Raw genomic sequence first — 72089 nt, 5'->3', positions numbered from 1 at the left:
TTCTAGTTTCTATGGAACATTCTTTCCTCTCTTGTGCCTCCAAATCCCCGCCCACACATTGTCCCTCCTCCCTGTGCTAAAATCCAAATACATTGCACGTCTCAAGGCTGTTTGTTCTCCGCTCCCAGTTATCACCAACTCTGGCTGGGTTCAGATCTAAACTCAAGGGTTCAGATCTACACTCAATGGTTCCCCTCCCTCTCCTCCCCTGAAGGTGCTGACTCTGGCTGGGTTCAGTTCACTTACTGGTTCCCCTCTCTCTCCTCCCCTGAAGGTGCTGACTCTGGCTGGGTTCAGTTCACTCACTGGTTCCCCTCCCTCTCCTCCCCTGAAGGTGCTGACTCTGGTTGGGTTCAGTTCTCACTCGCTGCATCCCTGAAGCCCCGCATACTACTGGTTCCTTTTCAAAGATGGCGGCACATGCGCTCTACTGCTCAATGAAGCAAGATGGCGATGAACAAAACCTCAGTTTTTCTTTGCAAAGATGGCTGCCGTTAACCTGGGCCTGCTACCGGGAAAAAGCCTCCGAGCTGCAAACGCGGAACCTGTAGATTCTCATTCCGGGCTTGCAGCCTACACCAGGTATTTATGAAGCCCTGCCGCCGGGTGCGTTACCTCCCTGCGCCCTGTTGATTCGTAATCGGCGCAAAAATCGCGACTGCAACCTTTCAACGCTTGTCGCCCTCCCTGGCACTGATCACAGTGACACTGCGCGTGCTCCAAATACTGGTGAGCACTGGGCTCCTGCAGTGTGAATAGGGCACAATGCTGGGGAACAGCCCCGCCATTGAAAGCTGCAATTAGTGAATGGAGAATGAGTTTCTGTGATCCCATTGAGAGAGAATTCATCAATAATTCACACAGAAACCCAAGTGCACGGGCACTCTGCCATGGTTCAGTCCTGGATGTGATTAATAACAGAATCCAAACCCCTGCAGTCACATGTGAACTCACTGGAGTCTCAGCAGATGGGGTGAATTTCTTCCCACACACAGGATATTGAATGTGTATCTCTCTCCAGTATCAATGCGCTGATCGTGCATCAGCTGCTTTGAACTGGAAAAGCTTTTCTCACAGTCAGAGTATTTACAGCAACTAGTACAATAGCAAAATACTGCAGATGCTGGAAATCCAAAATACCAACAGAAAATGCTGGAAAAACTCAGCAGGCCAGGCAACATCCTAATCTAGAGCCGTCTGTTGTCTCCACTAGTCCTATCACCATCTCGTCTCGTTTTGAATACCTCTTAATGTCTCTTCTTCTCTTTTGTTTTCTCCCAGCCTGGCCTCTTAATCTATTTCATTTCCTGTGCTTCTTTAGTCTTGACAAAGGGTTTTCACCCGAAACGTTGACTCTATTTTCTCTCCACGGATGTTGCCTGGCCTGCTGAGTTTTTCCAGCATTTTCTGTTGTTATTCACAGCAACTGTTCTCAATGTGGACACTCTGGAGTGTCAACAGTTGGGACAACGGAGTGAATCCCTTCCCACACATGAAGTATCTAAACGGTCTCTCTCCGGTGTGACCGTGCTGATGTGTCAGTAAATGAGATGATCGATTGAATCACTTTCCACATACAGAGCAGTGAATGGATTCTCCCCCTTATGAATATGTTAGGGTGGGAATAGATGAGATAAGTGAGTGACTCTCTATCCACGCTCAGCTGGTGAACAGCCTCTCCCTGGTGTGACTGTTTCGATGAGTTTGCACCTCAGACGGGCAACTGAATCCGTTCTCACATTCCCCACATTTTCACTGTTGATTCAGGTGGGCTCACGTGTCTCACAGACTAGATGATTTGTTAAAAGTGGATCCAGGCACAGAACATGTGCCCTGTTTCTCCCCGCTGTGATTGGTGCTTTTTCATTCTATATAAGGTGGATGAATTAGCTGCGCAAATAGAGGTAAATGAATATGATTTGGTTGGGATTATGGAAACATGGCTCCAGGGTGACCAAGGCTGGGAACTCAACATCCAGGGGTATTCAATATTCAGGAAAGGTAGGCAAAAAGGAAAAGGAGGTGAGGTAGCATTGCTGATTAAAGAGGAGATTAACACAATTGAAAGGAAGGATATTAGCTCTGATGATGTGGAATCTGTATGGGTAGAACTGAGAAATACCAAGGGGCAGAAAATGTTAGTGGGAGTGGTGTACAGACCTCCAAACAGTAATGCGGAGGTTGGGGATGGCATTAAACGGGAAATTAGAGATGTGTGCAATAAGGGCACAGCAGTTATCATGGGTGACTTTAATCTACATATAGATTGGGCTAACCAAATTAGTAACAATACTGTGGAGGAGGAATTCCTGGAGTGTATACGGGATGGTTTCCTGGACCAATATGTCGAGGAACCAACTAGAGATCAGGCCATCTTAGACTGGGTATTATGTAATGAGAAAGGATTAATTAGCAATCTTGTTGTGCGAGGCCCCTTGGGTCGGAGCAATCATAATATGATAGAATTCTTCATTAAGATGGAGAGTGAAGTAGTTGACTCAGAGACTAGGGTCCTGAATTTAAATAAAGGAAATTATGATGGTATGGGGCGCGAGTTGGGTAGGATTGATTGGGGAATGTTACTCAAAGGGTTGACGGTGGATAGGCAATGGCAAACATTCAAAGATCGCATGGATGAACTACAGAATTTGTTCATCCCTGTTTGGCATAAAAATAAAACAAAAAAGGTGACTCAACCGTGGCTAACAAGGGAAATTAGGGATAGCATAAGATCAAAGGAGAGGACATATAAATTGGCCAGAAAAAGTAGTAAACCTGAGATTGGGAGCAGTTTAGGATTCAGCAAAGGAGGACAAAGGGATTAATTAAGAGGGGGAAAATAGAGTATGAGAGTAAGCTTGCATGGAACATAAAAACTGACTGTAAAAGCTGAAGTAATCAAATTACTGTTGTACTTTAGTTTTGTATGTTAGAATATGTATAATGTAGCACCAATGTACAAGGTGGAGATAATGAGTTAATTCATACCCTGAGTTAAACGATATATAGTTCTGTATATTGCATTTACCCAGTTAAGCTTTAAAAACATGATTAAGTGACTTCAAATGCTGAGAAATCAAACTGCAGTGCAACTCGTGGGAAGATTGGGGAGGATGTCTGTTCGGCCAGGTGAGGCAACACATATACAAGATAACATACGTCAGAATTTGTTTGTTTGTAAACTCACAACAGGGTTCCATTACATCAAAGTATGGTGGGACTAATCAGAATGTGCTTGCTTTGCAGAAGTAACCCGAGGCAAGGTCAAAAATCTGTGCTTTGCATAGACTGAATGAGGACTGTTATCTTAAGAAAACATGTAACTGCAAACCACCTGGCTAGGGACAAACAGACGGTTGTAAAGCAATAGATTAAGATGAGGCCACAGTCACAGAAGGCCACGGGACCAACTGATAACAGGACTGTGATTTGTAGGTGGCAGGATGGATGAAATGTCATGGTTTATAATTGCCATTTGGCAATAAATCTGTATATGCTGATAAGCTTTGCACCCGCCCCTAGGGCAGGGATTTGATTTTTGTATAATTGTGAACATTGCTAGGGAATCAGTGGAGTCGGATCTGAGAAGGGTCTCAGAAGGTTCTCCCCAGGCCAGTGAATAAAGTCCATTTTGAAACAACCTTCACTCGAAGTCTGTCATCTGTACCAAAGCTAAGCGTCGACTTTGTATATCACATGGTCCGCTATTGGCTCACATCAATTGGCGTAGTCGGCAGGATCACAGACTCTGACCAGTACACAGGAACGTTGAGCTAAGAAGGGTGAGTACGTTTTAAATTAACTCCCATAAATTAGAAAGCCCAGAACGTACTGTGAGATCTGGTAAGGCTGTGATTAAAAGAACTAAATTAGAGACAGACTCGAGAAAGGGGGGTGCAGTCTGGTGAGCCGGGAGGTGGCAAGCGTCTAGGATAGAGAGGCAGATAAGTGGGCGATAAAGACCTACAAGGGAGCCGGGAGGCGGCAAACCAAATCCTCAGAGCCGTTAAGGTGGCAAAGCCTCTTGGGTAAAGAGGGGGTTAAGTGGGTGATAACGTCCTACGAATAGTGGATCCTTGGGAGTCACGGGGTGATCGACACGGACAAGGGTGGTTGACTATCCCAAACACCTAGCCTGAGCCCGAATTAAGAGGACGTAGTCCCACGTGACGGCCCGGACCAAGTAGGTGTAGGGAACGAAACACCACAGGATCGTGATCGCATGACGAGTGAGTGTGCGCAAAATAAGTGTGTGTGGGTGAATGATAGGGTAACATAAGAACCATTGAGAAGTAATTCGGAAGCTATATAGAATGCCTAAAAAGGATGCAGAGATACAGGAGGAGGGACCGTCCCCTTGGGGAGATCCCGACTCCGTCACCCACTATTTAGCGGACAGGAATCAAACACTTATCGAAACTATGAAAAAGAAAGGATGGGATCCCGAAGACAGTGCAGAGAGCCAAAGGGCTTGGTGGAGGGGACAAACCAAAGATAAAGAGGGACAATGGGGAATGGTAGTCTTAGCTTGTTACCAGAAAACATTTAAGGAGTTGAAACAGAAGGGAGAGGGGGAAAGGGAAGAGAAAGAAGTAACAGCTCCCAAACCAGGAGGGAAGAGACACCCGGTGGCCAGTTCCAGCAGTACGCCCGTATACCCAAAACTACCAGAAAAAGGTAATACACATGGGGGTGGGTTAGAAAAGGAAACAGCAGGAGACAGTAAGGAAAGGGACTGGCCGGAGCCATTGCCCTGGCCAGAAGAAAATCATTTCCCACCACCCTATAATCCGGTGTACCGCACGGTAAAAACAGCCCCGGTAAAAACTGAAGTAATCCCAGTACACCCAGTTCCGGCAAGACCCCAGGTAATTCGAACTACCTACCAGCCCTTTAAACCCTTAGAGAAACAAATTCTGGTGGATAAATTAGCCCAGCTGCAACATCGGGGGAATAACTACCCAATTTGGCAAAAGATGAGGGAATTGAGGATCAGTCATAATTTACACAAAAAAGTGTAATTTACAGTTGTTGCGAGCAAAAATTTTGGATGACCATTGGGACCAATTGCCCGTGAATTTCAGGGACGGAACTTGGTGCCTGGAGTGTAATCCCGCCCCGCAACAGTCAGACCAAATCTACGAGGCATTCAAGCGAGCAGTAGAGGAGGTTATGGGACAGGTCCCGGTAAACTGGGCAGCCATAAGCAATATAACTCAGGAGAAGGGGGAATCTGCCGTAGACTATAGTAAACGGAAATGGGAAAGGTTTGTTGGATGTTCCGGCATCCTAAACCCCACCACAGAGAACCAATGTTTCCTGCAATCATTTAAAGCCGGACTAGGTCCCGCATATCAGGCAGCCATACGATTAGGAATTCTTACAATGAACAACAATGAGGATTTAATTAGGTGGGCGACAGAAGTGGATAAGATGCAAAAGGCTAAGATAGCTGCCGCAGAGGTGTTGGGGGAACAAGAGGGAGCAGTGGGGATAGCAAGCTGTTATGCTGGCGGGGAGGAGGGACATTTCGTTAAAGAAACCAAACAGAAGCAGAGAAGAGCAGTGAGGCGAGAAGGAGCCCGGTATAAAAACCGGCGTGAGCACCGAGGCCCGACCAGTTCCAAGGAGCAGTGAGGCGAGGAGGAGCCCGGTATAAAAACGGGCGCGAGCACCGAGGCCCGACCAGTTCCAGGGAGCAGTGAGGGGAGGAGGAGCCCGGTATTAAAACCGGCGCGAGCACCGAGGCCCGACCAGTTCCAGGGAGCAGTGAGGCGAGGAGGAGCCCGGAATAAAAACCGGCACGAGCACCGAGGCCCGACCAGTTCCAGGGTGCAGTGAGGCGAGGAGGAGCCCGGTATAAAAACCGGCGCGAGCACCGAGGCCCGACCAGTTCCAGGGAGCAGTGAGGCGAGGAGCCCGGTATAAAAACCGGCGTGAGCACCGAGGCCTGACCAGTTCCAGGGAGCAGTGAGGCGAGGAGCCCGGTATAAAAACCGGCATGAGCACCGAGGCCCGACCAGTTCCAAGGAGCAGTGAGGCTTACCAACTCAGCAGCGGGGAGAGGTAAAAAGTAATCAGAGTGTGACATCACCAGGGAGCAGGTAAGTGATTGGTTGGTGAGTATTTCTCTTTTTTAAACTTTAACTCTGTGGTTTATATTTGCTAAGGTCTTTTCTGGTGTAGCAGGGACTGTTGGTAAACCATACAAGCACCTTAGAGTTTATCTTTAATTGGTGATAGTGAATTAATTTAAGGGTAAGTCATGCTAGGAGAGCCCAGCCCCATGTTATGCTCCTCTTGCTCTATGTGGGAATTCAGGGACACTGCCGGTGTCCCTGATGACCACGTGTGCCAGAAATGCATCCAGCTGCGGCTACTAGCAGACCGCATTGCGGCGCTGGAGCTGCGGATGGATGAGCTTTGGAGCATTCACGATGCTGAGAGGGTCGTGGATAACACGTTTGATGAGGTGGTCACACCGCAGGTAAGGGCTGCACAGGCAGAAGGGAAATGGGTGACCATCAGGCAGAGCAGTAGAGGCAGGCAGGTAGTGCAGGGGACCCCTGTGGCCATCCCCCTCTCCAACAGGTATACCGATTTGGATACTGTTCAGGGGGATGACTTACCAGAGGAAGGCAGCAGCAGCCAACTTCCTGGCACCAGGGGTGCTTCTGCTGCTCAGGAAGGGAGGGAAAAGAGTGGGAGAGCAATAGTGGTAGGGGATTCTATCGTAAGGGGAACAGATAGGCGTTTCTGTGGCCGTAGACGTGACTCCAGGATGGTTTGTTGCCTCCCTGGTGCCAGGGTCAAGGATGTCACTGAACGGCTGCAGGGCATTCTGAAGGGGGAGGGTGAACAGTCAGAGGTCGTGGTTCACATTGGGACCAATTACATGGGTAGGAAGAGGGATGAGGTCCTGCACCAAGAATTTAGGGAGCTAGGTAGCAGATTAAAGAGCAGGGCCTCAAAGGTTGTAATCTCTGGATTACTCCCGGTGCCACGTGCTAGTGAGTATAGGAATAGGAGGACAGAGCAGATGAATGCGTGGCTAAAGAGTTGGTGCAGGAGGGAGGGCTTTAGTTTCCTGGATCACTGGGCCTGCTTCTGGGGAAGGTGAGACTTGTACAAGTCGGACGGGTTGCACCTGAACCAGAGCGGGACAAATATCCTTGCGGGAAGGTTTGCTAGCACTGTTTGGGGGGGTTTAAACTAAAATGGCAGGGGGTTGGGAACCTGAGCAGGGAGACAGAGGAAAGGGAAACAGAGATAAAAGCAAAAGATAGGAAGGAGAAAAACAAAAGTGGCAGTCAGAGAAATAAACGGTTTAAATCAAACGTGGCCACAGTAAATAATAATTCTAATAGGTCTAAGAGCGTTAAAAAAACAAGCCTGAAGGCTTTGTGTCTTAATGCGAGGAGCATTTGTAATAAGGTGGATGAATTGGCTGCGCAAATAGAGGTAAACAAATATGATTTGGTTGGGATTATGGAAACGTGGCTCAAGGACGGCCAAGACTGGGAACTCAACATCCAGGGGTATTCGATATTCAGGAAAGATAGGCAAAAAGGAAAGGGAGGTGGGGTAGCATTACTGGTAAAAGAAGGGATTAATACAATTGTAATGAAGGATATTAGCTCTGATGATGTGGAATCTGTATGGGTAGAATTGAGAAATACTAAGGGGAAAAAAACATTAGTGGGAGTTGTTGTATCCGTGTGTTAATGGAGACACGGAATGCAGGAGTAGGTTTCACAGGTGTTTACTGAACAAAGTCTGGAGGTGAACTAACAGATACAAGACACTATACAGGCTTATATAGCCCGAGTGGCCATTACCGGCATTACAGTATACAGGGGCTCTTAAAGGCACATACACCACAATTCCTCCCCTTTTAGATAACCAGGACATAATATTTTAAGTAATCATTAATTAACATATTACAAGAACAATAATCTATACATTTGCTGCAGTTAATCAATTATAAGTCAGTCTCTCTGGAGGCTTCCTGACTCGGTCCGGATAACGCCTCGGTGGTGTAGTAGGTTTTGGTGGTGTAGTAGGTTCTTTTGGCAAGGTCGATTCAGCTTGAATGCCAGTGTCGGGTTCATCTGGTTCCAGTATCACCGGATCGGAGGTAGATACTATGGGTATCTCTACTTCATCATTAGGTGTATAGAGTTGTGGTGTAGGTTGTCCCTTTTCGGAGGACTCTATGATCTGGTCAGCATGGCGCCTTATTATGCTTTCTCCAATGTCCACGGTATACATCAGCGGTCCTAGTCGTGTGCAAATAGTTCCAGGCTGCCATATCTCAGTACGGTAGTCCCGGGCCAAAACTTGTTGACCTATCTGGAAGGTTCTAGTTGGCCTTTCATTCATGCCTTGAAATTGCCGGTTCTCCACGTCCCTTCTGATGTTTGGCTTGATCAAATCCAGCCGGCATCTTAGGCTTCTATTGAAGAACATCATGGCGGGTGTTTGGTTTGTAACCACGTGTTGCATTCCTGTATGCAAACAAGAAGTTATCTACCTTATGCTGAAGTTTTATGTCTTAGTTACCCATGGCCTTTATGGCCTTCTTGAAGGTCTGGACAAACCTTTCAGCCAATCCATTGGTGGCGGGATGGTATGGGGCGGACGTGTAGTGCTTAACCCCATTGTTTTTTAAGAACGTCCTGAATTCTTCGGACACAAATTGCGGTCCATTATCAGAACAGATCTGTTCAGGCAGCCCATTCCTGGCAAATATGGTCCTTAATACTGTGATGGTTTTTTCCGTGGTGGTGGAGGACATCTTTATTACCTTCGGCCACTTGGAGTGTGCATCAACCGCGATTAAGAACATTGAGTCCATAAATGGACCAGCAAAGTCGATGTGTACCCTTTGCCATGGAGATGAGGGCCACTCCCATGGATATAGAGGGGCTTGTGGTGGGGCGTTTTGGACCTTCTGGCATCCTAGGCAGCTCTTGGTCATTTCTTTGATGTCTCCATCGATAACTGGCCACCACACAAACGCTCTGGCTAGGTTCTTCATTTTCACTCCACCCAGATGCCCCTCGTGAAGCTCCTTTAGCACTTTATCCTGGAGTTTGGGTGGAATCACCACTCTGGATCCACACATCAAGGTTCCTCGGCACACTGACAGCTGTTCTACTCTTTGCGAGAATGCTGGCAACAGTGGTTCGCCATGTACTGGCCATCCCTTCACCGTTAAATCGTAGACTCATGAGAGAGTCGGGTCATTCCTTGTTTCCTTTTCAATGGCAGAATTTGTTACTGGTAGACATTCCACTATGGTTGAGTGGAACATCTCCACTGGGTCCACTGTAGGTGCCTCTTCGACCGTTGGCAACGGTAGGCGCGATAAACCATCAGCATTCCCATGCTGTTTTGATCCTTTGTATTCTATGTCATATTGGTGTGCCCCTAGGAAAAGGGACCACCTCTGTAGCCTTTGCGCTGTCATAATGGGAACACCCTTTTTAGGGTTGAATATGGAGACGAGGGGTTGATGGTCAGTCAATAAGGTAAATTTTTGTCCGTGTAGGTAATGGTTGAATTTCTTCACTCCCCACACCATGCTAAGTGCTTCCCTGTCGATCTGGGCATAGTTACGCTCAGCTGAGTTCAATGAGCATGACGCAAAAGCTATTGGCCGCTCCGAGCCATCAGGGGATCTATGCAATAATACCGCTCCTACGCCATAAGGGGATGCATCGCACGCCAGTCTGATTGGCGGTGATGGGTTGCAATGAGCCAAAACTTCCTTGGACGTGATCAAGCCTTTGCATTTATGGAAGGCACGTTTACAGTCTTCGCTCCATTTCCAAATTACTCCCGTTTGTAGCAGTTCGTTAAGAGGGTGCAGAAGAGTTGACAAGTTCGGTAAAAATTTATGATAGTAATTTATCAATCCCAGGAACGACCTTAATTATGAGACATTTTCAGGTGCTGGGGCTTTAATGACCGCTTCAATATTTTCAGGTGACTTATGCAACCCTTCCTCATTAATTATGTGGCCACAATATGATATTTGTTTCTGGAAAAATTCACACTTGGGGCGATTTGCTCGTAGGCCCCGTTCTCTCAACCTAGTGAACACCTGCTCCAAATTGGCAAGGTGCTCGTTGTCATTTTCTCCTGTTACAAGGATGTCGTCTAGGTAGCATTGAGTCCCCGGAATCCCTTGGAGGACTTGCTCCATAGCTCTTTGCCAGATAGCTGGAGCTGATGCTACTCCGAAAACCAGTCGATTGTACTGGTACAGGCCTTTGTGTGTATTTATCGTGAGATACTTTTTAGAGGCCTCTTCAACCTCCATCTGTAGATATGCCTGAGCCAAGTCAATTTTGGTGAAACGTTTTCCTCCGGATAGTGAGGCAAAAATATCTTCTATCCTCGGAAGAGGATACTGTACCATGTGAAGGACCGGGTTTACAGTCACCTTGAAGTCCCCACAGATGCAAATTTTTCTCTGTTCTTCAGATTTATCATTATTCAACATTTTCTTCATGACCGGGACGATGGGTGTTGCCCACTCGCTCCAATCTATCTTGGATAATACGCCTGCCTTTTCCAAATTCTCCAGCTCTGCCTCGACTGCTGGACAAATTGTGTATGGCACCGGCCTTGCCTTAAAAAACTTGGGAATTGCCGCATCTTCCACTTTTATTGAGGCGGTGACGCCTTTCAAGGTTCCTAGTTCCTGTTGAAACACTTCCTTGGCATTGGCCTAGATGTTTTTTAATCGTTCAGGTATGACGTCATCCTCACTTTTTTTCTTACTGGTCACCGTCAGTGCCTGAATGGAGTGCCAGTCTAAATGTATCTTCCTGATCCATTCACGTCCCATCAGCGGTGGACCACCATCTTGCAGAACGTATAAATACAACTTCTGTATTTCCTTGCTGTTGTATACAACAGGCATCTTTATTTTCCCTTTTGGGTATACTTTCTGCCCCATATATGTTTTCAAGATAATGGATGTGTCTTTCAAAGGTATATGCGGAAATAGCCGCTCGTAATCCCGTCGACTTATGACGGTCAGAGCTGATCCTGTACCTAGCTCCATTTTAACTGGGGACCCCGCTATCATGAGGGTAACCCAAATGGTCTGGTAATCTTCTTTGGCAATTACATTATGTAATTTGAGACAGCTTAGTCTCTTGTTTCTGGAGTCGCTATCGCTCTTCTGGTCTTCGGAGCTACTGTCCGTCATCATTTGTACCTTTCTGTACTTTTCCTTATTGATTTTTTTCCTGTCCATGCATTTTTTGTGTCCAGATCGGCATACACGTGCAATGTGTCCAATCTTTCCGCATTGCCTGCATGCTTTGTCCTTGAACCAGCAGTCCCTCTGGTTATGGGTGGATCTGCCGCAGCGATAACATCTCTCGAAACCCTGTGTCATTTCATGGGTGCCGAAGTCCTGTGGCTTTTGCTGTATCTCTGCAGCTCCTCTTGCGGCTGCTTCGTATGATACAGCCATACTGAAAGCCTTGTCCAGTGTCAAATCTTTCTCAGAAAGTAGCCTTTTCTGTGTTCCTTCACTTAGGAGACCGCAGACGAATTTGTCTCGAAGAGAATCTGCCAGTCCTGCCCCGAATTGGCAGTGCTTTGACAGCTTCCTTAATTCGGTGAGGTAATCAGCGTTACTTTCATTCTTGTGCTGATTTCTCTTGAAGAATTTGAATCATTCCGCTATCAGCAGCAGTGTTGGGTTTAAGTGCTCCTGTAGGGTATCAACAATCTCCTTAAAATTCTTGTCCTTTGGTTTGGCTGGAGTGATTAAGTTTCGTAACAGCCCGTATGTCTTTGCACCCATTAGATTTAGAAGTACTGATGCCTTTTTATTATCTTCTATTTCATTAGCTGTGCAATATACCTCCACTCTTCCCACATATGTGGTCCAATCCTCTATATCGCTATCGAAAGCATTAATATTGCCAGCCTTAGGCATCCTGAAAAAAAAATGGTGCCTCCCACACTTTCCTTTCTTCCCTGCAGACAAAAAATGGCGCTTCCCGCATTTCCCGCCGCTGTTGCTGCTGACAACGATTTTCTCCGTGGTTTTTATTTACATAGGTTTTTTCAATTAGTGGAGACTCGTTCCCGCCGGACTCTCTGGGACTTTTCCCTCCCTCTGCTTGGTCCAAACGCCGACCTGCTTTGCAGCGCCGGCCGTCTCCCGAGTGCTCCCCCCCTCTGTCTCTGTTTACCTCTGCCTTCGCTGCTTGGCTCCGCTGCAGAGCCAGCCGATGGAGCCCCAGCCCACCCAGGAAGGACGACTGCAGTACCTGCCACCAGCTCGGCCAGCCGGTGAAACCACAGCCTTTCCCTTATTTCTTTTCTTTCTTGTTTTTCTTTGACTTTCGTCTGAGGAATCGATCCCCTTGAGGTGCTGCCGAATTGCAGGTAAGTCCATTTCCAATTCGTCGCCACTGTTGTATCCATGTGTTAATGGAGACACGGAATGTAGGAGTAGGTTTCACAGGTGTTTACTGAACAAAGTCTGGAGGTGAACTAACAGATATATAGCTTATATAGCCCGAGTGGCCATTACCGGCATTACAGTATACAGGGGCTCCTAAAGGCACATACACCACAGGAGTGGTATATAGACCTCCCAACCATAAGGCGGTGGTTGGGGATGGCATGAAAAGGGAAATTAAAGAAGCATGCAATAAGGGCACAGCAGTCATCATCGGTGACTTTAATCTACATATAGATTGGGCCAACCAAATTAGTAACTATTAAATCCGTGTGTTAATGGAGACACGGAATGCAGGAGTTGGTTTAACAAGTCTTTACTGAATGGAGACAATCTGGAAACTGAAACTACAGAAGCCTGCCAGGGCCTTTTATACAGGGATGGTCACTGCCGGTACTGCAGTCTGAGACCAGTTATTCCCTTAAAGGGACATACACAACAATTCCTCCCCTTTTAGATAAACAGTACATAACATTCATTTAACAACTAAATAATAACTAATTACAATTACAATTACGGTTGCTAGATACATCAGTTGAAGTTAAGCAATTATAAGTTCAGTCTTTGAGGAGGCTTCCTGATTCTGTCTGGATAACGCCTCTTTCGGATATCAGGTTCTTCTGGTAACGTTGAGTCGGGATCAATGTTGTTGTTTGGTTCATCTGCTTCCAATATCACCGATTCTGCGGTAGATGCAATTGATACTTCGGTTTCATCGCCAGGTGTCTCAGATCGTGGTGTGGAGTTGAGGTTTTCCAGTGACTCTAGAATCTGGTCAGCATGGCGTCTTACAATGCTTTCTCCAACATCCACGGTATACATTAGAGGTCCTTGCCATGTACAGATCATTCCTGGCTGCCATTTCTCTGTGCGGTAGTCCCGGGCCAAAACTGGTTGACCTATCTTAAAACTCCTGGTCGGCCTTTCATTCATATTCTGAAACTGCCTGTTCTCCACATCTCTTCTGATGTTTGGCTTAACCAAATCCAAGCGGCATCGTAGTCTTCGATTGAAGAACATCATGGCTGGAGTTTGGTTGGTAACCGCATGTGTCGCATTCCGGTAGGCAAACAAGAAGTTATCCACCTTGTGTTGTAGGGGTATATCTTCATTACACATTGCCTTGATAGCCTTCTTGAATGTTTGAACAAACCTCTCGGCCAATCCATTAGTGGCTGGATGATATGGGGCGGATGTGTAATGCTTTACACCATTGTTCTTTAAGAACCTCTGGAACTCTTCAGACACAAACTGTGGTCCATTGTCAGAGCAAATCTGTTCAGGCAGCCCATTCCTGGCGAATATGGTTCGTAAGACTGTGATAGTTTTTTCTGTGGTGGTTGAGGACATTTTTATTACCTCTGGCCACTTTGAATGTGCATCCACCGCAATTAAAAACATCGAGTCCATAAAGGGACCAGCAAAATCAATGTGCACCCTTTGCCATGGAGATGAGGGTTTTGCCGTGGAGTTTGCACATTCTCCCCGTGTTTGCGTGGGTTTCCTCCGGGTGCTCCGGTTTCCTCCCACAGTCCAAAGATGTGCGGGTTAGGTTGATTGGCTATGATAAATTGACCCTTAGTGTTAGGGGGATTAAATACGTGGGGTTACGGGGATAGGGTGGGATATGTGTTGGTGTAGGGGTTACAGGGATCGGGTGGGATATGTGTCGGTGCAGGCTCGATGGGCCGAAATGGCCTCTATCTGCACTGTGGGGTTTCTGTGATTCTGTGATTCTGTGAGGGCCACTCCCATGGATGTAGAGGGGCTTGTGGTGGGGAGTTTTGGACCTTCTGGCATCCTGTACAGCTCTTGGTCATCTCTTCGATTTCTCTATCGATTCCCGGCCACCACACAAATGCTCTGGCTAAGTTCTTGATTTTTACCCCTCCCAGATGACCCTCATGAAGCTCATTGAGCACTCTATCCTTCAATTTGGGTGGAATTACTATTCTGGATCCACACATCAAGGTTCCTTTGCACACTGACAGCCGTTCTCTTCTCGGCGAGAATGCTGGCAGCAGTGGTTCGCCATGTGCTGGCCATCCCTTCACCATTAAATCATAGACCCTGGAGAGCGTCGGGTCATTTCGTGTTTCCTTTTCTATGTTTGCATTCGTCGCAGGGAGACATTCGACAATAGTCGAGTGGAATAACTCCACTGGATCCACTGCCAGTTCTTCTTCCATCATCGGCAACGGTAGGCGCGACAATCCATCAGCATTCCCATGCTGTTTAGTTCCTTTGTACTCGATGTCATATTGGTGTGCCCCTAGGAACAGGGACCACCTCTGTAGCCGTTGTGCCGTCATTATCGGTACGCCCTTCTGAGGGTTGAAAATGGAGATGAGAGGTTGATGATCAGTTAGTAGAGTAAATTTCTGACCGTGCAGGGGTGATTGAACTTCTTCACCCCCCACACCAGCCTGAGGGCCTCTCTGTCAATCTGGGCGTAGTTACGCTCGGCCGAAGTTAACGAGCGTGACGCAAAGGCTATCGGCCTCTCAGAACCATCAAGGAATTTATGTGACAGTACCACCCCAATGCTGTAGGGAGACACATCACACGCCAGTCTTATCGGTAGTGATGGGTTGTAGTGAGCCAATGCTTCTCTTGAAGTGATTAGGTCCTTACTCTTCTGAAAGGCCCACTTACATTCATTGCTCCATTTCCATACTACTCCCGTTCGTAGTAGGGCGTTCAGTGGATGCAGAATTGTGGACAAATTCGGCAAAAACTTATGGTAGTAATTCACCAATCCGAGGAATGACCTCAGTTGTGACACATTTTCAGGTGCTGGAGCCTTAACTACTGCTTCAATTTTGTCAGGGGACTTATGCAACCCCTCTTCATCAATCACTTGGCCACAATACGATATCTGTTTCTTAAAAAACTCGCACTTGGGGCGATTGGCTCATAGCCCATGTTCACGTAGTCTAGTGAGCACCTGCTCTAGGTTGGCAAGGTGTTCACTGTCATCTTCACCTGTCACTTGGATGTCATCCAAGTAACACTGAGTCCTCAGAATCCCTTGCAGGGCTTGTTCCATCGCTCTTTGCTATATCGCCGGAACTGATGCTACTCCGAATACCAGTCGATTATACTGGTAAAGACCTTTGTGAGTGTTTATCGTGAGATACTTCCGAGAGGATTCTTCAACCTCCATCTGCAAATATGCTTGCGCTAGGTCAATTTTTGTAAAACGCTTCCCTCCGGATAGTGAGGCGAAGATATCTTCTATCCTTGGAAGAGGATATTGTACTGTGTGAAGGACTGGGTTCACTGTCACCTTGAAGTCCCCACAGATGCGAACCTTCGTTGGATCCTCAGACTTATTGTTTAACGTTTTCTTCATGACATGAACGATGGGTGTCGCCCACTCGCTCCAACCTACCTTAGATAACACGCCTGCATTCTCCAGATTCTCCAGCTCTGCCCCGATGGCTGGGCGAATTGCATATGGTACCGGTCTTGCTTTGAAAAACTTGGGAATTGCATTCTCCTCTATTTTTATCGAGGCGGTTACGCCTTTAAGAGTGCCCAGTTCTTGTTGAAATACCTCTTTGGCGTTAGCTAAGATTGTTGACAATCGTCCAGGAGTGACGTCGTCATCCTTTTTACCAGCCACCGTCAGTGCCTGAATGGAGTGCCAGTCTAAACTTATCTTTCTGATCCATTCACGTTCCAATAACGGTGGTCCACCATCTTGCAGAATGTAGAGGTACAATTTCCGTATTTTCTTGCCGTTGTATTCGACAGGCACCCTTATTTTTCCTCTGGGGTATACATTTTGCCCTGTATACATCCTCAAGACAATGGATGTCTCTCTCAAGGGTATGTGTGAGAATAGCCGCTCGTAGTCTCGTCGATTCATGATGGTTAGAGCTGATCCTGTATCCAATTCCATTTTGACTTGAGACCCTGCTATCGTGAGGGTGACCCAAATGGTTCGGTGATCCTCTTTTGCGATTATGTTGTGAAGTTTGAGACAGCTTAGTCTCTTGTTCCCGGATTCACTATCGCTCACCTGGTCTTCGGAACTACTGTCCGTCATCTTTTGTACTTTCCTGTATGGTTCCTTAGTAGCCTTTTTATTGTCGTTGGTCTTCTTCTCAGACCTGCAAACTCGTGCAATGTGTCCCATCTTTCCGCATTGCCTGCATATTTTGTCCATGGATCAGCAGTCCTTCTGGTCATGGTTTGTTCTGCCGCAGCGATAACATTTTGCAAATCCCCATGTCATTTTGTGAGTGCCATATTCCTGTGTCTTTTGTTGTATTTCCACAGCTCCCCTTGCTGCTGCTTCGTACGATACTGCCATGCTGAAAGCCTTATCTAGCGTCAGCTCTTTCTCTGAGAGTAACCTCTTCTGGGTTCCTTCACTCAGGAGTCCACAGACAAATTTGTCCCGTAAGGTATCTGCCAGTCCTGTTCCGAACTGGCAGTGCTTTGATAGCTTGCGTAGTTCCGTAAGGTAATCAGCATTGCTCTCATTTTTATGCTGATTCCTCCTGTGGAATTTAAATCTTTCTGCTATCAGCAGCGGTGTAGGATTTAGGTGTTCCTGTAGGATAGCAACAATTTCATTAAAACTCTTCGCCTTCGGTTTGGCTGGAGTAATCAGGTCCCGCAATAGGCCGTACATTCTTGCGCCCATTAAATTTAGCAATACTGATGCCTTTTTCACCTCGGCTATTTCGTTTGCCTTGCAATATACCTCGACTATTTCCACATACGTGGTCCAGTCTTCTATTGCATTATCGAAGGCAGTGATATCGCCAGTCTTTGGCATCTTGAAAATCTAAGATGGCGTCTCCCACGCTTTTCCTCTGTCCCCGATGGATCAAAATGGCGCCTCCCGCACTTTTCCTTCTTCCCCGCCAAGTTAAGATGGCGCCTCCCGCGCTTTCCCGCCGCTGCCACTGCTGTCAACGCCGCTCTCCGCGGTATTTTTATTTTTAACCGTTCCCGTCATGGAGCGGACCCTCTGGGACACTTCCCTCCCTCTGCTTAGGTCCGAACGCTGCCCGGCTGCGAAGCACCGGCCGCGCCCTGTGTGCTCCACCCTCTCTCTCTCTCTTTGCTTCCCGACTCGCTGCCCGGCCCCGTTGCAGAGCCACCCGATCGAGCTCCAGCCCGCCGCAGCCCAGGAAGGATCAGTGCACTACCTGCTACCAGCCCAATTAGCTGGGAAACCACAGACTGGGGAACCAAGCCTGGCTCTTGACAGTCTCTCCTGCAAGTTTTCAATCCAATGATTTGGAGGGCGGTTGACCACGGTCGACGCCCGTTTCTCGAGTTTCTTTGGATTATTTTTTTTTTTTCTTTTCTGGCTTCGACCTTCAATAACATCGTCTGAGGTGCTGCCGAGTTGCAGGTAAGTTCGTTTCTTACTCGTCGCCAGTATTAAATCCGTGTGTTAATGGAGACACGGAATGCAGGAGTTGGTTTAACAAGTCTTTACTGAATGGAGACAATCTGGAAACTGAAACTACAGAAGCCTGCCAGGGCCTTTTATACAGGGATGGTCACTGCCGGTACTGCAGTCTGAGACCAGTTATTCCCTTAAAGGGACATACACAACAGTAACAATGCTGTGGAGGAGGAATTCCTGGAGTGTTTACGGGATGGTTTCCTGGACCAATATGTCGAGGAACCAACCAGAGATCAGGCCATCTTAGACTGGGTATTATGTAACGAGAAAGGATTAATTAGCAATCTTGTTGTACGAGGCCCCTTGGGTCGGAGCGATCATAATATGATCGAATTCTTCATTAAGATGGAGAATGAAGTAGTTGACTCAGAGACTAGGGTCCTCAATTTAAATAAAGGAAACTACGATGGTCTGAGGAGCGAGTTGGGTAGGATTGATTGGGGAATGGCACACAAAGGGTTGACGGTGGATAGGCAATGGCAAACATTCAAAGACCGAATGGATGAGCTACAGAATTTGTTCATCCCAGTTTGGCATAAAAATAAAACAAAAAAGGTGACTCAACCGTGGCTAACAAGGGAAATTAGGGATAGCATAAGATCCAAGGAGACGACATATAAATTGGCCAGAAAAAGCAATAATCCTGAGGATTGGGAGCAGTTTAGGATTCAACAAAGGAGGACAAAGGGATTAATTAAGAAAGGGAAAATAGAATATGAGAGTAAGCTAGTAGGAAACATAAAAACTGACTGTAAAAGCTTTTATAGATATGTGAAGAGAAAAAGATTGGTGAAGTCAAGCGTAGGTCCCTTGCAGTCAGAATCAGGGGAATTTATAATGGGAAACAAAGAAATGGCTGACCAACTAAATTCATACTTTGGTTCTGTCTTCACAAAGGAGGACACAAATAACCTCCCAGAGATGCCGGGGAACATAGGGCCTGATGAAAGGGTGGAACTGAAAGAAATCAGCGTTTGTAGGGAAATGGTGTTAGGAAAATTGATGGGACTGAGGGCCGATAAATCCCCAGGGCCTGATAATCAACATCCAAGGGTACTTAAGGAAGTGGCCCGAGAAATAGTAGATGCATTGCTGGTCATCTTCCAGAACTCGATAGACTCTGGAACAGTACCCATGGTTTGGAGGGTAGCTAATGTTACCCCACTATTCAAAAAAGGTGGTAGGGAAAAAGCGGGGAATTATAGACCGGTAAGCCTGACATCGGTAGTGGGGAAAATGCTAGAATCTATTATAAAAGATGGAATAGCAGAGCACTTGGTAAGCAGTGACAGGATCGGACAAAGTCAACATGGATTTACAAAAGGTAAATCATGCTTGACTAATCTACTGGAATTTTTTGAGGATGTAACTGCTATAATAGATAAGGGAGAACCAGTGGATGTGGTATATTTGGACTTTCAGAAGGCTTTCGATAAGGTCCCACATAAGAGATTAGCGTGCAAAATTAAGGCACATGGGATTGGGGGCAAGGTATTGACTTGGATAGAGAACTGGTTGGCGGACAGAAAGCAAAGAGTTGGAATAAACGGGTCGTTTTCCGAGTGGTAGGCAGTGACTAGTGGGGTACCGCAAGGATCGGTCCTAGGACCCCAGCTGTTCACAATATATATTAATGATCTGGACGAGGGAATTGGATGTAATATCTCCAAATTTGCAGACGACACAAAGCTGGGTGGGAGGGTAAGCTGTGAGGAGGATGTCGTGAAACTCCAGTACGATTTGGACAGGTTGGGTGATTGGGCAGAAACATGGCAAATGCACTATAATGTGGATAAATGTGAGGTTATCCACTTTGGTGGCAAAAACAGGAAGGCAGATTATTATTTGAATGGCAATAGATTGGGAGACGGGGAAGTGCAAAGAGACCTGGGTGTTCTTGTGCACCAGTCGCTGAAGGTAAGCATGCAGGTGCAGCAGGCGGTTAAGAAGGCAAATGGTATGTTGGCCTTCGTAGGAAGAGGGTTCGAGTACAGGAACAAGGATGTCTTGCTACAGTTGCACAGGGCCTTGGTGAGACCGCACCTTGAGTATTGTGTGCAGTTTTGGTCGCCTTACCTGAGGAAGGACGTTCTTGCCATGGAAGGAGTGCAGCGAAGATTCACCAGGCTGATACCTGGGATGGCAGGAATGACGTATGAGGAGAGATTGTGCCGATTGTGCTTATACTCACTGGAGTTTAGAAGATTGAGAGGGGATCTCATCGAAACCTATAAAATTCTGTCAGGCCTGGACAGACTAGATGCAGGAAGGATGTTTATGATGGCCGGGGAGTCCAGAACCAGGGGTCATAGTCTGAGGATAAGGGGTAAGCCATTTAGGACTGAAATGAGGAGGAATTTCTTCACCCAGAGAGTGGTGAACCTGTGGAATTCTCTACCGCAGAGGGCGGTGGAGGCAATACATTAAATATATTCAAAAAAGAGTTGGATATATTTCTTAAGGCTAAAGGGATCAAGGGATATGGGGAGAAGGCAGGGACAGGGTACTGAATTTGGATGATCAGCCATGATCTCATTGTATGGCGGAGCAGGCTTGAAGGGCCGAATGGTCTTCTCCTGCTCCTATCTTCTATGTTTCTATGTTTCTATGTAAGAGCTGTCAGACCAGCATCGGATACAAAATTAATTTGCTATAATTGTAACAAGCCAGGACATAAGAAATTAGACTGCTGGAGGAAAGGGGGAGGAAGGGAAGGACAGGGGCCAAACCAAAGTGGGGAGGTCCCCAAAGAGGACAGCCAGGAGGAGACGGGGAAGGGAGGATTTTAAAAGATGGATGAGGGAAGAAAAAGAGGAACAGGAGGAAAGGGATAGAACAGAGATAGAGATAGGGAAAGACAGATACGAAGGGATAGGGAAGAAAGGGATTGGTGAAGTCAAGCGTAGGTCCCTTGCAGTCAGAATCAGGGGAATTTATAATGGGGAACAAAGAAATGGCAGACCAATTCAATACATACTTTGGTTCTGTCTTCACAAAGGTGGACACAAATAAATTCCCAGAGATGTCGGGGAACATAGGGACTAATGAGAGGGCGGAACTAAAAGAAATCAGTATTTGTAGGGAAATGGTGTTAGGGAAATTGATGGGATTGAAGGCCGATAAATCACCAGAGCCTGATAATCTGCATCCTAGGGTACTTAAGGATGTGGCCCTAGAAATAGTAGATGCATTGCTGGTCATCTTCCAAAATTCGATAGATTCTGGAACAGTTCCCATGGATTGGAGGGTAGCTAATGTTACCCCACTATTCAAAAAAGGTGGTAGACAGAAAACGAGGAATTACAGACCGGTAAGCCTGATATCGGTAGTGGGGAAAATGATAGCGTCCATTATAAAAGATGTAATAGCAGAGCACTTGGAAAACAGTGACAGGATCAGACAAAGTCAACATGGATTTACAAAAGGTAAATCGTGCTTGTCTAATCTACTGGAATTTTTTGAGGATGTAACTGGTAGAATAGATAAGGGAGAACCAGTGGATGTGGTGTATTTAGACTTTCAGAAGGCTTTCGATAAGGTCCTGCATAAGAGATTAGCGTGTAAAGTTAAGGCACATGGGATTGGGAGCAAGGTACTGACATGGATAGAGAACTGGTTGGCAGACAGGGAGCAAAGATTTGGAATAAACAGGTCTTGTTCGGAGAAGCAGGCAGTGACTAGTGGGGTACCGCAGGGATCAGTGCTGGGACCCCAGCTGTTCACAATATATATAAATGATCTAGACGAGGGAACTAGATGTAATATCTCCAAGTTTGCAGATGACACAAAGCTGGGTGGGCGTGTGTGCTGTGAGGAGGATGCTGAGAAACTCCAGTATGATTTCGACAGGTTGGGTGATTGGGCAGAAGCATGGCAGATGCAGTATAATGTGGATAAATGTGAGGTTATCCACTTTGGTGGCAAAACAGGAAGGCAGATTATTATCTGAGCGGCAATAGATTGGGAGAAGAGGAAGTGCAACGAGACCTGGGTGTCCTTGTGCACCAGTCGCTGAAGGTAAGCATGCAGGTGCAGCAGGCAGTTAAGAAGGCAAATGGTATGTTGGCCTTCGTAGCGAGAGGGTTCGAGTACAGGAATAAGGATGTCTTGCTGCAGTTGTACAGGGCCTTGGTGAGACCACGTCTTGCGTACTGTGCGCAGTTTTGGTCGCCTTATCTGAGGAAGGATGTTCTTGCCATGGAGGGAGCGCAGTAAAGATTCACCAGACTGATACCTGGGATGGCAGAAATGACGTATGAGGAGAGATTGGGTCGATTGGGCTTATACTCGCTGGAGTTTAGAAGAATGAGAGGGGATCTCATTGAAACTTATAAAATTCTAACAGGACTAGACAGATTAGATGCAGGAAGGATGTTCCCGATGGTCGGGGCGTCCAGAACCTGGGGTCGTAGTCTAAGGATAAGGGGTAAGCCATTTAGGACAGAGATGAGGAGGAATTTCTTCACCCAGAGAGTGGTGAGCCTGTGGAATTCTCTACCACAGAGGGCAGTGGAGGCCAATTCATTAAATATAATCATAAAAGGAGTTGGATATATTTCTTAAGGCTAAAGGGATCAAGGGATATGGGCAGAAGGTAGGGACAGGATACTGAATTTGGATGATCAGCCATTATGTCATTGAATGGCAGAGCAGGCTAGAGGGGCTGAATGGCCTACTCCTGCTCCTATCTTCTATGTTTCTATATCCAAAGGCCGATAATATTCAGGTCCTGATAATCCAATTAATATGTCAGATCTTGGTACAATCGTCTGGGATTTTGTGTCTCCCCTTCTCTCCAGAAGGAACTGAATCTGGCTGGGTGCAATTAGTTAACCTCTACATTTTGGTAGGAAGAACGAGGAGAGGCAATATAAACTAAAGGTACAATTCTATAGGGAGTGCCTGAACAGAGAGACCTGGGGGTATATGTGCACAAATCGTTGAAGGTGGCAGGGCAGGTTGCGAAAGTGGTTATAAAAGTATACGGGATCCTGGGCTTCATAAATAGAGGCTTAGAGTAGAAAAGCAAGGAAGTTATGATGAAATTTTATAAAACACTGGTCCGACCTCTCTGGAGTTTCGAATAATGAGAGATGATCTCATTGAAACATTCAAGATTCTGAAGGGGATTGACAGGGTAGATGCTGAGAGGTTGTTTCCCCTGGCTGGAGAGTCTAGAACTAGGGGGCATAGTCTCAGGATAAGGGGTAGGCCATTTAAGACCGAGAGGAGGAGGAATTTCTTCACTCAGAGGGTTGTGAATCTTTGGAATTCTCTGCCTCAGAGGGCTGTGAATGCTGAGTCTTTGAGTATATTCAAGGCTGAGAGAGAGAGATTTTTGGACTCTAGTGGAATCAAGGGATATGGAGATCGGGCGGGAAAGTGGAGTTGAGGTCGATGATCAGCCATGATCTTATTGAATGGCGGAGCAGGCTCGAGGGACCGTGGGACCTACTCCTGCTCTTATTTCTAATGTTCTTATGAGCTCAACTGGAGTATTGTGTCCAATTCTGGGCACCGCACTTTAGGAAGGACATGTAGGACTTCAAAATAGTGTGGAAAAGATTTGTTCCAGAAAAAATAGTACCAGGGACGAGGGACTTCAGTTACGTGGATAGACTAGAGAAGCTGGGGTTGTTCTCCTTGGAGCAGAGAAGGTTGAGAGGAGATTTGATAGAGGTGCTCAACATCATGAGGGGTCTAGACAGAGTAGATAGAGAGAAGTTGTTCCCATTGCCGGAAGGGTCAAGAACCAGAGGACACAGATTTAAGATGATTGGCAGAAGAAACAAAGGTGACATGAGGCAAAAAAATTTTACGCAGCGAGTGGTTACGATCTGGAATTCACTGCCTGAAAGGGTGGTGGAGGCAGATTCAATCATGGCTTTCAAAAGGGAATTGGATAAGTACCTGACGGAAAAATGTTGGCAGGGCTACGAGGAAAGGGTGGGGGAGTGGGACTAGCTGAAGTGCTCTTGCAGAGAGCCGGCACGGGCTCGATGGGCCTCCTGCTGGGCTCTAACGAGTCTATGATTCGATGATTCTAGAGCCTCACCATCAGCCGACTCAGTGAGTATCAGCAGTGACAGCAGTCCAATCCTGCCCTCAATGGACATCCATACACTTCCCAGTTGATGTCACTGGCTCTCCATCAAGAGTAGGGGCAGTGGCTGATTCTTACGCTTAGTTAGCCCAGTGGTACTGAGGATAATTATAGCCCCTGAACTGCTGCCTTGTTAGAGATCAACTAACAGCCCAGATCAAGGATTGAACTGGGTACCTTCCTTGTCAGTAGCGCAGAGTGTTTTAAAGTGGAAGGGGGAGGGGGAGAACAGAATATTTTGAAACAAATGCTATTCCACCTTTAAACAAAAGCTTTGTCACACTGCCAAAATCTGAAGACTTTCAATATTAAACAAATAAGTCAAATGTATCTTCAATAATAGTGAGGCATTTTAGAAAGGCTTAAGCCACTGAAACAGACAGGTTACAATCACTGTACAGTACAGAAGGGAGCGACTGTTAATGGGAGCTCTGTTAGTGAAGTCCGTCGACATTCCAAGATAAACGGGTCTGTCCCTTTAACTATAAATAGGCAGAGAAAGGAGAGTCCCTGTCCCTTTAAATATCTGGCCCATTCCCCCAAGCAATGGGAGGAGGAACAGCGCACGGTCTCTTTGGGCATGATTTTTAATGGGCCGTGGAGGCGGGATTGGAGGCGTGTGGGGGGTTAAAATCCCAAAATCGGGGGGCACCAACCCATCCCGCCTCCATGCCATTTCAAAGGAGGCGGGTACCCGACCTGCACTAGGACCCGCCTCCCCGAGGCGGGAAGGGGATTAGTGCCAATTAACTGCCTGTTAACCTAATCCCTATTTTCATTCTTGAAGTGTAGGATTCCCGACGGCTCGAAACCACGCCAAGTTAGCGAGGCAGGCCATCGAGCTGAAGGGCTTGCAGGGGTCGAGATGTCCGCTGTTCAGGTGAGTGATGGGCGCATGAGTGCAGAGGTAAGTGTGTTTGGTGTGTTTAAAGTGTTTAAAGAAGTTTAACTTACCTTTACAGCCTTCCTTCCTTCAGGTCTCGGGAATCCCTCATCTCACCGGCACAGAAAGCAGAATGGCCGTGAGCTGTCAAAAATTGCAGCATTTAGCTTTCTGTTCCAGTGAGATCTCTAAATCATCCTGAGAGGAAGGAAGGAGTAGGGTTTCGACCCGAAACGTTGACTCTATTTCTCTCTCCACAAATGTTGCTTGGCCTGCTGAGTTTTTCCAGCATTTTCTGTTGTTATTTTGGATTTCCAGCATCCACAGTATTTTGCTATCATAACTTAGAGTGCAGTTTGTCAGTGTTTGACAGCTTCAAACAACTGTGAAACGCTGATATTTCATCTGTCAAAAGGTCTTGACAAATGAAATGTCAATCTGTGACGTCACTTGTTGTCGGGTGGCCCTTAATTGGCCTGCTGAGCCCGGTGGCGGGCTCAACAAGGTCAATCAAGTCAAAATCACGTGGGTTGGCTAGAACTCGATGGAGGCGGGATTACAACCCCGAAAGTTACAGTCCCGCCTCCTACCTGCCTCCTCAATGAAAATCCAGCCCAATATATCCTGACCCAGCGGGAACCCGCTCTGTGTGGGGGCGGGGCCTGGAGAATCCGCTCTGTGTGGGGGTGGGGCCTGGAGATCTCGCTTTTTGTGGGGGCGAGGCCTGGGGAACACGCTCTTTGTGGGGGCTGGGACTGGGGAACCCACCCTGTGTGGGGGCGGAGCCTGGGGAACCCACCCTGTGTGGGGGCGGAGCCTGGGGAACCCGCTCTGTGTGGGGGCGGGGCCTGGGGAACCCGCTCTGTGTGGAGGCGGAGCCTGGGGAACCCACCCTGTGTGGGGGGCGGGGCCTGGGGAACCCACCCTGTGTGGGGGCGGAGCCTGGGGAACCCGCTGTGTGGGGGGCGGGGCCTGGGGAACCCACCCTGTGTGGGGGTGGGGCCTGAGGAACACGCCCTGTGTGGGGTCGGGGCCTGGGGAACCCACCCTGTGTGGGGGTGGGGCCTGGGGAACCCACCCTGTGTGGGGGCGGAGCCTGGGGAACCCGCTCTGTGTGGGGGCGGAGCCTGGGGAACCCACCCTGTGTGGAGGCGGAGCCTGGGGAACCCACTCTGTGTGGGGTCGGGGCCTGGGGAACCCACCCTGTGTGGAGGCGGAGCCTGGGGAACCCACCCTGTGTGGGGGGCGGGGCCTGGGGAACCCACCCTGTGTGGGGGGCGGGGCCTGGGGAACCCACCCTGTGTGGGGGTGGGGCCTGAGGAACACACCCTGTGTGGGGGCGGGGCCTGGGGAAACCGCCCTGTGTGGGGGCGGGGCCTGGGGAACCCGCTCTGTATGGGGGCGGGGCCTGGGGAACCTATTCTGTAAAGGGACCACTTACACGGAGACACCAGATTCCGCGACAACTTACATTGAGACACCAAATTCAGGGACCACTTACACTGACACCAAATACAGGGACCACTTACTCTGAGACACCAAATACAGGGACCACTTACTCTGAGACACCAAATACAGGGACCACTTACTCTGAGACACCAAATACAGGGACCACTTACTCTGAGACACCAAATTCAGGGACCACTTACACTGACACCAAATACAGGGACCACTTACTCTGAGACACCAAATACAGGGACCACTTACTCTGAGACACCAAATTCAGGGACCACTTACACTGAGACACCAAATTCAGGGACCACTTACACTGAGTCTATAAAATGTGAATCAGAAATCCTCAGTATGGGATGGTCATGGAGGTGAAATCAGCTCCAATTCATTAAATATATTCAAGAAGGAGTTAGATATATTTCTTAAGGCTAAAGGGATCAAGGGATATGGGGAGAAAGCAGGGACAGGGTACTGAATTTGGATGATCAGCCATGATCTCATTAAATGGTGGAACAGGCCCGAAGGGCCGAATGGCCTACTCCTGCTCCTATCTTCTATGTTTCTACGTGAGGGTGAAAGGCAGGTAATGGATGAAGATATGACGGTGGAATCAGATGGCGACTGGTGGGGCCTGGTGACAGGTTATTCTCACAAGACCTTTTCAGGCAGGCTGATGATTGGATGTAACCAGAACAACACCTGGATCCACCTTTTCCTGTCCAAAGTCTAATGACCCTGATGTGTTTTTTTGCGGCAAATGTAGAGATGTGAAAGAAGGGAGGAAATCAGGCTTGGGCCAGAAAGAAGTTTAATTGAATGAACAATTCATGAGGCTGTTTTCTGACTCATCTGAGGATAAAACACCATGAAATGAAAGAGAACATGTCTAGTGACACTGGCGTTGTCAATCGTGGTTTCTATCCCTAATCACTGTCTCATAGACTAACATCCTAACCCGAACCCCAGCCCCTAAACCCTAACCAAGGATTACTGACAGGGATCAATGGAGGAGCTAAAGACCCGATAAAGGAAGTATTTGAAACAATTATCTCGCATAAAGAAATAGTGCAAGGTATGTTAGTAACAAGAGATTAAATCAAAGAGACCATCAAAATCAGCAATGATAATTACAAAGATCAGAACATTTCAAAGGGGATCACATGCAGAATGTGTGAAGGAGTTTTTACTAAATCAGATCCAAAAAGGGTTAAATGATACAGAAAATAACGGATTTCAAATCTTATGCAGGATAGTTCTATAAAGGAGTGGACACTGCAGTTCAGTCTATAACACCCACAAGCCATGTACTCAAACGGAACAAGCTTGGTGTTAGATGTGGTAGAAAGTGAACTAGGTGAGAATCGTTATAATCTAGAGTAAGAAATGCCCCAAAATGGAACAGTCAGTAACAGAACATCACTGTGTCTCCTCTTATCATGGAGAAATCAAATATTCAATACACTGCAGAATAGCAAATACTGCGGATGCTGGAAATCTGAAATAACGACAGAAAATGCTGGAAATACTCAGTAGGTCAGGCAGCATCCGTGGAGAGAGAAACAGAGTTAATGTTTCAGGTCTGGGACCCTTCGTCAGAACTGGAGAAAGTTAGAGATGTAACAGATTTTAAGCAGGTGCAGAGGCAGGGGAAGGGGGAGGGGAGGAAGGAATAAAAGGGACGGTCTGTGATTGGGTGGAAGGCAGGAGTGGTGAAATGTTACAAATGGGGATGGCAGAATCATCAGCACCTGCTGCCTGAAAAAATAGGGGCCGAGGTTACAGTCTGAAACTGTTGAACTCAATGTTGTGTCCAGAAGGCTGTAATGTGTCTAAACAAAAGATGAGGTGCTGTTCCTCGAGCTTACATTGAGCTTCTTTGGAACAGTGTAAGAGGCCGAGGACGGAGAGGTCAGAGTGGGAGTGGAGCGGAGAGTTACAGTGACAAGCAACCGGAAGCTCGGGGTCACCCTTACGGGCTGAACAGAAATGTTCCGCAAAGTGGTCACCCAATCTGCGTTTGGTCTCCCCAGTGTAGAGGAGATCGCATCGTGAGCAGCGAATACAGTATACTAAATTGCAAGTACATGTAAATCGCTGTTTCACCTGGAAGGGTGTTTGGGGCCCTGGACAGTGGGAAGGGAAGAGGTAAAAGGGCAGGTGTTGTATCTCCTGCGCTTGCACGGGAAGGTACCATGGGGAGGGGAGGGGCTGTTGGGGGTGATTGAGGAGTGGACCAGGGAGCTGTGGAGGGAGCGGTCCCTTCGGAATGCTGAAAGGGGAGGTGAGGGGAAGATGCGTTTGGTGGTGGGATCACACTAGAGGTGGTGGAACTGGCTGAGGATGATCTGTTGAATGTGGAGGCTGGTAGGGTGAAACTGAGGACAAGGGGAACCCTATCATGGTTCTGGGAGGGAGGGGATGGGGTGAGAGCAGAAGTGCTGGAAATGGACGGATACAGTTGAGGGCCATGTCAACCATGGTAGAGGGGAATCCTCAGTTGAAGAAAAAGGAAGGCATATCGGAAGCACTAGTATGGAAGGTGGCATCGTCAGAACAGATGCGGCGGAGACGGAGAATGGAATAGAGTCCTTACAGAAAATGGTGTGGGAGGAAGTGTAGTCCAGTTAGCTGTGGGCTTATAGCGGATGTTTGTCGTTAGCCTATCCTCAGAAATGGAGATAATGAAGTCGAGGAATGGAAGGGAAGAGTCAGGCTTGGACCATGTGAAGGCGAGTGAAGGGTGGAAATTGGAAGCAAAGTGAATGACATTTTCTATTTCAGGGTGAAAGCCAGAAACAGCACCAATACAGTCATCAATGTACCAGAAAAAGAGGTGAGGGAGGAGACCTGATTAGGACTGGAACAAAGAAAGTTCCACTTATCCCATGAAAAGGCAGGCATAGCTAGGGCCCATGCAGGTTCCCATAGCAACACCTTTAATTTGGAGGAAGTGAGTGGCGTCAAAGGAGAAGTTGTTCAATGTGAGAACAATTTCAGCCAGGCGGAGGAGGGTAGTGGTGGATGGGGACTGGTTGGGCCTCTGTTCATGGAAGAAGCAGAGCACCGTCAGGCCATCCTGGTGGGGGATGGAGGTGTATAGGGATTTGACATACATAGTGAAAAGGAGACGGTTGGGGCCAGAAAACCGGAAACTATTCAGATGGCGGCGGGCATCGGAAGAGTCGCAAATGTAGGTGGGAAGAGCCTGGACAAGGGGAGCAAAAATAGAGTCGAGATAGGAAGAAATCAGTTCCGTGGGGCAAGAACAGGCTGAAACAATGCATCTACCAGGGCAGCCCGGTTTGTGGATCTTGGGAAGGAGGTAGAAGCGGGCTGTGCGGGGTTGGGGGACTATGAGGTTGGCGGCCATGGAGGGAAGATCTCCAGAGGAGATGAGGTCAGTGACAGTCTTGGAAACAATGGCTTGATCTTTGGTAGTGGGGTCATGGTCCAGGGGGAGGTAGGAGGAGATGTCAGAGTTGGCGTTCAGCCTCCACACAGTAGAGGCCGATTCGCCAAACAACAACAGTGCCACCCTTGTCAGCAGGTTTAATGACAATGTTAGGGTTGGATCGGCGAGAACGGAATGCTGCAAGTTCAGAGGGAGGTCGGTTGGAATGAGTGAGGGGAGCAGAGAAATTGAGACGGCTGATGTCATGCCAGCAGTTCCCAATGAGAAGATCTAGAGAAGGTAGAGCGTGAATTCTGAAAGTGGGAGAAAGGTTCCGCTGTGCAGAGGGAAGACTCCTGGCCAAAGAAGTGGGGAGCGAGACAAAGACGATGGAAAAAGAGCTCAGCGTCATGCCGAGCTCGAAGTTCATTGAGGTGGGGGCATAAGGGGATGAAGCTCAGGCCTTTGCTGAGGACTTATCGTTCGGCGTCAGAGAGGGGAAGGTCAGAGCGGATAGTGAAAACACGGCAGAGGGTGAGATTGGAAGAAGGGATGGTGTCAGAAGAAAGTGAAGGGGAAGAAGGTTCCGGAGGGGCGTTGGTGTCCAAGAGTTGTTGAAGCCTGCGATCCTTGACAGCTGAAAGGAAGAAAAAAAGTTTCATATTCAAGCACCAGATGAGGCGAAGGATGAAATGGAACTGTGGACCAGGACAGCTCTGAGATAGAGTGAGTCGGTGCTGCTGAAGAGAGAGGTCGAGAGTGTTCATGTGGCGGCGCATGGCATTGAGCGTGGATCTCAGGATGTGGCGAGAGCAGTGGTTCAACACTGAGTTCAACAGTTTCAGACTATAACCTCTGCCCCTATTTTTTCAGGCAGCAGCTGTTGATGATTCTGCCATCCCCATTAGTAACGTTTAATCACTCCTGCCTTCCACCCAATCACAGACCGTCCCTTTTATTCTTTCCTCCCCACCCCTTCCCCTGCTTACATAGAAACATAGAAGCTAGGAGCAGGAGTAGGCCATTCAGCCCCTCGAGCCTGCTCCGCCATTCAATGAGATCATGGCTGATCATCCAAATTCAGTACCCTGTCCCTGCCTTCTCCCCATATCCCTTGATCCCTTTAGCCTTAAGAAATATATCTAACTCCTTCTTGAATATATTTAATGAATTGGCCTCAACTGCCTTCTGTGGTAGAGAATTCCACAGGTTCACCACTCTCTGGGTGAAGAAATTCCTCCTTGTCTCTGTCCTAATTGGCTTATCCCTTATCATTAGACTGTGATCCCTGGTTCTGGACTCCCCCGCCATCAGGAACATCCTTCCTGCATCTAGTCTGTCTAGTTCTGTTAGAATTTTATAAGTTTCAATGAGATCCCCTCTCATTCTTCTAAACTCCACTGAGTATAAGTCCAATCGACCCCTTAAAATCTGTTACATCTCTAACTTTTTCCAGTTTTGACGAAGGGCCACAGACCTGAAACGTTAACTCTGTTTCTTTCTCCACGGATGCTGCCTGACCTGCTGAGTATTTCCAGCATTTTCTGTTGTTATTCAATACAGTGTTTGAAACAAAGCTGATTTATTAAATATTTATACAGAATATTAATCTCCAGCCCAGGTATAGGGGTTATAATGATCAGCAAAAAACACACTCTAACTGCTAGAATGAACATGGTTCAAAGCGCAATGTAATCCCAGTAAATCTTGTTCTATTCACGAACGTGGCCTTTCAAAGGTGGGGTTTTTACCCAGCATTCCCCGCGGGGGAGAAGGTGCCGCACCCAGACTACAGGTGCCCAGTGCGCAGGCGCGGAACCCCCTGGCTTTGGAGCATGCGCGGTGCGTGTCATCGCGGAAGACAGTGTGCCAATTAGGTCCTGATAAATTACTGAGAAGCGGCTGGACGGAGCGGAGTAATTTACCGGCGGGTGGGTGGAGAGGCTTCATAAACAACTGGTGTAGGACGGAAGCCGCGAATAAAAACCTGAAGGTCCCGCGTTTGCAGCTTCGGGGCTTCTCCCGGTCACAAACCCAGGATAACGGCCGCCATCTTGATGCAGTGAGTAGCAAAGCGCATGCGCAGACATTTTGGGCACGAACAGAGAGTGGGCGGGGCTTCAGTGTCTCTTCCCAACCGGGTCCTAGTGCCCGGGGAGTATGTGACTGACTCAGTTATTTGATTCAGACTCTCCACACTTAGAATTTCTCACCATCTCTCCTGAAGGCGCTGGGAAAAGCAGGTCAAACGGATAACATCCCACACAATGGCCCCCCTTTTACAGTCCCAGGGTTGGAATCCCCATGTACAGTCCCAGGGTTAGAATTCCCATGTACAGTCCCAGGTTTGGAATCCCCTTGTACAGTCCCAGATTAGAATCCCCAAGTACAGTCCCAGGGCTGGAATCCCCAAGTACAGTCCCAGGGTTGGAATCGCCAAGTACAGTCCCAGGGTTGGAATCCCCAAATACAGTCCCAGGGTTGGAATCCCCATGTACAGTCCCAGGGTTGGAATCCCCATGTACAGTCCCAGGGCTGGAATCCCCATGTACAGCCCCAGTGTTGGAATCCCCATGTACAGCCTCAGGCCTAGAATCCCCATGTACAGTCCCAGGGTTACAATCCCCATGTACAGTTCCAGGGTTGGAATCTCCATGTACAGTCCCAGGGGTAGAGTCCCCATGTACAGTCCCAGGGCTGGAATCCCAATGTACAGTCTCAGGGTTGGAATCCCATGTATAGTCCCAGGGTTGGAATCCCCACGTACAGTCCCAGGGCTAGAATGTCCCACGTACAGTCCCAGGGCTAGAATGTCCCACGTACAGTCCCAGGGCTGGAATCCCCATGGCTAGTCCCAGAACTGGAATCCCCATGTACAGTCTCAGGGTTGGAACCCCCGTGCACAGTCCCAGGGTTGGAATCCCCGTGCACAGTCCCAGGGTTGGAATCCCCGTGCACAGTCCCAGTGTTGAAATCCCCATGTACAGCCCCAGGCGTAGAATCCCCATGTACAGTCCCAGGGTTGGAATCCCCATGTACAGTCTCGGGGTTGGAATCCCCATGTACAGTCCCAGGGTTGGAATCCCCATGTACAGTCTCAGCGTTGGAATACCCATGTACAGTCCCAGGGTTGGAATCCCCATGTACAGTCCCAGGGTTAGAATCTCCATGTAGAGTCCCAGGGTTAGAATCTCCATGTACACTCTCAGGGTTGGAATCCCCATGTACAGTCCCAGGTATGGAATCCCATGTACTGTCCCAGGGTTGGAAACCCCATGTACAGTCCCGGGGTTAGAATCCCCATGTACAGCCCCAGGGCTGGAATCCCCATGCACAGTCCCAGGTATGGAATCCCATGTACTGTCCCAGGGTTAGAATCCCCATGTACAGTCCCAGGGTTGGAATCCCCATGTACAGTCCCAGGGTTGGAATCCCCATGTACAGCCCCAGGGTTAGAATCCCCATCTGCAGTCACAGGGTTGGAATCCCGATGTACAGTCCCAGGTTTGGAATCCCCATGTACAGTCCTAGGGTTGGAAACCCCATGTACATTCCCACGGTTGGAATCCTCATGTACAGTCCCGGGGTTGGAATCCCAATGGCTAGTCCCAGGGCTGGAATCCCCATGTACAGCCCCAGGATTTAAATCCTCATGTACAGTCTCAGGGTTGGATTCCCCATGTACAGTCTCAGGGTTGGATTCCCCATGTACGGTCCCAGGGTTGGAATCCCCATGTACGGTCCCAGGGTTGGAATCCCCATGTACGGTACCAGGGTTGGAATCCCCATGTACGTTCCCAGGGTTGGAATCCCCATGCACGTTCCCAGGGTTGGAATCCCCATGTACAGTCCCAGGGTTGGAATCCCCATGTACAGTCCCAGGGTTGGAATCCCCATGTACAGTCCCAGGGTTAGTATTCCCATGTACAGTCCGAGGGTTGGAATCCCCATGTACAGTCCCAGGGTTGGAATCCCCATGTACAGTCCCAGGGTTGGAATCCCCATGTACAGTCCCAGGGTGGGAATCCCCCTGTACAGTCCCAGAGCTGGAATCCCCCTGTACAGTCCCAGGTTTAGAACCCCCATGTACAGTCCCAGGATTGCAATCCCCATGTACAGTCCCAGGGTTGGAATTCCCATGTACAGTCTCGGGTTAGAATCCCCAGGGCTGGAATCCCCATGTCCAGTCCCAGGGCTGGAATCCCCATGTCCAGTCCCAGGATTGGAATCCCCATGTACAGTCCCAGGATTGGAATCCCCATGTACAGTCCCAGGATTGGAATCCCCATGTGCAGTCCCAGGTTTGGAATCCCCATGTGCAGTCCCAGGGTTAGAATCCCCATGTGCAGTCGCAGGGTTAGAATCCCCATGTACAGTTCCAGGGTTAGAATCCCCATGTTCAGTCCCAGGGTTGGAATCCCCAGGTACAGTTCCGGTGTTGGAATCCCCATGTACAGTCCCAGGGTTGGAATCCCCAGGTACAGTTCCGGGGTTGGAATCCCCATGTGTAGTCCCAGGGTTAGAATCCAAATGTATAGTCGCATGGTTGGAATCCCCATGTACAGTCCCAGGGTTAGAATCCCCATGTGCAGACCCTGGGTTGGAATCCCCATATGCAGTCCCAGGGTTGGAATCCCCATATGCAGTCCCAGGGTTAGAATCCCCATATACAGTCCCAGGGTTGGAATCCAAATGTATAGTCGCATTGTTGGAATCGCCATGTACAGTCCCAGGGTTAGAATCCCCATGTACAGTCCCAGGTTTGAAATCCCCATGTACAGTCCTAGAGTTAGAATCCCCATGTACAGTCCCAGGGTTGGAATCCCCATGGCTAGTCCCAGGGCTGGAATCCCCATGTACAGTCCCAGGGTTGGAATCCCCATGTACAGTCCCAGGGTTGGAATCCCCATGTACAGTCCCAGTGTTGGAATCCCCATATACAGTCCCAGGGTTGGAATCCAAATCTACAGTCCCATGGTTGGAATCCCCATGGCCAGCCCCAGGGCTGGAATCCCCCTGTACACTCCCAGGGCTGGAATCCCCATGTACAGTTCCGGGGTTGGAATCCCTATGGGCAGCCTCAGGGTTGGAATCCCCATGTACAGTCCCAGGGTTGGAATCCCCATGTACAGTCCCAGGGTTGGAATCCCCATGTACAGTCCCAGGGTTGGAATTCCCATGTACAGTCCCAGGGTTGGAATCCCCATGTACAGTCCCAGGGTTGGAATCCCCACGAACAGTCCCAGGGTTGGAATCCCCACGTGCAGTCCCAGGGTTGGAATCCCCACGTACAGTCCCATGGTTGGAATCCCCACGGCCAGTCCCAGTGTTGGAATCCCCACGTACAGTCCCAGGCTTAGAATCCCCACGTACAGTCCCAGGGTTGGAATCCCCACGTACAGTCCTAGGGATGGAATCCCCATGTACTGTCCCAGGGTTGGAATCTCCATGTAGAGTCCCGGGGTTGGAATCCCCATGTACTATCCCAGGGTTGGAATCTCCATGTACAGTCCCAGGTTTGGAATCCCCATGTGCAGTCCCAGGGTTAGAATCCCCATATACAGTCCCAGGGTTGGAATTCAAATGTATAGTCGCATTGTTGGAATCGCCATGTACAGTCCCAGGGTTAGAATCCCCATGTACAGTCCCAGGTTTGAAATCCCCATGTACAGTCCTAGAGTTAGAATCCCCATGTACAGTCCCAGGGTTGGAATCCCCATGGCTAGTCCCAGGGCTGGAATCCCCATGTACAGTCCCAGGGTTGGAATCCCCATGTACAGTCCCAGGGTTGGAATCCCCATGTACAGTCCCAGTGTTGGAATCCCCATATACAGTCCCAGGGTTGGAATCCAAATCTACAGTCCCATGGTTGGAATCCCCATGGCCAGCCCCAGGGCTGGAATCCCCCTGTACACTCCCAGGGCTGGAATCCCCATGTACAGTTCCGGGGTTGGAATCCCTATGGGCAGCCTCAGGGTTGGAATCCCCATGTACAGTCCCAGGGTTGGAATCCCCATGTACAGTCCCAGGGTTGGAATCCCCACGTACAGTCCCAGGGTTGGAATCCCCACGTACAGTCCCATGGTTGGAATCCCCACGGCCAGTCCCAGTGTTGGAATCCCCACGTACAGTCCCAGGCTTAGAATCCCCACGTACAGTCCCAGGGTTGGAATCCCCACGTACAGTCCTAGGGATGGAATCCCCATGTACTGTCCCAGGGTTGGAATCTCCATGTAGAGTCCCGGGGTTGGAATCCCCATGTACTATCCCAGGGTTGGAATCTCCATGTACAGTCCCAGGTTTGGAATCCCCATGTGCAGTCCCAGGGTTAGAATCCCCATGTGCAGTCCCAGGGTTGGAATCCAAATGTACAGTCCCAGGGATGGTATCCCCACGTACAGTCCCAGGGTTGGAATCCCCATGGCTAATCCCAGGGCTGGAATCCCCGTGGCTAATCCCAGGGATGGAATCCCCATGGCTAATCCCAGGGCTGGAATCCCCATGGCTAATCCCAGGGCTGGAATCCCCATGGCTAATCCCAGGGCTGGAATCCCCATGGCTAATCCCAGGGTTGGAATCGCCATGTACGGTCCTAGGGTTGGAATCGCCATGTTCGGTCCCAGGGTTGGAATCCCCATGTACGGTCCCAGGGTTGGAATCCCATGTACGGTCCCAGGGTTAGAATCCCCATGTACAGTCACAGGGTTGGAATCCCCATGTACAGTCACAGGGTTGGAATCCCCACGTACAGTCCCAGGGTTGGAATCCCCACGTACAGTCCCAGGGTTGGAATCCCCATGTACAGTCCCAGGGTTGGAATCCCCACGTCCAGTCCCAGGGTTGGAATTCCCACGTACAGTCCCAGGGTTGGAATCCCCACGTACTGTCCCAGGTTTGGAATACCCATGTACGGTCCCAGGGTTAGAATCCCCATGTACAGTCCCAGGTTTGGAATCCCCATGTACAGTCCCAGGGTTGGAATCCCCACGTACAGTCCCAGGGTTGGAATCCCCACGTCCAGTCCCAGGGTTGGAATTCCCACGTACAGTCCCAGGGTTGGAATCCCCACGTACTGTCCCAGGTTTGGAATACCCATGTACGGTCCCAGGGTTAGAATCCCCATGTACAGTCCCAGGTTTGGAATCCCCATGTACATTCCTAGGGTTGGAATCCCCCTGTACTGTCCCAGGGTTGGAATCCCCATGTACAGTCCCAGGTTTGGAATCCCCATGTACAGTCCCAGGGTTGGAATCCCCATGGCTCGTCCCGGGGCTGGAATCCCCATGTCCGGTCCCAGGGTTGGAATCCCAATGTACGTTCCCAGGGTTGGAATCCCCATGTACAGTCCCAGGGTTAGAATCCCCATGTACAGTCTCAGGGTTATAATCCCCATGTACATTCCCAGGCTTGGAATCCCCATGTACAGTCCTAGGGTTGGAAACCCCATGTACATTCCCACGGTTGGAATCCTCATGCACAGTCCCGGGGTTGGAATCCCCATGGCTAGTCCCAGGGCTGGAATCCCCATGTACAGCCCCAGGGTTGAAATCCCCATGTACAGCCCCAGGGTTGAAATCCTCATGTACAGTCTCAGGGTTGGATTCCCCATGTACAGTCTCAGGGTTGGATTCCCCATGTACGGTCCCAGGGTTGGAATCCCCATGTCTGGTCCCAGGGTTGGAATCCCCATGTACGGTCCCAGGGTTGGAATCCCCATGTACAGTCCCAGGGTTGGAATCCCCATGTACGGTCATAGGGTTGGAATCCCCATGTACGGTCCCAGGGTTGGAATCCCCATGTACGGTCCCAGGGTTGGAATCCCCATGTACGGTCCCAGGGTTGGAATCCCCATGTACAGTCCCAGGGTTGGAATCCCCATGTGCAGTCCCAGGTTTGGAATCCCCATGTGCAGTCCCAGGGTTGGAATCACCATGTGCAGTCCCAGGGTTAGAATCCCAATGTACAGTTCCGGGGTTGGAATCCCCATGGGCATTCCCAGGGTTGGAATCCCCATGTGCAGTCCCAGGGTTGGAAACCACATGTGCATTCCCACAGTTGGAATCCTCATGGACAGCTCCAGGGTTGAAATCCTCATGTACAGTCTCAGGGTAGGATTCCCCATGTACGGTCTCAGGGTTGGCATCCCCATGTACGGTCCCAGGGTTGGAATCCCCATGTACGGTCCCAGGGTTGGAATCCCCATGTACGGTCCCAGGGTTGGAATCCCCATGTACGGTCCCAGGGTTGGAATCCCCATGTGCGGTCCCAGGTTTGGAATCCCCAGATACAGTCCCAGGGTTGGATACCCCATGTACAGCCCAGGTTTGGAATCCCCGTACACAGTTCCGGGGTTGGAATCCCCATGTGCAGTCCCAGGGTTGGAATCCCCATGTACGGTCCCAGGGTTGGAATCCCCATGTGCAGTCCCAAGTTTGGAATCCCCATGTGCAGTCCCAAGTTTGGAATCCCCATGTGCAGTCCCAGGGTTGGAATCCCCATGTACCGTCCCAGGCCTGGAATCCCCATGTACAGTCCCAGGGTTAGAATCCCCATGTACAGTCCCAGGGTTAGAATCCCCATGTACAGTCCCAGGGTTGGAATCCCCATGTACAGTCACAGGTTTGGAATCCCCATGTACAGTCCCAGGATTACTATTCCCATGTACAGTCCCAGGGTTAGTATTCCCATTCACAGTCCCGGGGTTAGAATCCCTATGTACAGTTCCGGGGTTGGAATCCCCATGTACAGGTCCGGGGTTGGAATCCCCATGTGCAGTCCCGGGGCTGGAATCCCAATGTACAGCCCCGGGGTTAGAATCGCCATGTACAGTCCCAGGGTTGGAATCGCCATGTACAGTCCCAGGGTTGGAATCCCCATGTACATTCCCAGGGTTAGAATCCGCATGTACAGTCCCAGGGTTGCAATCCCCATGTACAGTCCCAGGGTTGGAATCCCCATGGCCAGTCCCGGGGTTGGAATCCCCATGTACAGTCCCAGTGTTGGAATCCCCATGGCCAGTCCCAGGGCTGGAATCTCCATGTACAGTCCCAGGGTTGGAATCTCCATGTACAGTCCCAGGTTTGGAATCCCCATCTACAGTCCCAGGGTTGGAATCCCCATATACAGTCCCAGGGTTGGTGTCGCCATGTACAGTCCCAGGATTGGAATCCCCGTGCACAGTCCCAGTGTTGGAATCCCCATGGCCAGTCCCAGGGCTGGAATCCCCATGTACAGTCCCAGGGTTGGAATCTCCATGTACAGTCCCAGGTTTGGAATCCCCATGCACAGTCCCAGGGTTAGAATCCCCATGTACAGTTCTAGGGTTGGAATGCTCATGTACAGTTCCAGGGTTGGAATCCCCACGGTCATTCCCAGGGTTGGAATCCCCACGTACAGTCCGAGGGTTAGAATCCCCACGTGCAGTCCCAGGGTTAGAATCCCCATGTTCAGTCCCAGGGTTAGAATCCCCATGTACAGTCCCAGGGTTGGAATCCCCAGGTACAGTTCCGGGTTTGGAATCCCCATGTGTAGTCCCAGGGTTAGAATCCCCATATACAGTCCCAGGGTTGGAATCCAAATGTATAGTTGCATGGTTGGAATCCCCATGTACAGTCCCAGGGTTATAATCCCCATGTACAGTCTCAGGGTTAGAATTCCCATGTACAGACCCTGGGTTGGAATCCCCATATACAGTCCCAGGGTTGGAATCCCCATATATAGTCCCAGGGTTGGAATCCCCATATACAGTCCCAGGGTTAGAATCCCCATATACAGTCCCAGGGTTGGAATCCAAATGTACAGTCGCATGGTTGGAATCCCCATGTACAGTCCCAGGGTTAGAATCCCCATGTACAGTCTCAGGGTTAGATTCCCCATGTGCAGTCTCAGGGTTAGAATTCCCATGTACAGTCCCAGGTTTGAAATCCCCATGTACGGTCCTTGGGTTAGAATCCCCATGTACAGTCCCGGGGTTGGAATCCCCATGTACAGTCCCAGGGTTAGAATCCCCATGTACAGTCCCGGGGTTGGAATCCCCAGGTACAGTTCCGGGGTTGGAATCCCCAGATACAGTCCCGGGGTTTGAATCCCCAGATACAGTCCCAGGGTTGGAATCCAAATGCATAGTCGCATTGTTGGAATCCCCATGTACAGTCCCAGGGTTAGAATCCCCATGTACAGTCCCAGGTTTGAAATCCCCATGTACAGTCCTAGGGTTAGAATCCCCATGTGCAGTCCCAGGGTTGGAATCACCATGGCTAGTCCCAGGGCTGGAATCCCCACGTACAGTCCCAGGGTTGGAATCCCCACGTACAGTCCCAGGGTTGGAATCCCCACGTACAGTCCCAGGGTTGGAATCCCCACGTACAGTCCCAGGGTTGGAATCCCCACGTACAGTCCCAGGGTTGGAATCCCCACGTACAGTCCCAGGGTTGGAATCCCCACGTACAGTCCCAGGGTTGGAATCCCCACGTACAGTCCCAGGATTGGAATCCCCACGTACAGTCCCAGGGTTGGAATCCCCACGTACAGTCCCAGGGTTGGAATCCCCTCGCACACTTCCAGGGTTGGAACCCCCGCGCGCGGTCCCAGGGCTGGGCTCCCCGCGCGCGGTCCCGGGGCTGGGCTCCCCGCGCGCGGTCCCGGGGCTGGGCTCCCCGCGCGCGGTCCCGGGGCTGGGCTCCCCGCGCGCGGTCCCGGGGCTGGGCTCCCCGCGCGCGGTCCCGGGGCTGGGCTCCCCGCGCGCGGTCCCGGGGCTGGGCTCCCCGCGCGCGGTCCCGGGGCTGGGCTCCCCGCGCGCGGTCCCGGGGCTGGGCTCCCCGCGCGCGGTCCCGGGGCTGGGCTCCCCGCGCGCGGTCCCGGGGCTGGGCTCCCCGCGCGCGGTCTCGGGGCGGGAACCCTCAGCCACTCCGAGTGCGGTTCTCAGACCCCGAGCCCGCGGCAACATCGAGTAAGAACGGCGATATATGTCCAAATCAGGGTAGAGTGTGACTTTGAGGGGAACTGGGAGGTGATGGTGTTCCCATGCACCTGCTGCCCTTGTCTTTCCAGGTAGTGGAGGTCACGTGTTTGGGAGGTGATGTCAAAGTTCTAGTCGCGTTACAGATGTATAAAGACGCTCTCCTTCACTCCTCCCCCTTCCACCTGACTCTCCTCCCATTGAGGCCAGAGTCTTGTGTTGGCCAAAACGGGTGGCGGGTTTCCTTCCCTGAAGGACATTAGTGAACCAGTTGGGTTTTTACGACAATCCAGCAGCTTTCATGGTTGCTTTTTTTCTTGTACTGGCCCCAGAAATTCCCAGATTCATTCAGCTCAATTTCACAACCTGCCTTTGTGTTTTTGTGGGTTCTCTCTCACTCTCCCTTTTTCCTGTTTTAAATTCATTTTGCAGGGTGTTCGAAGGGGAGGATTTGCAGACGGGAAACTCAAACCAAACATCACTTCAAGATCTGACAGAGTCACTCGATTCATCAGGACCTTTTGAACATGGAAGCAGAAAGCACCGTTCAGAGTGGGGAGAAACCGTACACGTGTTCTGTGTGTGGACGAGGCTTCCGCCGATCCTCTGGCCTGTCGAGACACAAGCGCAGTCACACTGGGGAGAGGCCGTTCGCCTGCACTGTGTGTGGGAAGGGATTCACTCAGTCATGCAACCTGCTGCAGCACTGCCGAGTTCACACTGACGAGAGACCTGTTGAATGTCAGGACTGCAGGAAGAGCTATAAAAGCTCCAGGGAACTGACACACCATCAATGTGTTCACACTGACGAGAGACCGTTCAAGTGCTCTTACTGCGGGACTGGGTTCAGGCGATCGTCTCACCTCACTGTACACCAGCGCACTCACACTGGGGAGAGGCCGTTTACCTGCTCCAAGTGTGGGAAGGGATTCACTCGTTCATCCAACCTGCTGATACACCAGCGAATTCACACCGGGGAGAGACCGTTCACCTGCTCTGAGTGTGGGAAGGGATTTGTGTGTTCATCCGAACTTCTGACACACCAGCGAGTTCACACCGGGGAGAGGCCGTTCACCTGCTCCGAGTGTGGGAAGGGATTCACTCAGTCTTCCCACCTGCTGATACACCAGCGAATTCACACTGGGGAGAGACCGTTCAACTGCTCTGAGTGTGGGAAGGGATTCACTCGGTCATCCCACCTGCTGATACACCAGCGAGTTCACACTGGGGAGAGACCGTTCACCTGCTCTGACTGTGGGAAGGGATTCACTGAGTCATCCAACCTGCTGACACACCAGCGAGTTCACACTGGGGAGAGACCGTTCACCTGCTCTGTGTGTGGGAAGGGATTCACTCAGTCATCCACCCTGCTGACACACCAGCGAGTTCACACTGGGGAGAGGCCGTTCACCTGCTCTGAGTGTGGGAAGGGATTCATGTGTTCATCCCACCTGCTGAAACACCAGCGAGTTCACACTGGGGAGAGACCGTTCACCTGCTCTGTGTGTGGGAAGGGTTTCACTCAGTCATCCCACCTGCTGAAACACCAGCGAGTTCATATTAGGGAGAGGCCGTTACCTGCTCCGTGTGTGGGAAGGGATTCACTCAGTCATCCGACCTGCTGAGACACCAGGTGTCAAACTGCGATCTGTTCCTGACTGAAAGTGAAACGGCAGGGTTAAGTTCCCAGTCTAAAAATGACTGGTAATTACTCTATGAAGGTTTAACGTGTTCATAGAATCATAGAATGGTTACAGCACAGAATGTGGCCATTCGGCCCATTGAGCCCGTGTTGGCTCTGTGCAAGAACACTTCAGCTAGTCCCACTCCCCCACCCTTCCCTCGTAGCCCTGCAAATTTTTGTCCTTCAGGTACTCATCCAGTTCCCTTTTGAAAGCCACGATTGAATCTGCCTCCACCACCCTTTCAGGCAGTGCATTCCCGATCCTAACCACTCACTGTGTAAAAAGTTTTTCCCCATGTCACTTTTGATTCTTCTGCCAATCACCTTAAATCTGTGTCCTCTGGTTCTCGACCCTTCCGCCAATGGGAACAGTGTCTCTCTATCTACTCTGTCTAGACCCCTCATGATTTTGAACACCTCTATCAAATCTACTCTCAACCTTCTCTGCTCTAAGGAGAACAACCCGATCTTCTCCAGTCTATCCACGTAACTAAAGTTCCTCATCCCTGGAACCATTCTTGTAAATCTTTTCCGCACCCTCTCTAAACCTTCACATCCTTCCTGAAGTGCGGTTCCCAGAATTGGACACAGTATTACAGTTGTGGCCGAACCAGTGTTTTATAAAATAGCAAAATACTGCGGATGCTGGAAATCTGAAATAACAACAGAAAATGCTGGAAATACTCAGCAGGCCAGGCAGCATCCGTGGAGAGAGAAACAGATGAAGTGTCCCAGACCTGAAACGTTAACTCTGTTTCTATCTCCACGGGTGCTGCCTGGCCTGCTGAGTATTTCCAGCATTTTCTGTTGTTATTTCAGTGTTTTATAAAGGTTCATCATAACTTCCTTGTGTTTGTACTCTCTGCCTCTACCTATGAAGCCCAGGATCCCGTAAGCTTTTTTAACCACTTTCTCAGCCTGCCCTGCCACCATCAACGATTTGTGCTCATAAACCCCCAGGCCTCTCTGTTCATGCACCCGCTTTAGGATTCGACCCTTTAGTTTATATTGCCTCTCCTCGTTCTTCCTACTAAAATGTATCACTTTGCATTTTTCTGTGTTAAATTCCATCTGCCACATGTCCGCCCATTCCACCAGCCTGTCTCTGTCCTCTTGAAGTCTGTCACTATCTTCCTCACTGTTCACTATACTTCCAAGTTTTGTGTCATCTGCAAATTTTGAAATTGTGCCCTGTACACCCATGTCCAAGTCATTAATATATATCAAGAAAAGCAGTGGTCCTAGAACCGACCCCTGGAGAACACCACTGTATAACTTCCTCCAGTCCGAAAAACAACCGTTCACCACTACTCTCTGTTTCCTGTCACTTAGCCAATTTCGTATCCATGCTGCCACTGTTCCTTTTATTCCATGGGCTTCAACTTTGCTGGCAAGCCTATTATGTGGCACTTTGTCAAACGCCTTTTGGAAGTCCATGTTCACTACATCAACTGCATTGCCCTCATCAATTGTTTCTGTTACCTCATCAAACAACTCAATCAAGTTAGCTAAACACGATTTGCCTTTGACAAATCCGTGCTGGCTTTCCTTAATTAATCCACACTTGTCCAAGAGACTGTTAATTTTGTCCTGGATTATAATTTCTAAAAGCTTCCCCACCATCGAGATTAAACTGACTGGCCTGTAGTTGCTGGGTTTATCCTTACACCCTTTTTTGAACAAGGGTGTAACATTTGCAATTCTCCAGTCCTCTGGCACCACCCCCGTATCCAAGGAGGATTGGAAGATTATGGCCAGTACCTTTGCAATTTTCACCCTTACCTTCAGCATCCTGGGATGCATCCCATCTGGTCCTGGTGACTTATCTACTTTAAGTACAGCCAACCTTTATAGTACCTGCTCTTTATCAATTTTTCTCCCATCAGTATCTCAACTACCTGCTTTCACTGTGACTTTGGCAGCTTCTTCTTGGTAAAAACAGATGCAAAGCACTCATTTAGTACCTCAGGCATGTCATCTGCCTCCATGCATAGGTCTCCTTTTGGTCCCTAATCGGCCCCACCCCTCCTCTTACTACCCGTTTATTATTTATACGCTATAGAAGACATTAGGATTGCCTTTTATGTTAGCTGCCAGTCCATACTCATACTCTCTCTTTGCCCCTCTTATTTCCTTTATCACTTCCCCTTTGAACGTTCTATATTCAGCCTGGTTCTCACTTGTATTCTCAACATGACATCTGTCATACTCCCGCTTATTCTGCTTCAAATTACTCCCTATCTCTTTCATCATTCAAGGAGCTCTGGCTTTGGTTGTCCTACCTTTTCCCCTCGTGTGAATGTACCTTGACTGTGCCTGAACCATCTCCTCTTTAAAGGCAGCCCTCTGTCCCTGCACACTCTTTAAAACTGTGCCATTAAGTGTATATTGCCTCTCCCTGTTCCTTCTGGCAAAATGCATCACCTCACACTTCTCTGTATTAAATTCCATCTGCCGATTGTCTGCCCATTCTGCTCGCCTTTCTATGTCCTGTTGCAGTCGATTGGTATCATCCTCACTGTTTGGCACACCCCCAAGTTTGGTGTCATTGGGAAATTTAGAAATTCTACTCTGTATTCCAATATCCAGGTCATTTATTTTTATATATATAGATATATATCAAAAAAGCAGTGGCCCCAGCACTGACCCTTGGGGAACACCACTGTCTACCATCCTCCAGTCTGAAAAACAGCCATTTACCACAACTGGCTGTTTTCTGTCCTTTAGCCAATTCCTTATCTAAGCTGCCACTGACCCACCTTTTCCATAGCCTCAATTTTGTTAACCAGCCTTCTATGTGGTACTTTGTCAAACGCCTTCCTAAAATCCATGTAGACAACATCCATTGCATTCCCTTCATCAATCCTCCCTGTAACTTCATCAAAAAGTTCAATTAGATTAGTCAAACACGATCTGCCTTTTACAAATCCGTGTTGGCTCTCCTTAATGAGCTTAAACCTCTCCAAGTGCCCATTATATCCAGGAATATTTAGTACCCAATCCTGCCATTTTTTGAGCCAGGTCTCCGTTATTGCCACGACATCATATTTCCATGTGGCTATCTGCGCCTGCAACTCACCAACCTTATTTACCATGCTTCGTGCGTCTACACACATGCACTGTAAACCGATCTTAGACCTTGTTGTATCCTCTCTTAGTCTGATTCCATCTATTACCTTACTCTGTCTTACTATAATGCTATCTGTCTCTCCTAATCCTTTGTTGCTCCTTTCTAATGCTACATCCTGGTGCCCATCCCCCTGCAAAATTAATTTAAACCCTCCCCAACAGCACTAACTTCTGGACTCTCCAGCCAGGGGGAAAAACCTCTCAATCCCCCCTCAGAATCTTATGTTTCAATGAGATCACCTCTCATCTAAATTCCCGAGCGTATAGGCCCAATTTACTCAATCTCCTCATAGGACAAGCCTCTCATCCCAGGGATCAATCTAGTGAACCTTCATTGCACCGCCTCTAAGGCATGTATGTCCTTCCTCAGATAAGGCGACAAAAGCTCCAGGTGTGGTCTCACCAAAGCCCTGTACAATTGTAGCAAGACTTCCTCACTCTTGTATTCCAACCCCTTGCAATAAAGGCCAACGTGCCATTTGCCTTCCTAATTGCTTGCTGTACCTTCATGCTATCTTTGTGTGTTTCCTGTACGAGGACACCTAAATCTCTCTGAACTCCAACATTTAATAGTTTCTCACCATATAAAATATATTCTGTTTTTCTATAGTTCCGACCAAAGTGAATAACCTCACATTTCCCCACATTATACTGCATCTGCCACCTTATTGCCCACTCACTTAACCTGTCTATATGCCTTTGCAGACTCTGTGTTCTCCTCACAGCTTACTGTCCCACCTAGCTTTGTATCATCAGCAAACTTGGATACATTGCACTCGGTCCCTTCATCAAAGTAATTGATATAGATTGTAAATAGCTGAGGCCCAAGCACTGATCCTTGCAGCACCCCACTAGTTACAGCCTGCCAAACAGAAAATGACCCATTTATCCCCACTCCCTGATTTCTGCCCGTTAACCAATCCTCTATCCATGCTAACATATTACCCCCAACCCCACGAGCCCATATCTTGCGTAGCAACCTTTTATGTGGCACCTTATCGAATGCATTTTGGAAGCCCAAATATACTACATCCACTGGTTCCCCTTTATCTACCCTGCTAGTTACATCCTCAAAAAACTCTAATGAATTTGTTAAACACAATTTACCTTCTAAAACCATGTTGACTCTGCCTAATCATGTTATTATTTTCTCAGTGTCCTGTTACCACTTCCTTAACAGTGGATTCCAGCATTTTCCTGACGACTGATGTCAGGTTAACTGGCCTGTAGTTCCCTGTTTTCTCTCTCATAAGAACATAAGATAAGAACATAAGAAATAGGAGCAGGAGGAGGCCAATCGGCCCCTCGAGCCTGCTCCACCATTCAATAAGATCATGGCTGATCTGATCCTAACCTCAAATCTTCTATCACTGTGCATCCACCCGAACCCATGTGATCTCCCGGGAGAGGCGAAACACCAGATAAAGACCCAATGGCCAATTTGGGAGAAAAAAATCTGGGAAATTCCTCTCCGACCCATCTACGCGATCGAAATTCTTCCAGGAGATCACTCTGTCCCTATATTTTCTACAGTACTTACCTTCTGTAAAGGCGATCTCAACCCCAGCCAGGAACAGGAATATAACCATCTCCTGAAATCTAACAGAATTAGAAAACAGTAGGAGCAGAACCAGGCTACACGGCCCCTGGGCCCACTCCACTACCCACAGGGCCATGACCATTCCGAACCTAGACTCATGTCCAATTTCCTGCCCGCTCCCCGTAACCCTTAATTCCCTTTACTTCTAGGAAACTATCTATTTCTGTTTTAAATTTATTTAATGATGTAGCTTCCACAGCTTTCTGGGGCAGCAAATTCCACAAACCTACCACCCTCTGAGTGAAGAAGTTTCTCCTCATCTCAGTTTTGAATGAGCAGCCCCTTATTTTAAGATTATGCCCCCTAGTTCTAGTTTCACCCATCATTGGGAACATCCTCACCGCATCCACCCAATCAAGCCCCTTCACAATCTTATATGTTTCAATAAGATCGCCTCTCATTCTTCTGAACTCCAATGAGTAGAGTCCCAATCTACTCAACCTCTCCTCATATGACCACCACCTCATCCCCGGGATTAACCGAGTGAACCTTCTTTGTACTGACTCGAGAGCAAGTATGTCTTTTCTTAAGTATGGACACCAAAACTGTATGCAGTATTCCAGGTGCGGTCTCACCAATACTTTGTACAACTGCAGCAATACCTCCCTGTTTTTATATTCCATCCCCCTAGCAATAAAAGCCAACATTCCATTGGCCTTCTTGATCACTTGCTGCACCTGCATACTAACTTTTTGAGTTTCGTGCACCAGGACCCCCAGATCCCTTTGTACTACAGTACTTTCCAGTTTCTTGCCATTAAGATAATAACTTGCTCTATGATTTTTCCTGCCAAAGTGCATAACCTCACACTTTCCAGTATTGTATTCCATCTGCCAAATCTCTGCCCACTTAGCCTGTCTATGTCCCTTTTGCAGGTTTTTTATGTCCTCCTCACTCACTACTTTCCGTCACATCTTTGTATCATCTGCAAACTTTGATATGTTACACTCGGTCCCCTCCTCCAAATCGTTAATATAGATTGTAAAGAGTTGGGGACCCAGCACTGACCCCTGCGGAACACCACTAGTTACTGGTTGCCAATCTGAGAACGAACCATTTATCCCAACTCTCTGCTTTCTGTTAGAGAGCCAATCCTCCACCCACGCCAGAATATTACCCCCAATCCCGTGATTTTTTATCTTGAGCAATAATCTTTTGTGTGGCACCTTGTCAAATGCCTTTTGGAAGTCTAAATACACTACGTCCACTGGTTCCCCTTTATCCACCCTGTATGTTACTTCCTCAAAAAACTCCAGCAAATTTGTCAAACATGACTTCCCCTTCATGAAACCATGCTGAGTTTGTCCTATTAAATTATGTTTATCCAAATGTCCCGTTACTGTCTCCTTAATAATGGACTGTAACATTTTACCAACCACAGATGTTAGGCTAACAGGTCTATAGTTTCCAGCCTTCTGCCTACTACCCTTTTTAAATAAGGGTGTTACATTAGCAGTTTTCCAATCTGCCGGGACCTTTGCTGAGTCCAGTGAGTTTTGGAAAATTATTACCAATGCATCCACAATCCCTACCGCTACTTCCCTCAAGACCCTAGGATGCAAGCCATCCGGTCCAGGGGATTTATCCGCCTTGAGTCCCATTATTTTACCAAGTACCACTTCCTTAGTGATTTTAATCGTATTTAGTTCCTCCCCCCCCCCTAGAGCCCCCTGTTTGTCCAGTGTTGGGATATTCTTAGTGTCCTCTACTGTAAAGACTGATACAAAATAATTGTTCAGTGTTTTTGCCATCTCCATGTTTCGCACCATTAATTTCCCGGTCTCATCCTCTAAGGGACCAACATTTACTTTAGCCACCCTTTTTCTTTTTATATAACTATAGAAACTTTTACTGTCTGTTTTTATATTTTTTGCTAATTGACTTTCATAATCTATCTTCCCTTTCTTAATCAATCTTTTAGTTATTTTTTGCTCTCTTTTAAAGACTTCCCAATCTTCCATCCTCCCACTAGATTTGGCTACCTTATATGCCCTTGTTTTTAGTTGGATACTATCCTTAATTACTTAGCCACGGATGGCTATCTTTTCTTTTACACCCTTTTTTCCTCAGTGGAATATATATTATTTGGAAGTTGTAAAATAACTCCTTAAATGTACACCACTGATCATGTACCGTCTTACCCTTTAATCTATTTTCCCAGTCCACTCTAATCAATTCCGCTCTCATACCTTCATAGTCTCCTTTATTCAAGCTCAGCACGCTTGTTTGAGATCCAACCTTCTCACCCTCTAATTGAATATGGAACTCAACCATGTTATGGTCACTCATTCCAAGGGGATCCTTTACTAGGACATTTTTAATTCATCCTGTCTCATTACACAGGACCAAATCTAAGGTTGCTTGCCCACTGGTTGGTTCAGTTACATACTGCTCAAGAAACCCATCCCTAATACACTCAATGAACTCATCCTCAAGGCAGCCCTGCCCAATTTGATTTGTCCAGTTAATATAATTAAAATCCCCCATAATTATAGCTGTTCCCTTATTACAAGCCTCAACTATTTCCTGATTAATACGCCGTCCAACAGAGTTGCAACTGTTCGGAGGCCTATAGACTACACCCACTAGTGTTTTTTTCCCCTTATTATTCCTTATCTCCACCCAAACTGTTTCACTATCCTGCTCCTTTGACCCAATATCATTTCTCTGTATTATAGTGATTCCTTCCTTTATTAACATAGCCACCCCACCTCCTCTCCCTTCCTGCCTGTCCTTCCTGATGGTTAAATAACCTGGTATGTTTTATTCCCAGTCATGGTCACCCTGCAGCCATGTTTCTGTAATGGCCACAAGATCATACCCATATGTCGTTATTTGTGCCGTTAACTCATTCAATTTGTTACGAATGCTACGTGCATTCAGATAAAGAACTTTCAAATATGTTTTGTAACACTTAGTTCCTGTTTTTTCCCTTTTTAGTACTTTACTTTTGGCTCCATACCTTCTGTCCCTTCCTGACACATTCTGTTTTTTAATTGCCCCACTGCTACCTAAGTCTATGACCTTCTCTGTTGTCATTTCTATTATTTGCTCTCCAGAAACCTCCCCCCCACTAATTAGTTTAAAGCCGTCTCTACAGCCCTAGTTATATGATTCGCCAGGACTCTAGTCCCAGCACTGGCCAAGTGGAGTCCGTCCCAACGGAACAGCTCCCTCCTGTCCCAGTATTGGTGCCAGTGTCCCAAGAAGCAAAACCCATTTCTCCCACACCAGTCTTTGAGCCACGCATTTAACTCTTTAATTTTATTTATCCTAGCCATATTCGCTCGTGGCTCAGGTAATAACCCAGAGATTATTACCCTTGAGGTTCTGTTTTTTAATTTGACCCCTAGCTGCTCATACTCCTTTAACAGAACCGTCTTCCTTGTCCTATCTACGTCGTTTGTACCAACATGGACCACGACAACTGGATCCTCCCCCTCCCACTCCAAGTTTCTTTCCAGCCCAGAAGAGATGTCCTTAACCCTCGCACCGGGCAGGCAACACAGCCTTCGGGACTCCCGCTCTTGACTGCAGAGATCCCTATCTATCCCCCTAATGATACTATCCCCTACCACTACAACATTTCTTTTTACTCCCTCCACTTGAATGGCCCCCTGTACCACGGTGCTGTGGCCAGGTTGCTCATCCTCCCTGCAGTCCCCGCTCCCGCCCTCACAGGGAGTAAGAACCTCGATCCTGCTGGACAAGAACAAGGGCTGCGTCTCCTTCAACACTACATCCTAGATCCCTGTACCTTCCTCACTCGTAGTCACACCGTCCTGTCCCTAACCACGGACTACATCTGCAGTAATTAACTTCATAGGTGTGACCATCTCCTGAAACATAGAGTCCAGGAACTTCTCCCCCTCCCTGATGTGTCGCAGTGTCTGAAGCTCGGTCTCAAGCTCCATAACATGGAACTTGAGTTCCTCTAGCAGCAAACACTTGTCGCAGATGTAATCACCATGAGCCTCAATGGGGACCACCGGCTCCCACATCTCGCAACAGTAACACATCACCTGCTCCATTCTATATAATTAATTAAATTTCTTATTATTAGTTATGAAGACCCTGCCCGGATATAGATGATAATGTCACACCACTATTCAAAGGACTTACCAACTTAAAGGTATAAAAGAGAAGAGAAGGAAGAAAACCAACCAACCAGCTGATCACCAACCTCCTCCTTGAATACTGTCTGTGGGGCCTGTTTGGTTGACTCGTCTCGCTGCTCCGCCTCCGCAGTGTTGTCCAAGCCTGGGAGTGGGGAACAAAACAGAGCAGAAAACACACCCTCACCTCCCACTTGTCCGAACTCTCCCACTAAGCAAAACTCCAGCACCACTCAATGCACAAGGCACTCCGTGCACTGCACTAGCCCCTCCCCTTTTATACCCGGATTCTACTTCCGGTTTAAACTGCCCAAGAGTTTAAAAAACCCTTTCTTGAATAGCGGTGTTACATTTGCTATCTTCCAATCTGCTGGGACTGTTCTAGAATCTGGGAAATTTTGGAAGATCACAACCAATGCATCCACTATCTCTGCAGCCACCTCTTAGAACCCTCAGATGTAGGCCGTCAGGTCATTGGGATTTGTCGGATTTTAGTCCCATTAGTTTCTCAAGTACTTTTTCTCTACTGATATTAATTACTTTAAGTTCCTCACTCTCATTAGCCCCTTGGTTCCCCACTATTTTGGGTCTGCTTTTTGTGTGTTCTACTATGAAAACAGATATACAATATTTGTTTAAAATCGCTGCCATTTTCTTGTTCCCCAATATAATTTCTCTTGTCTGAGCCTCTAAGGGACCAATGTTTACTTTTGCTTCTCTCTTTACTTGTAGAAGGACTTACAGTCTGTTTTCATATTTCTTGCTAGTTTACTCTCATTCTATTTTCACATACTTGAAGAGGACTAATTTGTAATGATATGGGGGAAAGCTGGAGTGTGGGACGACACGGGATAGGAGCAGGAGTAGGCCATATGGCCCCTTGATCCTGCTCCACCATTCAATAAGACCATGGCTGATCTTTGACCTCAACTCCACTTTCCCACCCGCTCTGCATATCCCTTGATTCCCTTAATATCCAACAATCTATTGATCTCAGCCATGAATATACTCAATGACTGAGCATCCACGGCCTTCTGGGGTAGAGAATTTTAAAGATTCACAACCCTCTCCTCTCAGTCCTAAATGACCTACCCTTATCCTGAGACTATGCTCCCTAGTTCTAGACTCTCCAGCCCGGGGAAGCAGCCTCTCAGCATCTACCCTGTCAAGCCCTCTCAGAATCTTATATGTTTCACTGAGATCACCTCTCATTTTTCTAAACTCCAGAGAGTATAGGACCAATCTACTCAATCTCTCATCATAGGACAGCCCTCTCATCCCAGGAATCAATCTAGTCAACCTTCGTTGCACCCTCTCTAAGGCCTGTATATCCTTCCATAGGTACAGAGACCAAAACTGTCCACAGAACTCCAGGTGTGGTCTCACCAAAGCCCTGTACAATTGTAGTAAGGCTTCCTTACTCTTGTATTCCAACCCCTTGCAATAAAGGCCAACATGCCATATGCCTTCCTAATTGCTTGTTGTACCTGCATGCTAACTCTCTGTGATTTGTGTTCGAGGAAACCCAAATCCCTCTGAACAACATTTAATAATTTCTCACCATTTAAAAAATATTCTGTTTTTCTATCCTTCCTACCAAAGTGAATAACCTCACATTTCTCCACATTATATTCCATCTTCTTGCCCACTCACTTATCCTGTCTATATCGCTTTGCAGACTCTGTGTCCTCCTCACAGGTTACTGTCCCACCTGGCTTTGTATCGTCAGCAAACGTGGAGACGTTAAAAGGCCGACAGAAGCACAGCGGCTGAATGGTCTTTTTCTGTGCGGTAAGATTCTATAATTCTTAGGTTTAGTCTGACTTCCTTGTTTGTGTACTCAATGCCTCTGTGTATAAAGCCAAGTATCCCATAAGCTTTCTTAACAGCCTTATCAACTTGCCTTGCCACCTTCACAGATTTGTGAATATTCCCCCTCAGTGTTGAACCATTTCGATTGTCCTGCCCCTCGATGATCTTCCCCCCACAGTGCATCTCTTCAAAATGATCCACATTAAACTGCACCTGCCATGTGTCCGCCCATTTCACCAACCACTCGAAGTCCTCCTGAAGTCTGCTGCTATCCTGCTCACACTATGTTGCCAAGTTTTGTATCATCCGCAAATGTTGAATTGTCCTCCCGATACCCGTCCAGGTTATTTCTATATAACAGGAAAGGCAATGGTCCTAATACCCACCCCTGGGGGACCCCACTGCCCACTTCCCTCCAGTCAGACAAACAATTCTTCATTAGTTAGAAAGCAAGACTTCCTTACACTTGTCCTCCAACCCCCTGCAATAAAGGCCATTGGTGGAGTTTAATGGGCTGCTTGTGTCAATGGGCCACAGGAGGAGATTGTTTAACAGAAGGGGAGCGATTCTGGTCACCATATAAAAGGATATAGAGAGGCACTGGAGAGGGTGCAGAGAAGATCTACAAGGATGATACCAGAAATACGAGGGTACACCTGTCAGGAAAGGATGGACAGGCTGGGTCTCTTTTGAAAAAAGGTCTAATTTCATGAAAGGTCTTTAAGTTCATGAACGGTTTTGCTACAGTAGATACAGAGAGAATGTTTCCACTTGTGGGGAAGAGCATAACTAGAGGCCATCAATATAAGATAGTCGTCAAGAAATCCAATCGGGAATTCAGGAGAAACTTCTTTACCCAGAGAGTGGTGAGAATGTGGAACTCGCTACCACAGGGAGTGGTTGAAGCGAATAGTATAGATGCATTTAAGGGGCAGTTAGACAAGCGTATGAGGGAGAAGGGAATAGAGGGTTATGCTGATAGAGTTATATAGGGAAAGACGGGAGGAGGCTCGAGTGGAGCATAAATGCCAGCATGGACTGGTTGGGCCGAATGGCCTGTCTGTGCCGTATACCCTGTGTAATCCTGTGTAGTCACAGCAAACAGAGAGTTTAACAGACTGCCCATGGTCCACTGTAACCCCCACCTTCTCTCACTATTCACGGACACTGCTGCAGTAATTGCTCCTCTGACCTTTCCTCTCTTGTCCCTCCTACACCCCTAATACACGGCCCGACACAATCTCCCTCCCCCTACATCCTCACTGTGCTGGAATCCACACCAGTCTCCCCATCTGCTCCTTGTTCTCTCCCTGGATCCTAAAACTACTGAACTCAGTCTTCCCTCCTGAAGTCTACAGGCTCTAAAATTGAAGGTTGGTGTCCCTCAGTTCCGACTCCTCCCCTTCTCTCCTCTTTTCCCTCTTGGTGGTGTTCCGCATTCTGGGCCTTGGGCCTTGCCCGGGGATTCTCAGTATGAACAGGTGGGGTGTGTTTGGAGACAGGGTGTCCCCACTCTCCTCTTTCCCCCTTGGTTGTGTTCCACACTCTGGGCCTTGGGCCGTGCCCGAGGATTCTCAGTATGAACAGGTGGGATGTGTTTGGAGACAGGGTGTCCCCGCTCTCCTCCTCTTTCCCCCTTGGTTGTGTTCCACACTCTGGGCCTTGGGCCTTGCCCCGGGGATTCTCAGTATGAACAGGTGGGATGTGTTTGGAGACAGGGTGTCCCCGCTCTCCTCCTTTAAAGGGACAAGGAGACGACCAGCTGGGCTGAATGGCCCTGCTTTATGACATCACTGCAGTGCCTAGCAACCAACCTCCCTAAGCCCTGCTCATTATGGGCTGGCAGTGTTTGTTGGGACAGGGTAGAGGGAGCTTTACTCTGTGTCTAACCCGTGCTGTACCTGCCTTTTTGTACTCTACACCCCTATTTATAAAATCTATGATCCAATGTGCTTTTTAAACACTTTATCAGCTTGTCCCTCCCACTTTTAAAGGTTTGTGTATCTGAACCGCTTGTTGGTTTTAGTGATATTAACATAACATGGCTAAAGTACATTAACATAAATTGCTGATATAATGTGTAATATGGGAGAGAGAAGTTTAGTCTGAGTTAGAAACTCACATGCGCTTCACTGCAAACAGGTCACCATGGCAACACTGATAAGACATTCCATTCCACAAATTCCACTGGGGGAAACTCTAATCAGATCAGGGGAAAGAACCGGGTTTGTCTGTTAATAACCACAATATAAGCTTAAACCAAAGTGAGTAATAGAATAGATCAGATTATAAGGTGTGATGTTTATATCTATAACTGTGAAGCTGTAAAATAACATCATTAACAGCAGGCAGGGTAGTTTAGGGATAAAGAGAACATTACTGAAGAAAAGTAACTGCTGGGAACCAGGGAAAGTGTCCTTGTAAACCACAGATTAGAGAAGTTCCAGCTGTCTTTCCCTCGCTTCCTGCTGAAACCCAGCAGAGAAGACAAAGAAGAGTCAGGTGCCAGAGATGGATCACTACAGGGTATAAAAGTGAGGGGATCCTGATGTAAGGGGGCAGTCGGGACTGGAGACACCGGAGATCAGGCTCAGGGCGCCCGAGGTTCCATCCAGTGGGATGACCTCGTGTAAGTTACTGTGGACACGCGGGACTTGCAAGTTTACTCTGATTGATGGATCAATGTAAGGTACGGGAGAGGACAGAGAATCTGCTCATCTTATATTTCTAATAAGGTATTAAAGTTGTTGACATGAGACTCTAGAACCTGCTAATGAATAAGACAAGGCATCAGCTAGAATCTTACATCACTTTACTGTTCTGCTCCTCTACTCCTTTTAAATGTTTCCCATTTAATGTAGATTTTATCTTTTTCCAACTCACAAAATGCATGACATTTCAGCGGACATCTACCGGCCCCATTTACTAACCTGTGTATTCACACTGAAGTCACTTACAGTCCTCTTCACAGTTGGCCAGGGTCCCTATTTTGGTCTCATCTGGAGAGTTTGATCTTGTGCCCAGATCATTTCTCTATTTTGAGAAGAGCAGTGGTCCCAACACTGACCCTGGGGGACACCACTGTGTACATTCCTCCAGTCTGAAGAACATCCATTAACCACTACTCTCTGTTTTCTGCCCTTTATCCAACTTCCTATCCACGCTGCCCCACTCCCTTTAATACCGTCAGCCTTAATTTGATCAACAAGCCTCCTGTCCGGCACCTGATCAAACACCTTTTAACAATCCATTTACACAATATCCACTGCATTTCCTTTCTCACTACACTGTGTTATTTCCTGAAATAATCCCTGCTGTCTGTCCTGATGAATCCATTTCACTGCCAAATGTTGCAATGTTTGCTCCACCCCACAGGGTTCCATCTGTTCAAAGCCACAACAGAAAGGTCCAGTTTTCTCCTGGAGTTTGAGAGAAATCAGCTTGAACAATGAGGCAGAGTTTCAGCCAATGAGGGAGATCCGGGTTCAGCCCAGCCCATTGGGTGCCGCAAGCCCCGCTCCTCACGCATTCCGATTGGTTGGAGGACCAGTCGCCTGTTCGGTCAAATTTCTCTCCATGGATGTTGCCTGACCTGCTGAGTTTTTCCAGCATTTTCTGTTGTTATTTCCACTCTTCCTATTGGTCCGGAGCTCCCGTCAATCACCCAAGCAGCGTGAATTGAGCATGCGCGGGAGAGGCTCATTGTTGGGCAGTGGCGGAGACTGAGTGACCCGACAGGAGAAACAACAAGTGGCCTTGACACAACAGAGGGAGCAACTCAGAGCCGGTTAGCATCAGGGTGGATCTCGGTCCCTGGCCTCCTGTGTAGGGCTTTCTTGTTGCATCAGTTTGAGCTGGAGTGGAGAGGGGGGGAGAAGCTGCTGGGTTTAACCCCCAGTACTTCTGAGCCCAGTGGGACCCAACAATTTCCAACGTGGAATTGTGAAGGGAGGTGGATTCTAGGTGAGATTAAGTTGCTAAACAGACACTGTCTGCACAATGTAAAAGATTATCGTTTTAGGAACAAGTATTTCTGTAGAGGCTTTCAATCCATTTTATATATACAGATTTTTTAAATTCATTCGGGTGCCGCTAGCAAGGCCAGCATATATTGCCAGTCCGCAGCTTCCCATTGAGAAGGTGATGCTGGGCCTCCTTCTTGAACCTCTGCAGTCCGTGTGGTGAAGGTATTCTCAGAATGCTGTTAGGTGAGGAGTTCCAGGATTTTCACCCAGTGGCGATGTAGGAACGGCAATATATGCCCAAGTCAGGATAGTGTGTGACTTGGAGGGGAACTGGGAGGTGATGGTGTTCCCATGCACCTGCTGCCCTTGTCCTTCTAGGTGGTGGAGGTCATGCGTTTGGGACGTGCTGTCAAAGTTTTAGTCGAGTTACAGATGTATAAAGTCACTCTCCTTCACCCCTCCCCCTCCCACCTTGCTCGCTCTCCTCCCAAAGAGGCCAGAGTCTTGTGTCGGCCCAGACCGGGTGGCGGGTTCCCTTCCCTGAAGGACATTAGTGAACCAGTTTGGTTTTTACGACAATCGGCAGCTTTCATGGTCACTTTTCGAGTGCCGGGCCCACAAATTCCCAGATTCATTCAGCTCAATTTCACAACCTGCCTTTGTGTTTTTGTGGGTTCTCTCTCACCCTTTTTCCTGTTTTCAATTCATTTTGCAGGGCATTAGAAGGGGAGGATTTACAGATGGGAAGCTCAAACCAAACATCACTTCAAGTCGCTCGATTCATCAGGACCTTTGAACGTGGAAGCAGAAAGCCCCGTTCAGAGCGGGGAGAAACCGTACATGTGTTGTGTGTGTGGACGAGCCTTCAGCCAATACTCTAGCCTGTCGAGTCACAAGCACAATCACATGCGGGAGAGTACAGTCACCTGCTCTGAGTGTGGGAAGAGATTCACGTTTTCATCCGGCCTACTGAAACACCAGTGAGTTCACACTGGGGAGAGGGCGTTCACTTGCTCCGTGTGTGGGAAGGGATTCACATGTTCATCCAGCCTGCTGACACATCAGCGAGTTCACACTGGGGAGAGGAGGCCGTTCACCTGCTCTGAACGTGGGAAGGGATTCCCTCGTTCATTCAACCTGCTGCAGCACTGGCGAGTTCACACCGACGAGAGACCTTTTTAAATGCCCGACTGCGGGAAGTTCTATAAAAGTTCCGGGGACCTGATGCGCCATCAACATGTTCACACTGACGAGAGACTGTTCAGGTGCTCGCACTGTGGGACTGGATTCAGGCAATCATCTCGCCTCACTGTACACCAGTGAGTTCACACCAGGGAGAGGCCATTCACCTGCTCTGAGTGTGGGAAGGGATTCCCTTATTCATTCAACCTGCTGCAGCACTGGCGAATTCACACTATGTGGCACTTTATCAAACGCCTTTTGGAAATCCATGTACACTACATCAACCCTCTCTGTTACCTCATCAAAAAACTTGATCGAGTTGGTTAAACACGATTTGCCTTTAACAAATCTGTGCTGGCTTTCCTTAATTAATCCACAGCCATCCAAGTGACTTTTCATTTTGTCCCTGATTACTGTTTCTAAAAGCTTCCCCACTACCGAGGTTAAACTGACTGGCCAGTAGTTGCTGGGTTTATCCTTACACCCTTTTTTGAACAAGGATGTAACATTTGCAGTTCTCCAGTCCTCTGGCACCACCCCCGTATCCAAGGAGGATTGGAATATTATGGCCAGTACTTCCCTCAATTCCCTCAGCATTCGAGGATGCATCCCATCCACTCCTGGTGATTTATCTACTTTAAGTACAGTCAGTCTTTCTAATACCTCCTCTTTATCAATATTTATCCTATCAAGTATCTCCACTACCTCCTGCTTTACTATGTCTATGGCAGCATCCTCTTCCTTGGTAATGACAGATGCAAAGTACTCATTTAGTACCTCAGCCATACCCTCTGCCTCCATGCATAGGTCTCCTTTATGGTCCCTAATCGGCCCTACCCCTCCTCTTAATACCCGTTTACTATTTATATTCCTATAGTAGACTTTTGGATGACCTTTTATGTTGGCTGCCATTCTATTCTCATTCCCTCTCTTTGCCCCTCTTATTTTCTTTTTCACTTCTCCTCTGACCTTTCTATATTTAGCCTGATTCTCAGATGTATTTGCAACCTGACATCTGTCATACGTGATCTTTTTCTGCTTCATCATATTCTCTCTTTTGTCATCCAGGGAGCCCTGATTTTAGTTGCCCTGCCTTTCCCCCTAGTGGGAATGTAGCTCAACTGTACCTGAACTACTTCCTCTTTAAAGGCAGCCCATTGTTCCATTACAGTTTTGCCTGCTAATCTTTGATTCCAGTTTACCCGGGCCAGATCCGTTCTCATCCCACTGAAATTGGCCTTCCCCCAGTTAAACATTTTTACTCTAGATTGCTCCCTGTCCTTTTCCATAGCTAATCTAAACCTTATGATACTATGATCACTGTTCCCTAAATGTTCACCTACTTACACTTGCTCCACTTGACCTACCTCATTCCCCAGAACCAGATCCAGCAATGCCTCCTCCCATGTTGGGCCGGAAACGTACTGATCAAGAAAGTTCTCCTGAACACACACCAGAAATTCTTCCCTTTCTGTGCCCTTTACTCTATTACGATCCCAGTCTATATTAGGACAGTTGAAGTCCCCCATTATCACTACTCTATAGTTCTTGCACCTCTCTGTAATTTCTCTGCAAATTTGCTCCTCTATATCTTTCCCACTATTTGGTGGTCTATAGAATACACCCAGTAGTGTAATGGCACCTCTATTATTTCTTAACTCTAGCCATATAGATTCTGTCCTTGACCCCTCCAGGACATCCTCCCTCTCCAGCACTGTAACATTCTCCTTGACCAATACTGCCACACCACCTCCTATCTTTCCTGAAAACTTTGTAACCAGGAATATTTAATACCCAATCCTGCCCTTTTTTGAGCCAGGTCTCAGTTATTGCCACAACATCATATTCCCATGTGGCTATTTGTGCCTGCAGCTCACTTACCTTGTTTACTGCGCTTCGTGCATTCACATACATACACTGTAAACCCATCTTAGACCATCCTGTATTCTCTCTTAGTTTCACCCACCTAATACCTTACTATTTCTTACTTTAGTGCTCTCTGCCTCTCCCAATCCTTTGAGCACTTTATTTCCCCTTTCTAACGTTACATCCTGGTGCCCATCCCCCTGCCAGCTTAGTTTAAACCCTCCCCAACAGCACTAGCAAACCTCCCCGCGAGGATATTTGTACAGGCTCTGTTGAGGTGCGACCCATCCGGCCTGTACAGGTCCCACCTCCCCCAGAACCGGCCCCAATTCCCCAGGAATCTGAAGCCCTCCCTCCTGAACCATCTCTCCAGCCACACATTCATCATCTCCATCCTCCTATTTCTATACTCACTCGTGCGTGGCACCGGGAGTAATCCAGAGATTACTACCTTTTGAGGTCCTGCTTTTTAATCTCTTTCCGAGCTCCCTAAAATCTGTCTGCAGGACCTCATCCCTCTTTCTACCTACGTTGTTGGTACCGATATGGACAACGACCTCTGGCTGTTCACACTCCCCCCTCAGAGTGTCCTGCAGCCACTCAGTGACATCTTTAACCCTGGCACCAGGGAGGCAACATACCATCCTGGAGTCAGGTCTGTAGCTGCAGAAACGCCTGTCTCCTCCCCTAACAATTGAATCCCCGACCACTATTGCTTTCCCTGTCTTCCTCCTCCACCCCTGTGCAGCTGAGCCACCCCGTGGTACCATGGATTTGGCCCTGGCTGTACTCCCCAGAGGAACTATCACCCTCACCAGTACTCAGCACAGAATACTGGTTGGAGAGCGAGATGGGCTCCGGGGACTCCTGCACTACCTGCCTGGTCCTCCTTCTGTCTGGCAGTCGCCCATTCCCTCTCTGCCTGCACACTCATTAGCTGGGGGGTGACCACCTCCTGAAACATGCTATCCACGTAGCTCTCAGCCTCGTGGATGCACCGCAGTGACGCCAGTTGCTGTTCAAGCTCTGAAACCCGGAGCTCGAGCTCCTCCAGCTGACGACACCTCCTGCACACATGGTTGTCCAGGACACGGGAAGCATCCTGGAGTTCCCACAATTTCTTTTTATTCATTCATGGGATGTGGGCGTCGTTGGCAAGGCCAGCATTAATTGCCCATCCCTAGTTGCCCTTGAGAAGGTGGTGGTGAGCCGCCTTCTTGAACCGCTGCAGTCCATGTGGTGAAGGTACTCCCACAGTGCTGTTAGGAATGGAGTTCCAAGATTTTGACCCAGCGACGATGAAGGAACGGCGATATATGTCCAAGTCAGGATGGTGTGTGACTGGGAGGGGAACTTGGAGGTTGGGGTGATCCCATGCACCTGCTGCCCTTGTCCTTCTAGTTGGAAGAGGTCGCGGGTTTGGGAGGTGCTGCTGAAGAAGCCTTGGCGAGTTGCTGCAGTGCATCTTGTAGATGGTACACACTGCAGCCACGGTACACTGGTGGTGGAGGGAGTGAATGTTTAAGGTGGTGGATGGGGTGCCAATCAAGTGGGCTGCTTTGTCCTGGATGGTGTCAAGCTTCTTGAGTGTTGTTGGAGCTGCACTCATCCAGGCAAGTGGAGAGTATTCCATCGCACTCCTCAGTTGTACCTTGTAGATGGTGGAAAGGCACATGATGTGCATCCGCTGGACCGAGTGGCCCTACTGTGCCTTTATTTATTCGACTATTAACTAACTTCTTTTTCTTAAGTATCTTAACAGAAATAAGCAAAGACTTAAAAAAACAATACCTCCCCAATCTGCTCCTTCCCTTGTGCTGAGCTCACTTACCTTTCTCCCTGAAACTGGTGCTCCCTCCAGACTCTTGGCCGCTCCTCTCGCTGTCCCACAGCTCTGCTCTCGCGCCTAGTAACTTGGGTTCTGTGGCTCCACTCCTCCTTTTCACTCAGACGTCTCCACCACCTTCTCCCTCTCCACCAATTCCTGCGTCCACTCTGCTTGTGAATCACTCCGTTTGCGAATCTCCCGGCTCTGTCTCCAAGCTCAGTATTTGAAACAATGATCTCGATGCAGGAAATAGTGCACGGTGTGTTAGTTCCAGGAGATTAAATCAAGGACACCATCACAATCAGCAAAGACAATGACAAAGATCAGAACATTCCAAAGGCTGTCACATGCAGTACCTGTGGAGGAGTTGTACTAACCACATCCAAGAAGTGTTAAACCATGCACACAATAACTGATTTCAAATCTGAAGCAAGAGACTTCTTTCAAGGGTTGGTTGAAAGGAATTTCAGAGGAGTATAAAGTTCAGTCTATGACACCCACAAGCCATGTAGTCAAACGGAACCAGCTTGGGATTAGATGTGGTAGAAGGTGAACTAGGTGAGAAGTGATATAATCAAGAGTAAGAAAAGCCCAAAAATGGAACAGTCGGTAACAGAACATCAATTAGTCTCCTCTGATCATGGAGAAATCAAATATTCAATACACTGTGTTTGAAACAAAGCTGCTTTATTCAATATTGATACAGAATATTAATCTCCAGCCCAAGTGTAGGGGTTATTAAGATCAGCAAAAACACACTCTGACTGTGTACTGGAGGCGGAAGTAGTACCATATATAGGAGCAGACTAAGAAAGACTACGAAAAATTCAAAAATGGGTTTAGAATGCATGTACGTAAACGCTCAAAGTGTGGTGAATAAGACTGGTGAGCTACAAGCACAATTAGCCATGCGGCAATATGATGTTGTGGCAATAACGGAAATGTGGCTTAAAAATAGTCAGGACTGGGCACTTAATATTCAAGGGTACAAGGTTTTCAGAAAGGATAGGGGAGGAAAAAAGGGAGGTGGGGTGTGATGAAGGAAGACATTGTAGTGTTGGAAAGGGAGGATGTTCTTGAGGGGACAAGGACAGAATCCATTTGGTTAGAGTTGAGGAGCAAAAAGGGTATGATCACGCTATTGGGGGTATTCTACAGGCCTCCAAATAGTGAGAGGGAGGTAGAGGAGCAAATCTGCAGGGAAATCGCAGAGATATGCAAGAGCTATAGAGTGGTGATATTGGGGGACTTTAATTACCCATATATCGATTGGGATAATGCTAGGGTAAAGGCAAAGGAGGGGGAGAAATTTCTGAAATGTGTTCAGGAGAAATTCCTTCACCAATATGTTGTTGGTCCAACTAGGAAGGAGGCATTGCTGGATCTGGTGCTGGGGAATGAGGTGGGCCAGATCGACCAAGTGTCTGGGAGAACACTTGGGTATGAGTGCTCATCGTATCATAAGATTTAGATTAGCAATGGAGAGGAGCAAGGAACAAGCTAGAGTGGAACTTCTAAACTGGAATAGGGCTAACTTCAGTGGGATGCGAAAAGATCTAGCCAGGGTTAAAATGGAACCAAAGACTGACAGGAAAAACTGTAACAGAACAATGGGTGATCTTTAAGGTGGAGATATTCCAAGTACAGGCTAGGTACATTCCAACAAGAGGGAAGGGTAAGGGAACCAAAGCAAGGGCTTCTTGGATGATGAGGGAAATAGAGAAGATGATGAAACAAAAAAAGTGGGTGTATGATGAATGTCAGGTGAATTCTTCAAGGGAGAACCAGACCAAATACAATAAGTTGAGAGGGGAAGTGAAGCTGAAAATAAGATTGGCAAAAACAGAATATGAGAGTAGAATGGCGGTTAACATAAAAGGGAACCCCAAAATCTTCTACCGGCATGTAAACAGTAAGCGGGCAGTAAGAGGCGGGTGGGGCCTATTAGGGACAAAGAAGGTGATATATACTTAGAGGGGCAGGGCAAGGCTAGAATACTCAATGAGTACTTTGTATCGGTGTTTACTAAGGAGGTGGATGCTGACAAAATATCGGTAGAAGTGGAAAAGACAGAAGCAATGGAAGGGGTGAAAATTGATAGACAGGATTTACTAGAACGGCTGGGTGTGCTTAGAGTGGATAAGTCACCTGGTCCAGATGGGTTGCATCCCAGGTTGCTAAGGGAATTGGGGGAGGAGGTAGCGGAAGGGCAATCCATAATTTTCCAACCTTCTCTAGATGCGAGGGGAAGTGCCTGAGGATTGGAAAGTGGCAAATGTGACACCATTGTTCAAGAAAGGGTGTAAGGACAATCTTAGTAACTATAGGCCGGCCAGTTCAACATCAGTGGTGGGTAAAGTTTTAGAAACAATAATCAAGGAAAAATTGAATGGGCACTTGGAAAGGTTTAAGCTAATTAAGGAGAGCCAACACGGATTTTTAAAAGGCAGATCGTGTTTCACTAATCTAATTCAAATTTTTGATGAAGTAACGGGGAGATTGATTAAGGGAATGCAATGGATGTTGTCTACATGGATTTTAGGAAGGCGTTTGACAAAGTACCACATAGAAGGCTGGTTTCACAGATTCACAGAATCACACAGTGCAGATAGAGGCCATTTCGGCCCATCGAGCCTGCACCGACACATATCCCACCCGATCCCCGTAACCCCACGTATTTAATCCCCCCTAACACTAAGGGTCAATTTATCATGGCCAATCAACCTAACCCGCACATCTTTGGACTGTGGGAGGAAACCGGAGCACCCGGAGAAAACCCACGCAAACACGGGGAGAATGTGCAAACTCCACACAGACAGTCGCCCGAGGCCGGATTCGAACCCGGGTCCCTGGCGCTGTGAGGCAACAGTGCTAACCACTATGCCACCGTGCATATTGAGGCTCATGTAATAGGTGGGTCAGTGGCAGCTTGGATAAGGAATGGGCTTAAGGACAGAAAACAGCGAGTTGTGATAAATGGCTGTTTTTCAGACTGGAGGATGGTAGACAGTGGTGTTCCCCAAGGGTCACTGCTGGGGCCACTGCTTTTTTGATATATATAAATGACCTGGATATTGGAATACAAAGTAGAATTTCTAAATTTGCAGATGACACCAAACTTTGATTTGATAGAGATGTACAAGATTATGACGGGTTTGGATAGGCTAGATGGGAAAAGGCTGTTCCTACTAGATGATGGTACAAGGACTAGGGGACACAAATTTAAGGTATCGGGCAAGAGATACAGGGGGGATGTGAGCAAAAACGTTTTACGCAGCGTGTGGTGAGGACCTGGAACTCGCTGCCAATGGAAGTGGTGGAAGCGGAGACACTTAATGTTTTCAAGGGGAGACTGGATGGGCGCTTGAGGGAAATAAACTTGTAGGGCTACGGGGATAGAGCGGGGGAATGGGACTCAATGGATTGCTCGACAGAGAGCTGACACGGACTCGATGGGCCGAATGGCCTCCTCTGTCCTGTCATGTCTCTATAAAGGTGCTGACACTGGCTGGGTTCAATTCTACACTCACTGGTTCCTCTCCCTCTCCTCCCCTGAATCTGCTCACTCTGGCTGGGTTCAGTTCACTCACTGTTTCTCTTCCCTCTCTTCCCCTGAAGGTGCTGACTCTAGCTGGGTTCAGTTTCACACTCACTGGTTCACCTCCCTCTCCTCCCCTGAACGTGCTGACTCTGGCTGGGTTCAGTTCTACACTCACTGGTTCCACTCCCTCTCCTCCCCTGAAGGTGCTGACTCTGGCTGATTTCAGTTTACTTGCTGGGACCTGGAAGCCCCGCCTTCTCATGGTTCCTTTACAAAAATGGCTTCACATGCACTCTACCGCTCGACGATGCAAGATAGCGGCAGAAAAAACCCACAGCTTTCCTTTGCAAAGATGGCCGCCATTAATCTGGGCCTGTTATTGGGGAAAAGCCTCCGAGCTGCAAACGCGGAACCTGTAGGTTCCCATTCGTGGCTTGCGGCCTACAGCAGGTGTTTATGAAGCCAACCTGGCGAGTGCGTTACCTCTCTGCGCCCTGCTGATTCGTAATCGGCGTAAAATCGCTTCACCGACCTTTCTGCGCTTATCCCACTTACCCGGCTCTGATCACATTGGCAATGCGCATTCTCAAAATACAGGCGGGTGCTGCGCCTGCGCACTGGGCTCCTCCAGTGTGAATGGGGCACATTCTCCCCCGCGGGGCATGCTGGGGAACATTGAAAACCCCAAACAGTGAATGGAGAATGAATTTCTGTGATCCCAGTGAGAGAGAATTCATCAATAATTCACTCAGAAACCCAAGTGCACGGGCACTCTGCCATGGTTCAGTCTGTACTATTTGCATATTGAATTATCATTGGCCCGCAGGCATCTGTAAGGAAAAGCTATTATATTCACGTGATCACATGCTGAAGTGTCATTGGCCTGCAGGCATCTGTAAGGGGTCCTAACTCCATCTTGTCCCCACTGCGCTGTATGAGTCAGATCACAGACCTGATGCTTCATAAAAGAGTTTAAACTGTAATACTCCGTTGTCCTGCAATTTATTATTTTTGTACAAAGTGTGCAAAACAAGACCTATTATATTCAAAATAACAACAGAAAATACTGGAAAAACTCAGCAGGCCAGGCAACATCCGTGGAGAGAAATTAGAGTTGACGTTTCGGGTGAACTCTTTTTCAAAACTGGAAAGGAAATGAAATAGATCGAAGGCAGGGCTGCGATAGAACAAAAGAAGTAAAGAGACATTAAGAGGTATTCAAAACCAGACGAGATGGTAACAGGACTAGTGGAGACAAAAGACGGCTCAGATTAGGTGTGAAGTGTACTGGCAGGAAGAGAGACAGCTGCCATGTGGGAGAGAGAGAGAAAAATGGAAAGGGGGGTGGAGGGAAAGCCCAAAACAAAGGGGTGGAAAAAATATATAAGTAAAAATGTAATAGCGGCCGAGGTTATGATCTGAAATTGTTGAACTCAATATTGAGTCTGGAAGGCTGCAAAGTGCCTAATCAGAAGATGAGGTGCTGTTCCTCAAGTTTACGTTGAGCTTCCGTGGAACAATGCAAGAGGCCAAGGACGGTGAGGTCCGAGTGGGAATGGGGCGGTGAATTAAAGTGACAGGTGACCGGAAGCTCGGGGTCAAACTTACGGACTGAACAGTGGTGTTCTGCAAAGCGGTCACCCAATCTGCGTTTGGTCTCCCCAATGTAGAAGAGACCACATCGTGAGCAGCGAATACACTATACTGGATTGCAAGAAGTACAAGTAAATTGCTGTTTCACCTGGAAGGGCTGTTTGGGGCCCTGGACAGTGGGAAGGGGGAGGTATAGGGGCAGGTGTTACATCTCCTGCGCTTGCACGGGAAGGTGACAGGCGAAGGGGAATAGCTGTTGGGGGTGATAGAGGAGTGGACTAGGGTGTCTCAGAGGGAGCGGTCCCTACGGAATGCTGAAAGCGGAGGGCAGGGGAAGATGCATTTGGTTGTGGGATCACTTTGGAGGTAGTGGAAATGGTGGAGGCTGATCCATTGAATGTGGAGGCTGGTGGGGTGAAAGGTGAGGACAAGGAGAACCCTATCGTGGTTCTGGGAGGGAGGGGCAGGGGTGAGGGCAGAAGTGCGGGAGATAGAACGGACACGGTCGAGGGCCATGTCAACCACGGTAGAGGGGAATCCTCAGTTGAGGAAAAAGGAAGACATGCCGGAAGCACTGGTGTGGAAGGTGGCATCGTCGGAGCAGATACGGCGGAGACGGAGAAACTGGGAGAATGGAATAGAGTCCTTACAGGATGGGTGTGGGAGGAAGTGTAGTCCAGGTAGCTGTGGGAGTCAGTGGGCTTGTAGTGAATATTGGTCGATAACCTATCCCCAGAGATGGAGACGGAGAAGTCGAGGAAGGGAAGGGAAGAGTCAGAGATGGACCAGGTGAAGGTGAGGGAAGGGTGGAAATTGGAGGCAAAGTGAATGAAATTGTCTAGTTAGGGGCGAGAGCAGGAAACGGCACCGATACAGTCATCAATGTATCAGAAAAAGAGGTGAGGGAGGGGACCTGAGTAGGACTGGAACCAAGAGTGTTCCACATATCCCACGAAAAGGCAGGCATAGCTAGGACCCATGCAGGTACCCATAGCAACACCTTTGATTTGGAGGAAATGATTGGAGTTAAAGGAGAAGTTGTTCAATGTGAGAACAAGTTCAGCCAGGCGGAGGAGGGTGGTGGTGGATGGGGACTGGTCGGGCCTCTGTTCAAGGAAGAAACGGAGTGCCCTCATGCCATCCTGGTGGGGGATGGAGGTGTAGAAGGATTGTACGTCCATGGTGAAAAGGAAGCGGTTGGGGCCAGGAAACTGTAAACTGTTAAAGTGGCGGAGGGTGTCCGAAGAGTCGCGGATGTAGGTGGGAAGAGACTGGACAAGGGGAGAAAAGATGGAGTCAAGATAGGAAGAGATAAGTTCCGTGGGGCAAGAACAGGCTGAAATGATGGGTCTACCACGGCAGTCCTGTTTGTGGATCTTGGGAAGGAGGTAGAAGCGGGCTGTGCGGGGTTGGGGAACTATGAGGTTGGTGGCCACGGGGGGAAGATCTCCAGAGGGGATGAGGTCAGTGACTGTCTTGAAAACGGTGGTTTGATGTTCGGTAGTGGGGCCATGGTCCAGGTGGAGGTAGGAGGAGGTGTCGGAGAATTGGCGTTCAGCTTCCGCTAGGTAGAGGTCAGTTCGCCAAACAACAACAGCACCACCCTTGTCAGCGGGTTAATGACAATGTCAGGGTTGGATCAAATTGAATGGAGTGCTGCAAGTTCAGAGGGAGGTAGGTTGGAGTGAGTGAGGGGAGCAGAGAAATGGAGACGGCCAATGTCATGGCGGCAGTTAGCGATGAAAAGATCTAGAGAGGGTAAAAGGCCAGGGGGAGGGGTCCAGGTAGAACGGGAATTCTGCAAGCGGGAGAAAGGGTCAGTCATGCGGGGGGAAGACTCCTTGCCAGAGAAGTGGGCACAGAGATGAAGGCGGCGGAAAATGAGCTCAACATCATGCTGAGCTCGAAATTCATTGAGGTGGGGGCGTAAGGGGATGAAGCTCAGGCCTTTGCTGAGGACTGATCGTTCAGGGTCAGAGAGTGGAAGGTCAGAGGGGATAGTGAAAACACGGCAGGGGGTGAGATTGGGAGAAGGGGGGTCAGAGGAAAGTGATGGGGAAGAAGGTTCCGGAGGGGCGTTGGTGTCCAAGAGTTGATGAAGCTTGCGATCCTTGACATCGGAAAGGAAGAAAAAAAGTTTTTTGTTGAAGCCTCGGATGAGTCGAAGGATGAAATGGAACTGTGGACCCGGAGAGCTTTGAGATAGAGTGCGCCGGTGTTGCTGAAGAGAGAGGTCTAGAGTGTTCATGTGGCGCCGCATGGCATTGAGCGTGGATCTCAGGATGTGGCGAGAGCAGTAGTTCGAGGAACGATGAATATCTTGGAGATATTTGAAATCCTGGGTGGATCCGAAACACGAAGGGTGGAAGTTTAGTTGGAATCCATGTGGAATAAGTCGGAACTGGAGACAGATGCTGAGGAAAATGATATGGCTGTGAAACCGAGTCTTGGCAGATACCTGATCAAACACGAGAAGGGAAACTGAAAGTAATGAAGATGAACAAGCTTGAAGAGCCAAATGGAGATCCCGTCGAAGAGAAGAGCAGAACTTCTTAAAGTAGGCATTCCTAGAAGAGGTGTGGCAGTGAACCAAACACTAGTATGATAGCAAAATACTGCAGATGCTGGAAATCCGAAATAACAACAGAAAATGCTGGAAAAGCTCAGCAGGGCAGGCAACATCCGTGGAAGAAATTTGAGTTGACGTTTCGGGTGAACCTATTATATTCACCTGTGATCACATGCTGAGTTATCATTGGCCTGCAGGCATCTGTAAGGGGTCATAACTCCATCTTGTCCCCACTGTGTTGTATGAGTCAGATCACGGACCTGATGCTTCATAAAAGAGTTTAAACTGTAATACTCCGTTGTCCTGCAATTTATTATTTTTGTACAACGTGTGCAAAACAAGACATGGTGTCAGAATAGGGATTTGAAATGGACATCGTTGGAGCTCCCTTACCTCGAATGAATTGGGAATCTTTGAACTTACATAGAGAATGGAGCAAGTTCAAGCAACATGTGGAGTTAATGTTCTCAGGTCTGTTGAAAAGCAAAGGGGAGGAAGAAAGATGCAGCTACCTACTCCTGTGGATCGGAGAAAAAGGGAGAGACATTTTTAACACATGGTCTCTCACCGCGGATGAAGCAAAGGTACTGAAAAGTTATTTTGACCGTTTTGAAGCATATGTGATGCCCAAGACAAATACGATATTCGCTAGGTACAAGTTTCAGGAGAAAGTGCAAGGAGCTAGTGTGTCGTTTGAACAGTTCGTGACTGAGTTAAAACTGCTGGTAAATGACTGTGAATATGCAGATAAAGATGAGATAGTCAGAGACCGCATCGTGTTTGGAATACATTCAGCTAAAGTGAGAGAGAAACTTTTGAATGTTGGGTCCGGGCTAACACTGGACAAAGCTATGGACATCGCTAGATCACATGAGATAGCCCAAGCGCAGTTGAAAATCATAACCGGCACCACGAGCAGCTCGAGTGAACAGACAGTGCACGCAGTTAATAGACACACACCAAAGAACACGCCCAGAGAGCGTGTTTCAGAACAGAAAGAACAGAGAGAGTTCTAAAAATGGGCGACACAGACATAAAACGCTTCAAAAACTGTGGATATTGTGGAAACAACTGGCATGGGGAAAAGGAGAAACGTCCTGCCAAAGGAAGGCGATGTGCTAAATGTGGGAAACAGAACCACTTTGCTAAAGTCTGCAGGACTGTTTTCGGAGAAGCAGTACACACAGTGAGTGACAGCCAAATGCCAGATAGAGAGCCAAATGCAGAGGAATTGTTTATTGATTCTATGTCACAGAAAAAACAGATTTCAGAGACTGAGCAAGCCTATGCCGATATTGAGATAGGAAAACAGGGCACAGAGCTTAAGTTTAAACTAGACACTGGATCTCAAGTTAATGTAATTCCTCTGAGTGAGTATCACAGCTTGAAGGATGAGTGTGAGCTACAGCCCACCTCATGCAGAATGACCGGCTATGGGGGTGAGCAGCTCATTGTAAAAGGCACATGCGTGATGAAATGCAAGTACAAAGAAAGCAACATGATGTTGGATTTTTACATTGTTGACACTCAAGCACCTCCAGTGCTAGGTCTAAAGGCATGTTTAGACATGGACCTCGTCAAGCTAGTGCTATCATTGACAGCACCAGTTGAGAAGCAGACAGTCATGGAGGAGTTTGCTGACGTTTTCAAAAGAATTGGACTATTCCCAGGTGAATGCACTATTCACCTTGACCCAACAGCAACCCCTGTGGTTTGCCCACCGAGAAGGATACCCCTTGCTCTATGTAGTCGCCTGAAGGAGGAGCTGCAGAGCATGGAGAATACAGAAATCATCGTACAGGAAACAGAACCGACAGAGTGGATCAACGCGTTAGTAGTGGTTGACAAACCACGTACAGGCAAGCTCAGAGTCTGTCTCGACCCCAGAGATTTGAACAAGGCTATCAAACGCCCTCACTACCCTCGACCAACGCTAGATGACATCACACCCAAGTTAGTGGGAGCACGTTACTTCAGTGTAATGGACGCATGATCAGGATACTGGACTATCAAGCTCACGGTAGAGTCATCTAAGCTAACAACGTTCACCACACCATTTGGACGCTACCAATTTCTGTGTTTACCATTTGGTCTTATCTCAGCTCAGGATGAATTCCAGCAGAAGATCGATGAAACCTATGAAGGCCTCGATGGAGTAGTCACAATCATAGATGACATCCTCATCTATGGCAGGAATAGAGAGGAACCTGACAGGAACCTCTGTGCGATGCTACAAAGATCACGGGCGAAAGGTATCCGGCTCAACCCCGAGAAAAGCATAATCAGATCCATCGAGATCAGTTATTTCGGGCATTGCCTCTCAACTGATGGCATTAAGCCGGATCAAGAGAAAATCTCTGCCATCAAGAAGATGGAGCTGCCAAAGAACCGCGCAGAGCTAGAGACAGTACTAGGCATTGTTAACTACTTAGCCAAGTTTGCCCCAAGCCTCTCCGAAATCAATGCACCCATGCATCAGTTGCTCAAAC

General features: G+C 48.2%; 1 pseudogene; it reads left to right on the top strand.

Moving 5' to 3' along the window:
- The first annotated feature begins 31579 nt into the window (after positions 1-31579).
- LOC147119883 (uncharacterized) lies at positions 31580-66421 on the top strand (annotated as a pseudogene).
- The last annotated feature ends 5668 nt before the right edge of the window (positions 66422-72089 follow it).

The sequence above is a fragment of the Somniosus microcephalus genome, chromosome 4 (genome assembly GCF_052327205.1).
Source record: "Somniosus microcephalus isolate GS21.2 chromosome 4, FLI_Smic_1.0, whole genome shotgun sequence".
Lineage (NCBI taxonomy): Eukaryota > Metazoa > Chordata > Chondrichthyes > Squaliformes > Somniosidae > Somniosus > Somniosus microcephalus.
Note: the sequence above shows the minus strand (reverse complement) of the source record. Positions and strands in the feature narration are given on the sequence as shown.